Source organism: Tupaia chinensis, unplaced genomic scaffold (assembly GCF_000334495.1).
Source record: "Tupaia chinensis unplaced genomic scaffold, TupChi_1.0 Scaffold000518_1, whole genome shotgun sequence".
Classification (NCBI taxonomy): domain Eukaryota; kingdom Metazoa; phylum Chordata; class Mammalia; order Scandentia; family Tupaiidae; genus Tupaia; species Tupaia belangeri.
In genome coordinates, this window is record NW_006160031.1 from 99,924 (window position 1) to 169,998 (window position 70,075).

At 36.5% G+C, this 70,075-nt stretch overlaps 3 protein-coding genes and 1 pseudogene across 3 annotated transcripts; 3 read left to right on the forward strand and 1 right to left on the reverse strand.

Moving 5' to 3' along the window:
- The first annotated feature begins 30,711 nt into the window (after nt 1-30,711).
- On the forward strand, nt 30,712-31,650 carry LOC102474009 (olfactory receptor 6C2). Its single transcript, XM_006156836.2, has one exon. The coding sequence runs from the start codon at nt 30,712-30,714 to the stop codon at nt 31,648-31,650; it is 939 nt and encodes a 312-aa protein (XP_006156898.1).
- Nucleotides 31,651-33,946: 2,296 nt separating this feature from the next.
- Nucleotides 33,947-43,056, reverse strand: LOC102476932 (olfactory receptor 6C2-like; annotated as a pseudogene).
- Nucleotides 43,057-48,675: 5,619 nt separating this feature from the next.
- On the forward strand, nt 48,676-57,679 carry LOC102477778 (olfactory receptor 6C2-like). The gene is made up of 3 exons (XM_006156842.2): nt 48,676-48,747; nt 52,206-52,323; nt 56,742-57,679. Exons 1-3 carry the CDS (start codon nt 48,676-48,678, stop codon nt 57,677-57,679), a joined length of 1,128 nt encoding a protein of 375 aa, XP_006156904.2.
- An 8,442-nt stretch (nt 57,680-66,121) lies between these two features.
- LOC102478214 (olfactory receptor 6C2) lies at nt 66,122-67,057 on the forward strand. Its single transcript, XM_006156843.2, has one exon. It carries the CDS (start codon nt 66,122-66,124, stop codon nt 67,055-67,057), a length of 936 nt encoding a protein of 311 aa, XP_006156905.2.
- Nucleotides 67,058-70,075: the final 3,018 nt, after the last annotated feature.

Sequence of the window (70,075 nt, forward strand, 5' to 3'; positions counted from 1 at the left end):
CAGTCGATATTCCCAAAAATAGACTAAGAAGTTTCTGCGAGGCAAAAGACACAGTAATTAGTGTGAATCGACATCCCTCAGAATGGGAAAATATTTTTGTAAATTATGCATCAGATAAGGGACTTATAACCAAAATACACAAGGAACTAAAGAAGTTGTTTTTAAAAAAGATGATCAATCCTATTAAAAGATGGGAGAAGGAGTTGAAAAAAAAAAAAAAAACACTCTCTAAAGATGACATAGGAAGGGAACCAGCAGTTAGCATAATGGCTATGTCGCTGGATTCCCACGTAGTCGACCGCGGTTCGTGTCCCAGACCTGGTGGCTTAGAACTCACGCCAGGCACGTGTGCATGCGTGGCCAAGATGCCAAGAGGAGGATGGAGGAGAAGGGATGTCGGTGTTCCCCCTGGCGGGGTGATTTCTCGCTTTCTGTCTCTATGTCTCTCTCTGTCAGTCTGGCAAGCACATGTGCCCTATAGCGAAAACCTCTCAAAAAAAAAAAAATAAGGATCTTAAGCTTAGTCTCTCTTTCTCCTGCTGTCAGTGACGTGGGAACGCTCGGCCTGACCATTTTCTACAAACCCCCAGAGCTGTACACGGTACCTTCATGGGGTTGTGATTATCCGTGGTGGTGCTGCCGAACATGCTGGTCCCACCAGTTCCAAAACCCGAGGTCGTTCCAAACAGACTCATTCTGGCCCTTAAACAAAAAAGAAAGAAAAATGTCAAGGGCAGGTCCTTTCCTAAGTAACAAATGTCACTGAGAAACGATAAAAAGGTAATTAAGCCAGAGAAGGGAACTACTCTAAATGGCTTGGTGCTAGGCTTCTCTTTTCAGAAGAGTTCTACATACGGGAGAAGGAGGGTGCTTTTTAAAAAATAAATGTTCTGGGGCCAGCATGTGGCATGGTGGTTAAGGTGCTGGACTCCCATAGCCGAACACGATTCAAGTCCCAGACCTGGTACCTTGAGAAACATGCCAAGAACATACGAGTGTGTGTGAGCCCCAAATCCTGGGAGAATGAAGGGATTGTGGGGTGGCCATCCCTCTGTGGGGATGAATTCCCACTTTCCTTCTTTGGTGAATGCATGTGCCCTATGCCCAAAACCTAAAAGATCAACCAGTTCTCCAGGGCTGAGCAGGGACACGTGACGCTCTCCCTCTTGTTGCCGCCACCTTTCTGCCAGTGCACGGCATGCTGCTCCCTGCCTAGGGACATTCAGGGTAGCAGTTCCTTCAGCTGCCAGTTCCCTCCCCTCCAAACCCCAAGGCTGGCCCATGTGGGAAAGTTGCCGGTTGGTGACTCCCTGGTAAGCTGGGCTAGCAGGTGCCTGTGACCCAGACTGGCTGAGGCTTCTGCATGGTGACAGTGTCAAGACCCCAGCAGGAGTGCTAGGTCTCTGTCTCTCTTGTCTATGTTTCACTCGGGGACTAAGTAAACAACAACAACAACACACTTTCTACTTTAGACTAATTCTAGATTTACAAAAAGTCTACTATATCACATTGACAAAAAGAAAGACAAAAACCATATAATCATATCAATCGATGCAGAAAAAGCATTCAATAAAATACAAAAATCCCTTCATGATTATGACTACCAGCAAAATTGGTATAGAAGGGCTATTCCTTAACACAATCAAAGCCATTTATCATAAACCCACAGCTGAATGGAGAAAAAAACTCAAATAAAAACCGGAACAAGACAAGGCTACCACTTTGCCACTCTTTCTGGAATTTATAGCCAATGCAATTAAACAAGAGAGTCAAATAAAAGGCATCCAAGTAGGAAAAGAGTGAAATTATTTCTATTTGCAGATTATATGATGTTATACATAGAAAATCCAAAAGAATCTTTTAAAAAACTCCTGAAGTGATAACCAATATAGTAAAATGGTAGAATAAGAAATCAATGTACAAAAACCTATAGCATTTTTATACACCAAAATGGACATACTAAGACAGAATTGAAGAAAGAAATCCCATTTATAATAACTACAAAACCAATAAGATATCTAGGAATAAACCTTACCAAAGGCATAAAAGATTTCTATACAAAAAATTATGAAACACTAGAAAAAGAAATTAAAAATGATATGAAAAGGTAGAAAATATCCCACATTCCTGGATTGAAAGAATTGATATAATCAAGATGAAAATCCTACCCAAATTAATCTACAAATTCAATGCAATCCTAAACAAACTACCTAAAATATTCCTCACAAAAATAGGAAAAACGATCATATGGGGACCAGGAGTGGGCATAATGGCTATGTTGCTGGACTCCCATGTAGTCGACCACAGTCGAGTCCCAAACTCAGTGATTTAAACTCATGCCAGATGCATGTGCATGTGTGCCCCAAGATTGCAAGAGGACAATGGAGGAGAAGGGATTGTGGTGTGGCCATCCCCCTGGGAGCTGATTTCTCACTTTCTGTCTCTCTCTGTTTTTCTGGTGAGCACACATGCCCTATAGCAAAAATCAATTTAAAAAATCGTAAAATTTGCCTGGAAGCATAAAAGACCAAGTATTACCAAAGCAATACTGTGCAAAGGGAATAAAGTAGGAGGCAACTTACTTCCTGATCTCAAAACATATTGCAAAGCCATGATAATTAAAACAGGATAGTATCAGCATAAAACAAACAGATAGACCAATGGAATAGAGTTGAGAACCCCCAAAATAAACAGAAAACAAAAAAGTAAAGCTATTTGCTGATGATTAATTGTACAGTAATGTCTTTGTTTTGACTGATATGCATGGCAATTGTGCTGAAAAAGAAATGGTATACACTCTAAAGATATACATGATTAAATGTAATATAAAAATAAAAGTCAACAAATTATATTCTAATTAAAAATCATTTTCTAGCATTCTAAAAAAGAAAATATTCCCCCAAAAAGTTGGGTTTGAATCCACAATTCTTCCCTCTCTTAATTTATTTTCCCTAGACAGATGTATAGTAGCAAAGTTCCAAACAAACCTACTATACTGTTGAATTAATTCCAACATTTAAGTTCACATGTGCATTGGTTATTAAAATGACAAAGAATAATTGTCATATCATTGTTGTCCTGCATCTGAGAAAAATTCATTGATATCCACAATTGGATGTACTGATTCCCAGTGGACACTCCACTTTATGCCTGAAAAAAAGCCTCTAGGAAGCACAGCACACCTCATTGTGACCACTGCCCACAACACTTTAATGGACAGCACAAAATTGCAGTCCTCAGCATACCTCACTGAGATCCAAATCTCAAAGAGACCCTGAGAAATATTCATTGAGATTCACAATTTGATGTACTTATTCCCAGAGCACACCACACTTTAAGCCAGAAAAAATCCTCTAGGACCTACAGCACACCTCATTGTGACCACCAAACACAACACTGTAACCCACAGCACAAAACTACAACCCGCAGCCTACCGCACTGAGACCCAAAACTCAATGAAAACATTAGAATATTCATTGAGACCCACAATTGAATGTACTGATACCCAGAGCACACTCCACTTTAAGCCAAATAAAAGCCTCTAGGACACACAGCACACCTCATTGTGACCACCGCATACAACACTGAAAACTACAGCACAAAACTGCAACTCTCAGCATGCCGTACTTAGACCCACATGTCAAAGAGATACTGAAAAATATTCATTGAGACATACAATTGGATGTACTGATACCCAGATAACACCACACTTTAAGCCAGAATATAGGCGCTATGACCCACAGCACACCTCTTTGAGACCAGAGCACACAACACTTTCACCCACAACACCAAACTTCCACCTTTAGCATACCGCACAGAGATCCAAAGATCAATCAGACCCTGAGAAAAATTCACTGAGGCCCACAATTGGTTGTACTGATACCCAGAGCGCACCCCACTTTAATCCAGAAAGAAAACCTCTAGGACCCACAGGACACCTCATTGTGACCATCACACACAGCACTGTAACCACAGCACAAAACTGTGCCACTCAACATAATTCACTGAGACCCAAACTTCAAAGAGACCCTGAGAAAAATTCATTTGAACCCAAAACTGGATGTACTGATACCCAGAAACCACCCCATTTTAAGCCAGAAAAAAAAGCCTCTAGGACTCACAGCTCATCTCGTTGCGACCACCACATACAACACTGTAACCCTCAGCACAAAGTTGCAAACCTCAGCATACCCCACTGAGGCCCAAATCGCAAAGAGATACTGAGAAAAAAATCATTGATAACCACAATTTGATGTAAGGATGCCGAGATCACACCACACTTTAAGCCATAAAAAAGGCGCTATGACCCAGAGAACACCTTTTTATGACCACCGCACACAACACTGTAACCCACAGCACAAAACTGCGCCTCTGAACATACTGCACTGAGAACAAACCTCAAAGAGACCCTGAGAAAAATTCATTGAGACCAACAATTTTATGTACTGATACTCAGTGCACACCCTACTTTAAGCCAGAAAAGAGCCTCTAGGACCCACAGCACACTTCATTGTGACCACCGCACACAACATTGTAACCCACAGCACAAAATGGAGACCCTCAGCATACCACACTCAGACACAAATCTCACAGAGACCCTGAGAAATATTCATTGAGACCAATTGGATTGTACAGATACCCAGAACACATCACACTTTAAGCCAAAAAATGTGCTATGACCCACAGCACACCTCTTTGATACCACAGCACACAACACTTTAACTCACAGCACAAAACTTCCACACTTAGCATACTGCATGGAGATCCAAAGATCAATGACACACTCAGAAAGATTCATTTAGGCCCACAACTGGTTACACTGATACCCAGAGCACAGCCCACTTTAAGCCATAAAAAACCTGTAGTACCCACAGCACACCACATTGTGACCACCACAAACAACATTGTAACCCACACCACAAAACTGTGACCCTTAGCATACCGCACTGAGACCCAAATCTAAAAGAGACCCTGAGAAATATTCATTGAGACTGACATTTGAATGTACAGATACCCAGAGAAACCCCAAATTTAAGCCAGAAAAAATACCTCTAGGAACCACAGCTCACCTCATTGTGATCACCACACACAAAAGTGTAACCCACAGCACAAAACTGTGCCCTTCAACATACCGCAGTGAGACCCAAACCTCAAAGAGTCCCTGAGAAAAATTCATTAATACCCACAATTGGATACACTGATTTCCCAGTGCATACTCCACTTTAAACCAGAAAAAGCCACAATGAGGACCCACATCACACCTCATTGTGACCACCACACACAACCCTGTTAGCCACAGCACAAAACTGTGACCCTCTGCATACCGCATCTAGACTCAAACCTCAAAGAGACCCTGAGAAAAATTCATTGAGACCTGCAATTGAATTTACTGATACCCAGAGCACAGCCCACTTCAGCCAGAAAAAAGCCTGTTGGACACACAGCACATCTCATTGAGATCACAGAACACAACACTGTAATCCACAGCACAAAACTGTGACCTCAGCATATGCCACTGAGACAAAAACCTCACTGAGACTGAGAGAAAAAGTCATTGAGACCCACAATTGGATTTACTGACACCCAGAGCACATCCTACTTTAAGCCAGAAAAAGACTCTTCGACCAACAGCACACCTCATTGTGACCACAGCTCACAACACTGTAACCCACAGTACAAAACTGCAATCCTCAGCCTACCCATCTGTGACCCAAACCTCAAAGAGACTCTGAGAAAAATTCATTGAGACCCACAATTGGATTTACTGATACCCAGAGCACACCCCAATTTTAGCCAGAAAATAATCTCTAAAACACACAGCACACCTCATTGTGAACACCACACAAAAAAACTGTAACCCACAACAAAAAACTGTGACCCTCAGTATATCCCACTGAGACCCACATCACAGAGAGACCCTGAGAGAAATTCATTGAGATTAAGAACTGGATGTACTGATACTGAGAGCACACAGCATTTTAAGCCAGAAAATAGCTTCTAGGACTCACAGCACACCTCAGTGGGAGCACAACACACAACATTGTAACCCACAGCACAAAACTGCAACCCTCAGCATATACCACTGAGACCCAAACCTCCATTAGACCAAGAAAAAAAGTCATTGAGGGAACCAGCAGTTAGCTTAATGGCTATGTCACTGGACTCCGATGTAGTCGACCACGGTTCACATCCCAGACCCGGTGGCTTAAAACTCACACCGGGCGCGTGTGCGTGTGTGCCCAAGATCCTGGGAGGAGAACGGAGGAGAAGGGATTGCGGCATTACCATCCCCCCTGGAGGGGAATTTCTTGCTTTCTGTCTCTATGTCTCTCTCTGCCTGTCTGGCGAGCGCACACACCCTATAGCAAAAACCTCTCCCCAAAAAAAAAAGTCATTGAGACCCACTTTTGGATTTACTGATACCAAGAGCACACCTACTTTAAGCCAGAAAAAACTCTAGGTCCCACAGCACACCTCTTTGAGACATCAGCACACAACTCTGTAACCCACATAACAAAACTGTGACACTCAGCATACCCCACTGAGAATGAATCTCACAGATACCCAGAGAAAAATCATTGAGACTAACAATTGGATTTACTGGTACACAGAGCACACCCCACTTTAAGCCTGAAAATAGCCTTTATGATCCACAGAATACCTCATTGTGCCCACTGCACACAGCACTGTAACCCACAGCATAAAACTGTGACCCTCAGCATATCTCACTGAGATTCAAACCTCACAAAGACCCTGAGAGAAATTCATTGAGACCCACAATTGGATGTAATTATACAATAGAGGACACTCCACCTTAAGCCAGAATATAGCCTCTAGGACCCACAGCACAGCTCATTGAGAGCACAACACACAACACTGTAACCCACAGCACAAATCAGGGTCCTTCAGCATACCCCGCTGAGACTGAAACCTCACTGAGACCCAGAGATAAAGTCATTGATACCCACAATCGGATGTACTGATACCCAGCACACACCCCACTTTTAAGCCAGGAAATATCCTCTTGGACCCACGGCACACCTCTTTCAGAACACAGCCACAACACGATAACCCACAACACAATACTGCATTCCTCAGCATAACGCACTGAGACCAAAAGCCCACCAAGACCCAGAGAAAAGGTTATTGAGACCCACAATTGAATTTACTGATACCCAGAGCACACCCCACTTTAATCCCAAAAACAGCCTCTTCAGCCCACAGCACAACATGTTGTGACCACAGTATGTAACACTGTAAACCACAGCACATAACTGTGACCCTCAGCATACCCCACTGAGACTCAAACCTCAAAGAGACTCTGAGAGAAATTCATTGAGATTCACAACTGGATGTACTGATACTTAGAGCACACCACACTTTAAGCCAGAAAATTGCCTTTGGGGCCCACAGCACACCTCATTGAGAGCACAGCATACAACACTTTAACCCACAGCACAAGACTGTGACCATCATAATACCCCACTGAGAACCAAACCTCACTGAAAATGAGAAAAAGTCATTGAAAGCCACAAATGGATTTACTAAAACCCATAGAACACCCCACTTTAAGATAGAAAACAACCTTTATGACCCCCAGCACACCTCGTTTTGACCACCACCCACGACACACCCACAGCACAAAACTGTGACCCTCAACATACACCACTGAGACCCAAACCTTAAAGAGACCCTGAAAAAATTTCATTGAGACCCACAATTCAATTTACTGATACCCAGAGGACCCCCCCCACTTTAAGCCAGAAAAATGCCCCTTGGACCTACAACACACCTCATTGAGGCCACAGCACACAACACTCTAACCCACAGCACAAAACTGCAACCCTCAGCATACCCCACTTAGAAACCTCACTGAGACTGAGAAGAAAAGTCATTGAGACCCACAATTCAATTTACTGATTCCCAGAGCACACCCCATTTTAAGCCTGTGAACAAACTCTTCCTTCCACAGAACATCTCATTGTGACCACCGCACAGAATGTTGTAATCCACAAAATTGCAACCCGCAGCATACCCCACTGAGATTCAAACTTCACAAAGACCCTGAGAGAAATTCATTGAGACCCACAATAGGATGCACTGATACTCAGAGTACACCCCACTTTAAGCCAAAGAATATCTTCTAGAACCCACAGCACACCTCATTGAGACCACAGCACACAATATTGTAATGCTCAGCACAAAAAATGTGACCCTTAGCATACCCCACTGAGATACAGACCTCACTGAAACGGAGAGAAAAGTCATTGAGACCCAAAATTGGATTTATTGATACCCAGAGTACACCCCACTTTAAGCCTGAAAACAGACTCTTCAACCCACAACACACTTCTTTGAGACCACAGCATAATAAACTGTAACACTCAGTACAACACTGTGAACTTCAGCATACCCCACTGAGATCAGAACCATACTGAGACACAGAGAAAAAGTCATTGCAACCCACAATTGGATGTACTGATACCCAGAGCACACCCTACTTTAAGCCAAAAAGTCTCCAGGACCCACAGTACACATCATTGAGACCACAGCACACAACACTGTAATCCACAGCAGAAAACTGCTACCCTCAGCATACCCCAATGAGACAGAAACCTCACTGAGACCGAGAGAAAAATCATTGATACAATTGGATTTACTGATACCGGGAGCACATACCATTTTAAGCCAGAAAATAGCCTCTAGGACCCATGGCACACAGCACTGAAAACCACAGCCAAGAATATACCCCACTGGGACAGAAACCTCACTGAGACCCACAGAAAAAGTCATTGAGACACACAATTGGATATACTGATACACAGAGCACACTGCACTTTAAGCCCAAAAACAGCCTATTCAACCAACAGCACACTTTATTGTGACTGCACACAACACTGTAATTAATAGCACAAAACCATGACCCTGAGCATACCCTACTGAGACCCATACCTCAACACGTCCCTGAGAAAAATTCATTGAGATCCCCAATTGGATGTACTGACACCCAGAGTACACCCAACTTTAAGCCAGAAAAAAATCCTCTAGGACCCACAAAACACCTCATTGAGACCATAGCGCATAAAATTGTAACCCTCAATACAAAACTTCAAAACTCAGCATAACCCACTGAGATCTAAACCACACTAAAACACAGATAAAGTTGTTGAGACCCACAATCGGATGTACTGATACCCAGAGCACACCCCACTTTAAGCCAGTAAAAAAGACTCTTGGATCCACAGCACACCTCATTGAGACTGCAGCACACAACACTGTAACCCACAGCACAAAACAGCAACCCTCAGCATACCCCACTGAGACCCAAACCTCAAAGAGGCCCTGAGAAAAATTTATTGATACCCACATTTGGATTTACTGATACCCAGATCATACCCCACTTTAAGCCAGAAAACAGCCTCTATGAACTACAGCACACCTCATTGTGAACACCACACACTACAACTGTAACCAACAGCACAAAACTGCAACTCTCAGCCTATCCCACTGAGACTCAATCCTCAAAGAGACCCTGAGAGAAATTCATTCAGACTCACAGTCGGATGTACTGATACTTAAAACACACCCCACTTTAAGCCACAACATAGACTCTAGGACCCACAGCACACATCATTGAGAGCACAGCACAGAAAACTGTAACCCACAGCACAAAACTGCTACCATCAGCATATCCCACTGAGACAGAAACCTCACTGAGACCCAGAGAAAAAGTCATTGAGACCCACAATTGGATCTAATGATACACAGAGTACACCCTACTTTAAGCCTGAAAAATGCCTCTTGGACCCACAGCACAGGTGTGCTGCCTATCACAGTGTGGTGTGTGGTGGATTAAAGTTGGGTATGCTTTGGCTCCAGTGACTGGTACTGTGGGTGTCATTGAGGTTTGTTATGGGTCTCAGTGAGGTTTGAGACGTAGTGGGGTGTGCTGTGTGTCTCTTTTGTGTAGTGGGTTTCAGGGATGTGTGTGGTGTTCTCAATGAGGTGTGCTGCCTCTCACAGTGGGGTGTGCAGTGGCTTAAAGTGGGATGTGCTTTGGGTAAAGTGAGTGGTGCTGTGGAACTCAGTAACATTTGAGACTTACTGTGTTGTGCTGTGGGTCTCGGTATTTGGGGATGTGTTTCTGGGATGTGTGCAGTGGTTTCAATGAGGTGTGCTGCCTGTTGCAGGGGGTGTGCAGTGGCTTAAAGTGGGATGTGCTTGGGTCCCGGGAATAGTTTTGTGACTGTCAGTGAGGTTTGCTGTGGTTCTCAGTGAGATTTGAGTCTTAGTGGGCTGTGCTGTCAGTCTCAAGTAGTGCTGTGGGTTTCAGGAATGTCTTTGGTGGTCTCAATGAGGTGTGCTGCCTGTCACAGTAGGGTGTACATTGGCTTAAAATGGAGGTATGTATTGAGTCCAGAGACTGGTACTGTGACTGTCAGTGAGGTTTGGTGTGGGTGTCAGTGAGGTTTGAAGCTTGGTTAGGTGTCCTGTGGGTCTCAGGCTCGTGTGGTGGGTTTCAAGGATGTGTGCAGTTGTCTCAATGATGTATGCTGCCTGTCGCATTGGGCATGCAGTGGATTAAACTGGGGTGTGCTTTGGATCCAGAGAATGGTGCTGTGAGTGTCAGTGATGTTTGCTGTGGGTCTCACAGAGGTTTGAGACTTAGTGGGTTGTGCTGTGGGTCTCAGGATTGTGCGGTGTGTTTCAAGGATGTGTGTGGTGCTCTAAAGGAGATGGACTGTCTGTCGCAGTGGGGTGTGTGGTGGCTTAAATTGAGGTGTGCTTTAGGTCCAGTGAATGATATTGTGGGAGTCAGTGAGGATTGCTGTTGGTCTCAGTGAGTTTTGAGACTTAGTGAGGTATGCTGTGGTTCTCAGGATTGTGCAGTGGGTTTCAGGAATATGTGCAATGGTCTAAATGAGGTGTGCTGCCTGTCGCAGTGAGGTCTGCGGTGGCTTAAATTTGGGAGTGCTTTGTGTGAAGTGAATGGTAGCGTGCGTGTTAGTGATGTTTGCTGTGGGTCTCAGTGACGTTTGAGACAGTGGGGTGTGCTGTGGGTCTCAGGTTTGTGTGGCGATTTTCAGGGATTTGTGTGGTGGTCTCAACAAGATGTTCTGTCTGTCATAGTGGGGTGTGCAGTGGCTTAAAGTGGGGTGTGCTTTTGGTCCAGTGAATGGTGCTGTGAATGGTGCTGTGGGTGTCAGTGATGATTTCTGTGGGTCTCAGTGAGGTTTCAGTGTAAGTAGGGTGTGCTATGTGTCTCAGGGTGTGCGGTGGTTGTCAGGTATGTGTGTGGTGGTCTCAATAAGGTTTGCATTCTGTCACAGTGCAGTTTGTGGTGGCTTAAAGTGGGTGTGCTTTGGGTTCAGTGAATGGTACTGTGGGTGTCAGGGAGGATTTCTGTTGGTCTCAGTGAAGTTTGAGACTTAGTGGGGTGTGCTGTGGGTCTCAGGTTTGTGTGGTGGATTTCAAGGATGTGTGTCATTGTCTCAATGAGGTGTGCTGCCTGATACATTGCATGTTCAGTGGATTAAAATGGGGTCTGATTTGGGTTCAGAGAATGGTGCTGTGTCAGTGATTTTTGTGGGGTGTTATTTGTGTTCAGAGAATGGTGCTGTGTCAGTGATTTTTGTTGTGGGTTTCACAGAGGTTTGAGACTTAGTGGGGTGTGCTGTGGGTCTCAGTATTGTTTGGTGGGTTTATGGGTGTATGTGGTGGTCCAAATGAAGTGTATTTCCTGTTGCAGTGGGGTTTGTGGTGGTTTAAATTGGGGTATTCCTTGGATCCAGTGAATGGTGCTGTGGGTGTCAGTGAGGTTTGCTGTAGATCTCAGTGAGTTTTGAGACTTATTGGGGTGTGCTGTGGGTCTCAATTTTGTGCAGTGGGTTTCAGGATTGTGTGCAGTGGTTTCAATGAGGTGTTCTGCCTCATTGTGTGGGTCTAGAGAATTTTGCTGCTGATGTCAGTGAGGTTTGCTGTGGCTTTCAGTAAGGTTTAAGTCTTAGAGGGTGTGCTGTGTGTCTCAGTTTTGTACGGTAGGTTTCAGGGATGTGTGCAGTGGTCTCAAGAGGTGTGCTGCCTGTCACAGATGGGTGTGAAGTGACTTAAAGTGGAGTGTGCTTTGGGTAAAGTGAATGGTACTGTGGGTGTCAGTGAGGATTGCTTTGGGTCTCAGTGAGGTTTGAGACTTAGTGGGGTGTTCTGTGGGTTTCAGGTTTGTGTGGTGGGTTTCAAGGATGTGTCTCAACGAGGTGTGCTGCCTGTTGCATTGGGGTTTTGGTGGATTAAAGTGGGGTGTGGTTTTGCTCCAGTGAATGGTGCTGAGTGTCATTGAGGTTTGCTGTAGGTTTCACTGAGGTTTGGGTATGATTGGGGTGTGCTGCGGGTCTCATGATGGTGCAGTAGTTTTCAGGGATGTGTGTGTGGTCTCAATGAGGTGTGCTACTTGTAGAAGTGGGGTGTGCTGTGGCTTAAAGTTGGGTGTGCATTGGGTAAAGTGAATGATACTGTGGGTCTAAGTGATGCTTGCTGTTTTTCTCAGTGAGATTTGGGTTTGAGTGGGGTGTGCTGTGGGTCTCAGGTTTGTGCAGCAGTTTTCAGGGATGTGTGTGATGCTCTCATTGAGGTGTGTTGCTGGTCGCAGTGGAGTGTGCTGTGGCTTAAAGTTGGCTGTGCATTGTATATAATGAATGCTACTTTGAGTCTCAGTGAGGTTTGCAGTGGGTCTCAGTGAAGTTTGGGTCTGAGTGAGGTGTGCTGTGTGTACAGTCAATGGTACGTTGGGTCTCAGTGAGGTTTGTTGTGGGTCTCAGTGAGATTTGAGTCTGTGTGTTTTGTGCTGTGTGTCTCAGGTTTGTGCGGTAGGTTTCAGAGATGTGTGCTATGGTCTCAATGAGGTCTGCTGCTGGTCACAGTGGAGTGTGCTGTGGCTTAAAGTTGGGTGTGCATTGGGTAAATTGAATGATACTGTGGGTTTCAGTGAGATTTGCTGTGGGTCTCAGTGAGCTTTGGGTCTGAGTGGGGTGTGCTGTGGGTCTCAGGTTTGTGTAGGTTTAAGGGATGTGTGCTGTGGTCTCAATGGGGTGTGCTGCTGGCTGCAGTGAGATGTGCCACCACTTAAATTAGAGTGTGCATTGGGTACAGTGAATGGTACTTTGAGTCTCAGTGAGGTTTGCTGTGGGTCTCAGTGGGGTGTTCTTTGTGTCTCATATTTGTGTGATAGTTTTCAGAGGTGTGTGCATTGGTCTCAATGAGGTGTGCTGTTTGTCACAGTGAACTGTCCTGTGAGACTCAATGAGGTTTGGGTCTGGGTGGGGTGTGCTGTGGTTCACGGTTTTGTGTTGTGGTCTTCAGTGTTGTGTGCTGTGGTCTTACAGAGGTGTTGTGTGGATCACAGAGCAGTGTGCTGTGGGTTAAAATGGGGTGTGCTGTGTATTTTGGTGCATCTTGCTGTGGGTCTCAGTGAGGTTTGGGTCAAAATGGGGTGTGCTATGGGTCGCAGTTTTGTGCTGTGGTCTCAGTGTTGTGTGCTGTGGTCTCATGAGATGTGATGCAGCTCACAGTAGAATGTGCTGTGGTTTAAATTGGGATGTGCTGTGGATTTCAGTGAATTGTGCTGTGGGTCTCAGAGAGGTTTGCTGAGGGTCTCAATGATGCTTGAGTCTGAGTGGGGTGTGCTGTGGTTAGCAGTTTTATGCTGTGGGTCTCAGTAATGTGTGCTGTGGTCTCACTGAGGTGTAGTGCAGCTAAAAAAGGGCTGTGCTGTGGGTTACAAGGGGGAGCACTGTAGGTTAAAGTGGGATGTGCTTTGGATCTCAGTGAAATGGGCTGGATTCTGCATTTTTGGTCTGAATTTCCTTCTGTCACTCAGAAAGACTTTTTGGGGGGGGAGGAGAGGTTTTCTGTTATAGGGTGCATGTGCTTGCCAGAAAGACAAAGACAGAGAGACAGAAAGCGAGAAATCACCCCCCCAGAGGGGATGGCCACACCGCAATCCCTTCTCCATTCTCCTCTTGGGATCTTAGGCACATACACACATGCACCTGGCGTGAGTTTAAGCTGCCAGGTCCAGGATTGAACCGCGGTCGATTACGTGGGAGTCCAGTGACATAGTCATTATGCTAACTGCTGGTTCTCCCTATAACTGTCTCTGTCAGTCTGTCTGTCTCTCTCTAATGACCACACATGCCCTAAGGTAAAACCTCTTTTTAAAAAAATAATAAGATTGAACTATACACTATTTATAGGCAATACTTTAAAGAAACAGAAAATTTGAAAGCAAAGTATGAACATAAAGTGCTAAATAACAGAAAGTTAATTGAGCTAAAAAATAATATCTGGTGAACACTAAAGAGACAATTATTGCAAACAATAATAAAATACTTCTCATAATAATTTTTAGCTTAATTACATTGTGTTTATGGAATCTAATAAATGATTTCAATACATGGAAATTTGATGGTGTAACATATGTTCTTTTTAGTGAATGTTCCAAATGCACTTGAAAATAATGTTTATACTTTACTTGTTGGTAAGTGTTTTACAAATCTCAATCATGACAAGTAAGTTACCTAGAAATCTATGAAATGTTTTGAAATTATGCCATCACTTCTACATAACCTATGGGTCAAAGAAATAAACACGAGAGAAAATAGGAAGCATATTTCACTCTATAAAAATTGAAAATTCCACATTTGGAGAGAAATTAGAGTTTTATTACATATATTTTAAAAGAGGAAATTTTACAAATAAATTAGTTACACAAGCTCCCAAATCAAAAAACAAGGAACATAAGGGAAAATTAAAACAAAACAAGAATAATAAAGGAAATAAGTTTTGGGGAGAGTCCATGCTCAGGGCTTGGGAGCCACTTCAGAACTATTGGACTTCATCACCTACAGTTCAAGCCTCCTGTGCTCAATCCATCTGCCTACCCACTGGCAGTCTTGAGCCAAATGTGGGCAGGGCTTTGGGTTGAGTTCCAGCTTAGGACCTAGGAGCCAAGTGGGAACTTTCAGTTTTCATAACCCAAGGTCCCAGTCAACTAAACTGGCAAGAGTGTTGAGCCCAGTCTGGGCAGAGCTTTGGAATGAGACCTGGGAGCCACTTCGGAACTTTGCACTTAATCACCCACTATCCTAGTTACCTGTGCTTGCCCATTCCACCCACCTGCCAGGAGTCCTGAGCCAGGTCTCAGCAAGTCTTTGGGTTTGATGCCCCCTCATCAAGAGCCAAACATTTGGTAGAGGAGCTAAGCACCTGGCAGAGACCCTTGGCTCATCCCCTCCCCCACTTACCTTTGAACTCTCAAGAGCACCAGAGAGACTTGAGGTGCGGAAAGTCAGTGACTCATCGCCTGCCAATATACCTCTGAAGTCTAAGACCACAGCATTTTCTTAAGTGCAGAAAGCAATAAGAGAACAGATAGAGAGGTATAATATTAGTGGAACACAGAAATGTTTTACTACCTGTTGATGATAACATGTATAGTATTCTCAACTGGACTGGTCTGAGAAGTATTTCATGTTGGGTAAATTCCTTATACAAGCTAAATGATATATAGTGATTGAATGTTCAGAAAAAATAATGAGAAATAATAATAATAATCTGAAAAAATAATGAAAAGCTATTTGATGATGAGAATAGTAATTTCTTTGTCTTGACTGATATGCATGGTAATTGTGCTGGAAAAAGAAATGTAATACACTGTAAAGGTATATGTAATTCAATGTAATATAAAAAAGATTATGATAATAAAATTATTTTTTTTAAAAAAGCAGTGTACACCACACAGTCCCTTCTCTCTTCCTCAATTAAAGTTCAGCAACCCAATCCCAGGCACACCTGTTCTCTAGAAACTGGTAGGATGTGGAATCATTCAAGTCCAGTGAAAACACTGCAGGTTGCAGGTGAGCATCAGGTAGGTAGAGCAACAGAGAGATCACCAGTCACCTACTCCTGCATGCCTCTGAATGCTCATAATTAACTCTAAGAACTTGAGAAGAAATGTATAACTCACCAGATGACTAGAAACCATCACAGAGGCACAAGAAATATGAGCAACCAACAAAATTTCTCTCCCCCAAAGGAAAAGATAAATTCCTCCACATCCACAGACAACACAATGGAACTCATGGAAATATCAGATAAACAAATCAATATTTATAATGATAAAACTAAATGGGATGCAAGAGAAAATAGACAATGAGCTCCAGACTATGAGGAAGTACTTTCACAATTTGAAAAAATAAATAGACACCATAAACAAGAATCAAATGGAGTTATCAGAGATGAAGACTATAATACAGGAAATTAAAACCTCCCTTGAGATTACTAAAAGCAGATTAGACCATGCAGAAGATTGAATCTCGAATTTAGAAGACAAAATTTCTTACTTAGAAAAAAATCATAAAAAAGACTGAGAAAATAACCAAGAGAATGAGGGCAATATACAAGAAATACTAGATACCATTATGTGCCCAAACATTAGAATAACTGGTATTCTAGAAGATGTAGAAAATTACAAGGGCATTGGTAATGTATACCATGAAATCCTAGAAGAAAACTTTCCAAATCTAGAGAGGCATGCAAAGATCCAAAACCAAAAATACAAAGGACCCCAAATGGAATCAACCTAACAAGATCTTCTCCAAGACACATCATAGCCAGATAAGCCAAAACCACAGACAAAGACACAATACTATAATTGGCAAGAGAGAAATGTCAAGTGACTTACAAAGTCTATTCCATGAGGTTAACATCAGAACTCCTGACTGCAGGCAAAGAAAGAATGGAGAAATATATTCAAAATGTTAAATGAAAAACATTTTCAACCAGGACTTCTATAGCCAGCAAGATTATCCTTCATGTGGGAAATAAAAAAAAGATTTAAAAAAATTCTCAGATAAACTAAACCTAAAACAATTTACCTGCTCCAGGTCAACTCTTCAATAAGTTCTGAAGGGAGTGCTATACCAGGAAAACAAATGTCAGACAGACAGATATAAGAGAACATAAAACAACCAAGAAAATGGCTCAGTTAATGATAAGAACATGTCCAGAAATATCTATAACTACCTTGAATGTTAATGGATTCAATTAGTTGATAAAGATTGAATGAGTGGATTAGAAAAAACAGATCTCTATCTGTTGCCTACCAGAAATGTACCTTACGGATAAAGACAAACAGAGACCAAAAGTGAATGGGTGGAAAAAGGTATTCCATGCAAACAGAAATCAAAAAAGGGCTGGAGTTGCGATATTGATTTCAGACCAAATGGGCCTTAAGACAAAAACTGTAAGGAGAGACAAAGAAGGGCATTGTATAGTAGTCAAAGGGCTAATTCATCAAGAAGACATAACACTTTTTAAAACCTATGCACCTGACTCAAGAGCACCTGAATACATGAAGGAAAGACTGCTAGAATTAAAAGGAGAGCTAGGTTGCAACACTATAATTGCTGGGGCTCTCAAGACCCAATTATCTCCTTTAGACAGGACCTCTATACAAAAAAAAAGCAGAAATACAGGACCTAAAATATACCATTAATCACATGTACTTTACAGCTATCTAACAACTTTCCATGCTAACACCACAAAATATACATTTTTCTCACCCCCACATGGAACCTTTTCAAAGATAGACCATTTGATAGGGTACAAATCAAGCCTTTACAGGTTCAAAGACATAAAAACTATATTTAGCATCTTCTCTAACCATGACAGAATTAAACTTGATATTAATTTCAGGAAAAATCCTTGAAAATACACAAACACACAGACATTTAACAACCTACTTCTGAATGACTTCTTAACTACTGAAGAAATTAAGTCCTGAAATCAAAAGTTTTATGGAAACAAATGATACCTGTTGATGATAACATGTATAGTATTCTCAACTGGACTGGTCTGAGAAGTATTTCATGTTGGGTAAATTCCTTATACAAGCTAAATGATATATAGTGATTGAATGTTCAGAAAAAATAATGAGAAATAATAATAATAATCTGAAAAAATAATGAAAAGCTATTTGATGATGAGAATAGTAATGTCTTTGTCTTGACTGATATGCATGGTAATTGTGCTGGAAAAAGAAATGTAATACACTGTAAAGGTATATGTAATTCAATGTAATATAAAAAAGATTATGATAATAAAATTATTTTTTTTAAAAAAGCAGTGTACACCACACAGTCCCTTCTCTCTTCCTCAATTAAAGTTCAGCAACCCAATCCCAGGCACACCTGTTCTCTAGAAACTGGTAGGATGTGGAATCATTCAAGTCCAGTGAAAACACTGCAGGTTGCAGGTGAGCATCAGGTAGGTAGAGCAACAGAGAGATCACCAGTCACCTACTCCTGCATGCCTCTGAATGCTCATAATTAACTCTAAGAACTTGAGAAGAAATGTATAACTCACCAGATGACTAGAAACCATCACAGAGGCACAAGAAATATGAGCAACCAACAAAATTTCTCTCCCCCAAAGGAAAAGATAAATTCCTCCACATCCACAGACAACACAATGGAACTCATGGAAATATCAGATAAACAAATCAATATTTATAATGATAAAACTAAATGGGATGCAAGAGAAAATAGACAATGAGCTCCAGACTATGAGGAAGTACTTTCACAATTTGAAAAAATAAATAGACACCATAAACAAGAATCAAATGGAGTTATCAGAGATGAAGACTATAATACAGGAAATTAAAACCTCCCTTGAGATTACTAAAAGCAGATTAGACCATGCAGAAGATTGAATCTCGAATTTAGAAGACAAAATTTCTTACTTAGAAAAAAATCATAAAAAAGACTGAGAAAATAACCAAGAGAATGAGGGCAATATACAAGAAATACTAGATACGCCAAGAGAATGAGGACAATATACAAGAAATACTAGATACCATTATGTGCCCAAACATTAGAATAACTGGTATTCTAGAAGATGTAGAAAATTACAAGGGCATTGGTAATGTATACCATGAAATCCTAGAAGAAAACTTTCCAAACCTAGAGAGGCATGCAAAGATCAAAAACCAAAAACACAAAGGACCCCAAATGGAATCAACCTAACAAGATCCAAAACCAAAAATACAAAGGACCCCAAATGGAATCAACCTAACAAGATCTTCTCCAAGACACATCATAGCCAGATAAGCCAAAACCACAGACAAAGACACAATACTATAATTGGCAAGAGAGAAATGTCAAGTGACTTACAAAGTCTATTCCATGAGGTTAACATCAGAACTCCTGACTGCAGGCAAAGAAAGAATGGAGAAATATATTCAAAATGTTAAATGAAAAACATTTTCAACCAGGACTTCTATAGCCAGCAAGATTATCCTTCATGTGGGAAATAAAAAAAAGATTTAAAAAAATTCTCAGATAAACTAAACCTAAAACAATTTACCTGCTCCAGGTCAACTCTTCAATAAGTTCTGAAGGGAGTGCTATACCAGGAAAACAAATGTCAGACAGACAGATATAAGAGAACATAAAACAACCAAGAAAATGGCTCAGTTAATGATAAGAACATGTCCAGAAATATCTATAACTACCTTGAATGTTAATGGATTCAATTAGTTGATAAAGATTGAATGAGTGGATTAGAAAAAACAGATCTCTATCTGTTGCCTACCAGAAATGTACCTTACGGATAAAGACAAACAGAGACCAAAAGTGAATGGGTGGAAAAAGGTATTCCATGCAAACAGAAATCAAAAAAGGGCTGGAGTTGCGATATTGATTTCAGACCAAATGGGCCTTAAGACAAAAACTGTAAGGAGAGACAAAGAAGGGCATTGTATAGTAGTCAAAGGGCTAATTCATCAAGAAGACATAACACTTTTTAAAACCTATGCACCTGACTCAAGAGCACCTAAATACATGAAGGAAAGACTGCTAGAATTAAAAGGAGAGCTAGGTTGCAACACTATAATTGCTGGGGCTCTCAAGACCCAATTATCTCCTTTAGACAGGACCTCTATACAAAAAAAAAGCAGAAATACAGGACCTAAAATATACCATTAATCACATGTACTTTACAGCTATCTAACAACTTTCCATGCTAACACCACAAAATATACATTTTTCTCACCCCCACATGGAACCTTTTCAAAGATAGACCATTTGATAGGGTACAAATCAAGCCTTTACAGGTTCAAAGACATAAAAACTATATTTAGCATCTTCTCTAACCATGACAGAATTAAACTTGATATTAATTTCAGGAAAAATCCTTGAAAATACACAAACACACAGACATTTAACAACCTACTTCTGAATGACTTCTTAACTACTGAAGAAATTAAGTCCTGAAATCAAAAGTTTTATGGAAACAAATGATAATTAGTACACAAGTATCCATAATCTATTGGACACTGAAAAAGAAGTCATAAGAGGAAAATTCATAGCAATTAGTGTGCATAAGAAAAAGATGGAAAGGTAGCAAATAAACAACCTAACATCTTGCTTCAGGTAATTGGAAAAAAATAAAAGCAACAACAACCAACAAATGACAAAAGAAAAGAAACAATAAATATTCAAGCAGAAATAAATGAAATAAAAAATAAGCAAATTATACAGAAAATAAACAAATGCAAAACCTGGTCCTTTGAAAAGATGATCAAGATCGACACGCCATTAGCTAGACTAAGAAGAGAGGGGGAAAAAACATAAATCAAATACATAATGAACCAGGCAATATTACAACAGACACAAGAATTACAAAACATAATTAAAGGACACTATGAGCAATTATATGAGAACATGGATGAGTAGGACAAATTTCTGTATTTATATAATCTACAAAGATTGAGTCAGGAAGACATAGAAAGCCTGATTAGACCCATAACAAGCCATGAGATTGAATCAGTAATAAATAACTTCCCAAAAAAGAAAAGCTGACTGTCCTGAAGGCTTCACATCACAATTCTACAAAACTTTTAAATAAGGGTTAACCCTCATTCTTCTCAAATTATTTCTAAAGTACCAAAAGGGAAGAACCTCTCAAATTCATTTTATGAAGCCTACATCATCCTCATTCCCAAAACAGATAAAGACATGAAAAAAAAGGGAAATTCCAGACCAATATCTCTGATGAAAATAAATGCAAAATTTCTCAGCAAGATGCCTTCAAATCATATCCAACAACATATAAAAAAGTTCATCATGACCAAGTAGGTTTTATTCCAGGGATGCATGGGTGGTTCAACATATGCAAAACCATAAACATAAGACACCATACCATCAGAAAGAAATATAAAAACCATATGATCATTTAAATAAATGCAGAAAAAGTATTTGACAAAATATAATATCCCTTCATGGTTAAAACTCAGCAAAATTGACATAGAAGAGTCATTGCTCAGCACACTAAAAGCCATATATGAAAAACCTATAGCTAACATTAAACTGAATGGGGAAAAACTGAAAACTTTTCCACTAAAAACTGATACAATAGAAATTTTCCCACTTTCTTCACTCCTTTTCAGTACAGTACTGAAAGTCCTAGCCAAAAGGAATAAAAAAAAAAGAATAATATAAAAGGTATTCAAATAGGGACAGAAGAGAAGAGTCAAAAATATCTTTATTCGCAAATGACATGATGGTATACTTAGAAGACCCAAAGGTACCATGAAAAAGTTCTCAAAGTAATGAATGAATACAATAAAGTGAGAAGATACAAAATCAACATCCAAAAATCTATAGCACTTCTATATACTCTATATGTATGAACAATAAGTTGACAGAGGTAGAACTAAAGAAAGGTATCCCTTTACCATAGCCACAAAAATGAAAAAAAAAAGAAAAGAAAGAAAAAAAGAAAACCTAGGGATAAACTTAACCAAGGAAGTCAAAGACCTTTACAAGGAAAACTATGAAAATTTTTAAAAAGAAATTGACAAAGGCACAAAAAAGTGGAAGGACATCCCAAGTTCCTGGATCAGAAAAATTAACAAAATCAAAGTGACAATTCTACTCAAATTAATCTACATATTTAATGCAATTCCAATCAAATTACAAGAGACAGTCTTCACAGATTGAGAAATGACAATCATAGAATTTGTCTGGAATCATAAAAGACCCCATATCGCCAAAGCAATCCTTCACAAGAAGAGTGGAGTGGGCAGTATCTCACTTCCTGATCTCAAAATATACTAAAAAGAAGTGATTGTCAAAACAGCATGGTATTGACACAAAAAACAGACAGGTAGATCAATAGAATAGAATAGAGACCTCAGAAGTAAATTCCGAAACATATACCAACTGATTTTTTTTTTTTGGAGACGTTTTTGCTATAGGGCGCGTGCGCTCGCCAGACAGACAGAGAGACATAGAGACAGAAAGAGAGAAATCATCCCCCAGGGGGGATGGTCACACCACAATCCCTTCTCCTCCATTCTCCTCTCGGGATCTTGGGCATGCACGCACACGCACCCGGCATGAGTTTTAAGCCTCCGGGTCCGGGACGCGAACCACAGTCGACTATGTGGGAGTCCAGCGACATAGCCATTACACTAACTGTTGGCTCCCAGTATACCAACTGATTTTTGACAAAGGATACCAGTCAATCCAGTGGGAAAAGGAAAATCTGTTTAGCAAATGGTGCTAAAAAAACTGGATGTCCACCTGCACAAAGATGAAACTGGATCCCCATCTTTCACCATTAACAAAGATCAACTCAAAATTGATCAAAGATCTAAACCTAAGATCTCAAACTATAAAACTACTGCTGAAAAACACTAGGGAAACTCTGGGAGATATTGAAGTAGGTAAAGACTTCTTAAATAAGAACCCAAACCACAGGCAATAATTCCCAAAATAAACAAGTGAGATTACATCAGACTTAGAAGTTTCTACACAGCTGAGGACACAAAAATTAGTGTTATTCGACAAACCTCATAATGGAAGAATATTTTTGTAAACTATGCCTCAGATGAGGGACTGATAACCAGAGTACATCATGAACTCAAGCATCTTACAAAAAAAATTAACACAATTAAAAGATGGGAAGATGAGGTGAACTAAAACTCTCTAAGGAAGACATAAGGGAGATGCAGATTAAAATCACAATGTGATACCACCTAACCCTTGTCTGAGGGCAAAGATTTAAAATTTTAAAAGAATTATCAGTGTCACCAGAGTTGTGGTGAAATGGGAACTCTCCTACACTGTTGGTGGGAATGTAGTTTGGTCCAGCAACTATGGAAAACAACATGAAGGTTCCTCGAAGACCTACAAATAGCACTACCATATGATCCAGCAGTTCCACTCCTGGGTATCTACCCAAAGGACAGGAGAAAGTTCATTTACAATCAATGTTAGTTGTGGCATTATTCATGATTGCTAAGACATGGAACCAACCTAAATGACTACGACCTGATGAATGGATTGAGAAAGTGTGGCACATATACTCTATGGAATACTATTCAGCCATAAAAACAAAACCCTGACATTTGATAGAAAGTGTTAAAAATTTGAAGATTTATTGCTGAGTTAATGAAGTCAGGCTATGAATAAAAGATATTATATGTCTCCACTTAATACATACTGACTACATACTGAAAGATTGAAGGACATAAAAGCATTAAACATAGTTATGGACACTGGAATCACTGTGGACGGAGGGTGGGAGAGGGAAAATAGGAGAGGAAATTGAAGGAAAAATAGAGGCAAGATATTTGTCAGACACAGTAATGATTTATTGCCTGTTGATATCATGTATAGTATTCTCAACTGGATTGGTCTGATGTGTACTTCATGTTGGGTAAATTCTCTATGCAATCCAAATGATGTATAGTGATGTATAAAATATTAATAATAATAATAATAAATTTATATAACAAATAAATAAAAATAAACAAAATCTAAACAACTCAAAAATCAATGACTTAAAAAGGCAGAAAAGTAATAGAGAAAATTCAATAAATCCAAAATTTGAATATTTTAATCAATTTACAAAATTAGTAAGCTTCTAAATTACCTAAACTTAAGAGAAAAATTAAGTTAATAAGCAATACATTAAGGGGGATGAAGGTCATAACTATATGTATAAATATTAAAAAGATAATGATAATTAGGAATACTTTATGAAAAACTAGAGATTAAAACATGAATATAATGAGAAAACTCAATTTATCAAGCATTTCACAAGAATATATAGAAAATCTGAAAAGATGGGCCTACACCATAGCATAATGGTAAGCTCTGTGCGAAAGGAGCCAAAACCCCACTGCAGCTCAAATCCCAGTGCTGGCAGTTTGAAATATACTTCAGACATTTGTGCATGCAAGTCCGAAATTCTGACAGATAGGAGAAATGGAGGAAGAGGATTACCGAGTTACGGAGACTCATTATGGAGTACTTCCTCTGCTCTGGTACATACTTTGATAATCTATTCCCATTTGTTTACATGTATTCCTGTGCAAGTTAATTTCTATGCAGTTTCTTGTATCTATCATTACTCTATCTACTTTTAGGCTGATGAGTCCTTTAGCACTGCTATGGAGTGAGGACATTTTATATATGCTAAAGGGGTCTTCAGTGTTTATTTTTCATAGATTAGCTTATTTCACTTAGCATTATATCTCCTGGGTTCATTCATTTTGTGTCAAATGAAAGGAGATCTTTGTTCTTTAAGGCTGAGTAAGACTCTACTGTGCATATGTGCCACATTTTCTTTATCTATTCATCAGCTGTTGGCACTTAGCTTGCTTACATGTCTTGCTATTGAGAATAATGCTACAATAAACATGGATGTGCAAATATCTCTCCAACAGAGAGCTTTCTTGTCCTTTGGGTACACACCCAAAAGTGTGATTGCTGGCCCAATAAGTGGTCCTATTTTCAGATTTTGATTTTTGTTTTTGGTTTGTTTTGGTTTTTGGTTTTTGGGTTTTTTTAGAGGTTTTTGGTATAGGATGTATGCACTCACCAGAAAGACAGACAGAAAGTGAGAAATCAGCCCCCAGGGAGGATGGTTACACTGCAATCCCTTCTCCATTCTCCTCTTGGGATCTTGGGCAATCACACACACTTGGCCAGTGTGAGTCTGAGCGATCAGGTCTGGGACTCGAACCACAATTGATTGCATTAGAAACCAGTGACGTAGCCATTACACCATCTACTGGTTCCTTACTTTTAGATTTTTGAAGAAACTCCATACTCTTTTCCAGAGTGTCCATATTAATTTACATTCCTTCCAGCATACAAAAGTCAAACATTCTACACAGTAATATTTCATGCATATGTATATCAAAATAATTAAATTAATACTTGTTTTCCTGTGAATATAGATTAAAAAGCAGCACTTAAGTTGAACTTTCATAAAGTCCTTTCATATTTTAAATGTAATTAATCATTGTGCACATGAAGATAGGGAAAAAAAACTGTCCAGACGTAAGCATTTGAAATATCAACAATAGCTATTTATCTTCCATTTATGATTTTACAGATATTTAATTTTTATCTGATTTATTTCATCATTTAAAATAACCAATAATAAAAAATTAGTAAAGGAGGAAAATGCCCCCCCAGTAATTTGAAAGGTTTTGTGACAATGTATGTTTTTCAGTCATACTCTTTCTTATGCTAGAGTGCTTATTTCTCTCTTGAGAACTGTCGCACTGCTGCTGTTAGGATTGCTTCTTTTCCTCAAAGTTAATTACACAATATAAAACATAATGATTACTGATCCTCCAAGGACATGAGTGTTTATTCATTTAGTTACAGACTGGGTTCATTTAAAAAGGAAAAAACTATGTTACAATGCAAGACAAATCAAATCATGAAGTTCTCTACAAACCAGAAAGAGGTCCTACATACTACAACCCTTTCATTAAAGAGATTACAGAGAAATATAGCTTTCATTTCATATGAGAATAAAATTTGGTTGAGAAAATCTCTAAAAGGCTTTTAGAAAATTCAGGGGAATTGCAGCCTGTTGAGTGTGGACAATTATAAAACGTGTGATTGGCAATGCATCTACCTTTTCCACTGACATATGTCCAGGCAAGTTTTGCCACAGTGTGGAACTTTAGGGATAAATGACTACCTGAAGTCATGACTTCAAGAACAGTAAGTATTTTAATCTTTGCCACTCATTCTAAACTTTTTATAAAATTTATAATGATGCTTTCCTCTGAAAAGTAAGCTGATTTTGATACTTTATAAAAAGAAGGTTTAATCACATGTGGCAATTAATTTTTAATTAAGTAAATATGTTGAAATCAAATGACAAACTGCTTATGCATAGTAAAACTAAAGTTATCTCAATGTAGCATAATTTTCTGAACATACAGAAGCAACCTTTGTCAAAATTTCATTACCGCTTGAGTGTGGAAAATATATATATTCAATACATAGAGAAGGAGACAACATATGTGGGTATCCCTTTTTTGTATATGTGTGTGTATATGTGTACATATACCTATATATATTTCTATAATAATGATGTATCTGTTTATGTCATAATGATTTCTTACTGTGTTAATTTATAAATTTAACAACAATAATCTCTGCAAGAAAGACAGAAATATTGCCCTTACCCTCAAAATTAATTAGTTTATCAAACTTTACCTCTTTGTATCTAGGCAAGATAATGCTTCAATGATATCGAATAAAATGACTTAGAGGGGGAAAAATGTGTGTCTTATAGCAAAGAATATTGTTCTTCCATCTGACTATAGAGAAAGAACAAGTGTGAATCTAGAAGAAATCATCTAGAAAGGGTAAATAAGTTAGGTACGTCTCATTTCTAATCTCAGTGTGATGTGTTGTGGTTACACATTTCAAAGCCAGTCTTTAATTTGTTTATTTTGTTATTTTTTGTCTTGTTTCATTATTTTTTTTATTGCCAAAGGGCATGTGCACTTTCCATAATCAGAGAAAGAGTGAGAGAAAGTACACACCAATGGTTGTGGCCATGCCACAATACGTTTTCATCCACTTCTCCATCCCATCAGGATTTTCAGTATGCACACATGCACATGCTCTCAGCAGGTTTTTCAAGCCCTTTTCAATGGAATTTCAACGGCCATTACCTATGTGGGTATAAGTTCTTTATGCAGCAAACTTCAATGGTTGTCTTCAGGCCACCCTTTTTGTTTTTTTGCTTTAAGACAGTGTCACACTATGTCACAATCGTTCTATGTCAGTCATCCAGGTGAGACTACAACTGGCCCATTTTTTAGACAATCTAGCCAAGTTACAGAGGCCAACCTTGAGATGCAGTCCTCCTGCCTCATTTTCTCAGTCATGAAATTACAGATGCAAACCACCACATTTGGCCAACATTAAGGCTGGGCCAGGAATCCAACCTGGGCCCCTCATCAGGTAACAGTGTGCAGAGCAGCACTGACTTAGAAGATTGTGCCACCATGGTTGGGCCTCTTTGTGGTCTTTAAATAGCACTACTCAGGGAATTTAGTTCCCTTTCTTCAACATGATGTTTAAACTTTAGGGACTAAACAGTAAAACCTAGGCACAGAGTAGAATGTTTTCTTCATCTTATCTCAATACAAAAAAGAAACAAACTAACAAACCAACCAAGAAAATTATGCATAAGCCTCCAAAGATTTTCTTTCAATTAAGAAATGAGGAATAATTACAGCCCTTGAGAAACTGATTGCAGATAGAAAATATCTGAATATCTTCAAAGGTGATTAGTTATATTTTAGGACTCAAATAGAAAATAACTAGCAACCAAAACATAGAATTACAAATAACTGATTTCTCTTTTTATTGTAGTATCTCAAGAAGAATGTTGAGAAAATATGGGACACCTAAAACAGAAAACTCTTAATAGAGTAGTTGTTATCTTGGTCACAAGTAAGAATTTACAGAATAAACAAATACTTGCATAGCATAATTCCATGACTAGGAATCATTCTTTCACCAAAACAAAATTAACTATCGATACATCAAACCACGTTGAATCAAGGATATGGGAAACTATTGTTAAAGACATTACTCTAAAAGAGAGTAGCAATATTTTGAATGAGAAAGATAATGTGTCTTTGGGGTCAGTAGGTTAAACGTGGACTTATTATATCTTTTTTGTAAAATTTAGTTGAGCATTTGATTATGACTCTGGAATTGTGTTAATTGCATCATGTCATCTGCATGATTCATAGTCTCTGATATCAAAATTATTTCTTTCCTCTGAGTCCTAAGCTAGTAATAAGGAGATGGTTCCAAGGGGACACAGAAGATTCTTAACCCATGCAAGAGTGTTTCAGGGTGATTTTTCAAAGGAAATAACTCCTAATCTGAATGAAATACATGTCGGTGTTAGCAGTTAGAGGCACCGAATGGAAGGAATTTAGCCAAAAATTCCATGCTAATGATATGTTCCAAGTCATTTTGATTTATGACAGATAAATGCTCTCTTCTGGTAAACTGATTACAAAAAGATGTTGCAGAGGCCAGCAGTTAGAGTAATGGCTATGTCACTGGACTCCCACATAGTCGACCACAGTTCGAGTCCCAGACCCAGTGGCTTAAATTCACACCGGGTGTGTGTGCATGTGTGCCCAAGATCCCGAGAGGAGAATGGAGGAGAAGGGATTGTGGCATGGCCATCCCCCATGATTTCTCGCTTTCTGTCTCTCTGTCTCTCTCTGTCTGTCTGGCAAGCGCACGGACCCTATAGCAAAAATCTCTCCAAAAAAAAAAAAAAAAGATGTTGCATATACAATATTTTATGTAAAATATTACAACTAGCAAGATAAAAGTAGTCTATTCTTAGGGACAAAAAAATCCTATAACCTTTTCTATATATCATTACTGTATCCCACAGTATTGACTTTTAGATGAATTCTCTAGAATTGGATTAGCTTTCATTCAACCTCAAATTTAGTTATAAATATTTCAGAGTTTTTTTTCCAAATATAAGTTGAACACAAGGTAGAAGAGCCATATCCATGATAAATGAGGGTACAAAAGGAAATGTAAACTACTGAAGCAGAGAAGGCTCAAGAGACTCCATGTCATAATGCTCAACACTTATTATTGGATTTATTCTTTATTTTTTGGTTGGACAGAAAACACACACAAATAAAGATTAAAAACTGGTTGTGAAATCTTTGAACAGTTTGACTCTAAGGTGCCTGGTATATTGCATTTAGTTTAAAGGCTATTTCACATGATCTTTTAAAAACAATTTCAACACTGTCAAGATATTACATAGGATTAGAATGAGTGAGGATTACAGAATATTTACATTTACAGAAAATATTGGTAAATGAGAAGCAAAAGCAATGAGATAAAAGTGACAGAGACTTTGAGATCAGTTTTGTTACTTTAAATCTGATGTAAACCTCAGCAACCTCGGTAGTATTAAAGAAAAAATTATGTACACTTATGGAAGACAGTAAGGAAGAGTTTATTCAAGGTAGGACTATTCAACAGGTAAAGAAACTACTGCTATGAGATTTAGTAGTGGGGAAGAAATATTAGACTCAATTTCAAATATAACATTGATAAATGGATATTTACAATATAACCAAGAAGCAGGGTGGGAATCAGTGAAGGTAAAATTATTAGGACAGGTAAGGGAGGTAAGGTAAATTCTGACTAATCTGTAAATTCTCACCAAAGTGAGGCCAAGGTAACTAGACATCACCTGGGTCTTGGTGAAAGATAATAATAGATCAGATAAAGAATGATCAGATATTGAAAAGAGAGAGACTCCAACTAAACTGATTTAGCATGATTCTTTCTAAGATTAAACAATGCAAATATAAACACAAAAGTCCAAAAGTTGAAAAAGAAAAACCTGAATATAGTTCAGTCAAGGAGAGAATTTTGACAATAGTGAGGCAACTGGCTGAATTTTAACTTTATCTAATCAACATATAATGATGACCAAGGGTTAAAATCAGACTTCTTGTACAAACTTAGAGATTGTCAGTGGATACAAAGAGAAAGTGGATTGTTATAAGAATTTCTTTTTTCTTATATTAAAATCTCTTCAGAAATGACAATGTCACATTTCATAAAGTTCTATTGCAAAAATCACACATACTATCTGTGCAGTTTGCCATGTTTTCAGCTTTTATTTAATAAGTTTACTTACTAAAGACCTAGCACTTCAACCAAAAGCATGAAATTGTGGTGATGATTTTATAATTGATTTGTGAGTACTGAAAAACTATCCAAAGCATAAGGATATCAGACTACATACACAATTATTTCTTTTATTCCTAAGGTGAAAACTGAATTGAGCATTAATGGGACAAAGAAACATGCCAATTTTTGTTAAAGATATTTTATAGTTTAGTCAACTGGACTAGGGAGAAATGTTCACATGTTAAAATATTCACTTTGTAAACTAAATAATGTGATTGACTGTATAAAAGAAAATGAGATTAAAAATAACTAAATTTTTAAATATTTAAAAACTGAATTGAGCAATATATAAATTTTTCGAAATAAAAAGAGCTATAAATGTAAGGACTATATTACAGTGAAAACAATTTTGAGAAAACTTTCCCTAAATCAACCTTGGAACATACATTAATCAATTAAAGCTGAGATAGCCATGTACTCATATGATTCATTGTTAATTTCAAGAAGAAAAATCTGTGTGAATTGGATTAATTGAATTTTAATACTGTCTATTGTTAACATAATTTTTAATATCACATTTTAAAATTTTCAGTCTCAATCTTATAAACTGAGCTGAAATGAGGAGTCCAGGATGAGAAACTACACAAGATTATCAACCTTCATTTTACTGGGATTGACCGATGACCCACAACTTCAAGTCTTGGTATTCATCTTTCTACTTGCCACGTACCTCCTGAGTGTAACTGGAAATCTGACAATCATATCTCTCACTTTAGTGAGTTCTCAGCTTAAATCTGCCATGTATTTTTTTCTCCAAAATTTCTCCCTCTTAGAGATCTCATTCACTACGGTCTGTATCCCCAGATTCCTTTATAGCATGTCTACTGGAGACAAGACCATTACTTATAATGGTTGTGCTAGTCAATTATTTTTTATCTTCTTTTTTGGATCAACAGAATTTTTTCTCCTGGCCATCATGTCCTATGACCGCTATGTGGCCATCTGCAAACCTCTGCATTACGTGACCATCATGAGCAGCACAGCATGTCGACGGTTTGTCCTCTGCTGTTGGGGTGGAGGTTTGTTCATCATAGTCCCTCCACTTAGCCTAGGCTTAACTCTGGAGTTCTGTGACTCAAATATCATTGATCACTTTCTCTGTGATGCATCTCCTATCCTCAAGATCTCTTGCTCAGACACATGGTTCATAGAGCAGATGGTTATAGCCTGTGCTGTAATGACCTTCATTATGACCCTTCTGTGTGTGGTTCTATCCTACATATATATCATCAAGACAATCCTAAAATTTCCCTCTGCCCAACAAAGGAAAAAGGCTTTTTCCACATGTTCTTCTCACATGATTGTTGTATCCATCACCTATGGAAGCTGCATCTTTGTTTACATTAAGCCCTCAGCAAAAGATGAAGTGGAAATTAATAAGGGTGTGTCAGTGCTCACTACTTCCATTGCCCCAATGTTAAACCCATTTATTTACTCCTTAAGGAACAAGCAAGTGAAACAAGCCCTCAATGACTTACTCAAAAGAATTGCGCTTCTTTCAAAGAAATAGAAAAAATCTGAAACTGTGGATCAAGTTATTTAAAAAGTTTGATGTAATGGTTAATATAGGCCAGAGCATATCAGCAAACTTTTTTGATACTTTATAAGTATAGAAGCCAAAAGCACACTTTCATATACCATAAGAGATATTTAATGGTTAATATTTGTTAAATCAAATAAAAATTAATTTGTATTTTGTGCCTTTTAATTTCTTTTTTAATCCACCCTTAGAATAATCTATCTTCATTGTAATATATGAAAATATTAATATGCCATCAAATGATGGGGGAAGACAGGGTCTTCAACACAGATTGAGAAACTTTGGGTTAATGGGCTATAAGTTTCTAAACTTCCTCATACATCTGTAATCATCTTTACATTCAGATTACCTATGTTAAAACTCTTTTGGTCTTAAAGTTTAAACAGACTCTAATCATTTCATTTTTTTCTTTCCTGAAAAACAAATTGTGCTGTGGCCAGCAGGTGGCATGGTGGTTAAGGCACTAGACCTCCAAATGGTTGACCATGGTTCAAGTTCTGGACCTGGTGGCATACATTTTCACTTTCCTTCTCTCTCTGTATCTCTCAGGTGAGCTCACATGCCCTGTGACCAACCAAGCTGAAAATAATAATAGAAATAAATAAAATTAAATAACTCTAAAAAAATAAGTGCTAGAGGACTCTTGTTAAGATTGTTCAGAATTGTAAGGTTACACCTCCAGAGAAGCATTACTGATTAAAACAGTAAGTCAAATGTATATGAATATGAGGTAGAAAGATAGAAGATTAAATAGATAGAGATAGAAATAGATGGCAGATAAAATTGATGAGATAGTTTCCAACCATATTATACCATCAGAACCATTTTAAAAAGTAAAAAGATAAATCTAAAAATACTTTAAAAATATGAAAAATGTAGTTTATGCAAGAATAATATACGTTTTTATTAAAGGAGAAAACTAATACATTAGCTGTGAATAAAAACTTAAGTAGAAAATTATAGTAAAGTTAGAAATAAAACACCTCTTTTAAAAACAAAAGAGGGGCTGACAGGTGGTGTGGTGCTTAAGGGTGCTGGATTCCCATATGGCTGACCATGGTTCAAGCACATGGTTCAAGTCCAGACGTGGCAACTTCCTTTCTTGCTTTCCCTTTCTCTCTGTTTCTGTCTGGTCAGACTGAAACTGATGGGCTAAAGGATATACAAACACAAGAGATGGGTGTGAATGCCAGATATGGTGTGTGTGGAGGAGTGGGGCCTGGGGAAAGATATTTGGAGGAGGGATATGGAGACAGAGCATTGTCGGGACAGGGAGGTAGTGTTGTTATATTTTGATCAACTGGACAGGGGAGAAATGTTCGCATATTAAAATGTTCACTTTTTAAGCTAAATAATGTGATTGAATGTATTTTTAAAATGTAAATAAATAAATAGAAAAAAATAAAATAAAAAAGAAAAATAATAACTAATGAAATTAAATAAATAATCTTTAAAAAATAAAAGAGAAAAGTAAAAAAGAGCAAGCACTCACACACTTATTTAAAAACCAATTATAAAAGTAGCTATTTTGTACAAAGAAGTAAAAAATCCAACTGGCATAATGTTTAAAATTTTCAGATTATATTACCCAAAAGCAACAGCACAAAATTTGAAAGAAAGAATACATGAACATTAGTATTAGTTCTCAAGAAAAAAGTAATCATACTCTTAGGTATTACATTTTTTCACATTTTTTATATCAGTAGTGCTGTGTTTAAATGAAAAACTTGCATCTCTCTAATATTTTATTTATAAATCTTTCTTTAGTCAATATTTTTTTTCTTTTTTTAAGTTAATGTACTTATTTCTTCAAAAGAGAGGAAAAAGAGAGAGAGAGATAATACTCCCTCAGGCAAGTCTGGATCATGGGCAAACATGTGTCCATTGTACTCTGGGAGGTCTTTAGACCTCAAACAAGATTATCCCCATGTGGAATTGCCTCAGATATCATCACGTTTTTGCCACCGTATTGCTATCTGTTCCAATTACTTAACATTCTTGTCTTCTATATAGATCCTATTTAGCACTTAGATCTCAGCAAATGTCACTGTCTTAGGAAATACTTCCCTGGCCTCTACACAAATCCATGTTCAAATGTCTGATTGTGTGGGTGTGTTTTTTAAAAGTTCGCGGAAAATGTGTATCATTAAAAATAATAGTGTAATCAAGATTCAGAGAAGGCAAGTTTAATGAGAAACTACGAATATAAATATGGCCAAGAAACGAAATATAAAAATAGTTTGAAACCTTCAGATTTTGTGCCAATTCATCTCTTAGTTGCATTTATAACTTGTTTTGTCTTTAAATCTTTGAAAGGAATGTGACTTTTTATAATTAATTCATTAATAGCTTCCTTCACTTCCTTGTTTATTAGTGTGTAAATAAATGGATTAACATTGGTGAAATTGTAGTAATAAGAAGTGAAATTCCTTTATTAACAGACACTTCATCCTTGGCTGATGGTTTGACATAAATGAAGATGCAACTGCCATATGTAAAAACAAGGATCATGTGGAACAAGTGGAAAAGGCTTTTCTCCTTTGTTGAGCAGAGGGGAATCTCAGAATAGTCCTGAGGATATAAATGTAGGAGAGAACTACACAAATGAAGGTGATGATAAAGGTCAACATGAACACGCTATCACCATCTGTTCTATCAACCATGTGTCTGAGCAAGAGATCTTCAAGATAGGAGATGCATCACAACAAAAATGATCAATGATATTTGAGTCACAGAATTCCAGGCCCAAACCAAGGCTGATTGGTGGGAGAATGATGGTCAGAGCTGCTACCCAACTGAAGAGAATGAAGTTCTTGCAGACTCTGCTATTCATAATGGTCATACAACACAGTGGTTTCCAGATGGCCACATAGCGATTGTAGGACATGATGGCCAGGAGAAAAAAATTTTGTTACTTCGAAGAGGTCTATAAACAGCAGTTGACTGGCACAAGCATCATAGGTAATGGACTTGTCCCCAGATGATATGCTATATAAGAACCTGGGAACAGGGAACCAGCAGTTAGCGTAATGGCTATGTCGCTGGACTCCCACGTAGTCGACCGCGGTTCGTGTCCCGGACCGGGTGGCTTAAAACTCACGCCGGGCGCGTGTGCATGCGTGCCCAAGATCCCGAGAGGAGAATGGAGGAGAAGGGATTGCGGCGTGACCATCCCCCCTGGGGGGTGATTTCTCGCTTTCTGTCTCTATGTCTCTCTCTGTCTGTCTGGCGAGCGCACGCGCCCTACAGTGAAAATCTCTCCAAAAAAAAAAAAAAAAAAAAAAAAAAAAAAAAACCTGGGAACACAGGAAGTTGTGAACAAAATTTCTAAGAAGGAAAAATTTTGGAGGAAAAGACACATGGGTGTTTTAAACTGAGAGTCAATGAGAGTGAGGATGATGATTGTTAGGTTCCTAGATGCACTCAATATGTAAGAAAGGAACGGAAAGATAAAAGGTAAAACTTGTACCCTTGTGTCATCTGTCAGTCCCAGCAAAATGAAGGATGAAACTGCTGTTTTGGTTTCTCATCTTTAAGTTTTGTCACTTGTCAAATCAGCTTAAAACAATAAGAAAGACTTTATTAGAGAACCTTCAGAGTTCTAACTAGCTTCTGACCACAAGAGAAAAAACTTGAGAGTGACTCCTATATAATTGGTTAATGGACAAGCCATCACAGAACATATGTCAATGTTTGGTCACTTTCTCTTTGTGTCACAAACTCATATTAAATCTTAAGCCTCACGCCACTGCTTATGATGAATTTGTAATATATCCAGTTTGACTTCAACTCTAACAAACATCATTGAAAAAAGAAGTCCCCTCAAAATGTTGTTTTAGTTTCTTTTTCCTAGACAGACTTTTAATAGCAAAGTTCCAAAACAAACTATGGTGCTGGTTAAGAAACCCAACATTGGGGACCAGCAGTTAGCGTAATGGCTATGTCACTGGACTCCCACGTAGTCCACCGTGGCTCGAGTCCCAGACCCGGTGGCTTAAACTCACGCCAGGCGCATGTGCGTGCCTGCCCAAGATCCCAAGAGGAGAATGGAGGAGAAGGGATTGTGGCGTGGCCATCCCCCCTGGGGGGTGATTTCTCACTTTCTGTCTCTCTGTCTCTCTCTGTCTGTCTGACGAGCGCACGTGCCCTATAGTAAAAACCTCTCAAAAAAAAAAAAAAAAGAAAAAAAGAAACCCAACATTAAAGCTTACATGTGTATTCGTTTTTAAAGTGACAATGAATAATTGTTATTTTGCTGTTGTCCAGCCTCTCTGAGGTATTTTAAAACATATTTGTTGGATATATTTTCTTAAAGATTCATTTACATGTGTTAAGCACACATTTTTTTTTTTAGAGCTTTTTGTCTATAGTGTGTGTGTGCTCTCCAGTAAGACAGAGACAAGAAATGAGAAATCACCACTAGAGGAGATGGCCACTCGCCCATCACTTCTGCATTCTACTCTCGGGATTTTCAGTACACATGCACATGTGTTCAGAGTCAGCTTCAAGCCTCCAGATTTAAGACTCATATGGGGGTCAATCACCTGGGAGTACAGGAACCTAACCATTATGTCATCTGCTATTCCCAAGCCCAAAATTTTTAAGTCTTTTTAATAGAAAATTGTGTAAATGTATATTTAATATTTATCTTGGGCTATATTTTCTTCCCAATGCTAAATAGAATGTCTATGTTATATATTTTGTGTTTCCTGAGATATATTTCTGCTAAAAAGATCTTTGCTAGCCAACAAATACAAGTTGGAATTGTATCATCTGGTTAATGACTTTCCTTTTAGATTCTTTTAGCAGTTAAAACCTCAGCTTCTAAGTAGCAATTACAGTTTCATATTCTCTGGCTCTTAAAGAGAAGTGTTGTTTTAATTTGGTTTTATTGTTTGTTTGCTTGTTTTTTAAATTCCCCAGAGTGTGAGCATGCTCACATGGAGAAAAAGTGAGAAAGCGCCCCCATGGGACATGATCTTGCCACAATCTCTTCTCTTCCATTTCTCTCTCATTGTAGGACTCTGGCCAAGCACATGCACCTGGCATGGTTTTTAAACTATTGGGTCCAGTATTCCAATGATGCAGTCAGTCATGTGGGATCTATTTGCCTTAACTACCATGCTACTCGCTGGCCCATCAAGGAAAAGATTTTATATTAAAATTCAAAAGTTAGGATCCCTCGTTTCTATTTAAACACATTTGGTATGACATATTTGAATTTCCTGTGTGTATTCCACAGTGATAGTTTATATTCAGCATTTATTATAGAGAAAAAAGGCATTAGCACATGTTTTATGTTTACAGAGCTGATGAGACAAGACCCAAGATTTTCTGGTTTGGGTCAGCTTCATTTCATTTTGAAATACACTCAATCACCTTTGTTAACATTAGGTTTGACAAGGGTAAAGCCTTTCTTTCTTTCTTTCTTTCTTTCTTTCTTTCTTTCTTTCTTTCTTTCTTTCTTTCCCTTCCTTTCTTTTGGTACATGATTCTGTTTATGATATTTGAAGACAGAAACTCAAATTTTACAAATGGACAAATGAGATGTGTAAAAGTGAATTAATTTTGTTCTCAGGATTAGGGAGTGAAAGAAGATTCCTAACACCCTTTCACTTTTCTCTTCCTTTCATATAAGTTCCACTCATTTTATAATTGGCTCCACTTTCTTATTTCCCACATTGACATCAATTCATCTGATTCTAGGATCTTTGACTAGAATGATGTGGTGGGATTTAGGAGGGAGAGGAAAAAACTGATATTACATTGAGTTTTTAAATGAATTCTTATGGGCCAGCTAGTGGCGTGGTGGTTAAAATAGCTGGATCCCACATGGCCAATTACAGAGTTCATCCCAGACTCAGTTGCTGAAAAAACATGCACGGCACGTGTGCATGTGTGCCCACAATTTTGATGAGATGGCAAATGGAGAAGAAGGGATGGCTGGGACCATGTCCCTAGGAGAGTGCTTTCTCCCTTTCCTCTGTTTCTCTCTTTGTTGTCTGGAAAGCCCATCTGCTCTTTTTCTTTTTTTTAATGAAGTTTTGTTTATTTATCCAGGAGTTTGTTAATAAAGTTTTTGTAAGTGAAGAATTAACATCAATTCCTTCATCATAAAATGTAAGCTTTCAGTTAGCATGTGAAGATCTTTGCAATACTTTGAGTATCATTTCACTCAATTTACCTAATTTATTGTCCTGTTGTCTAGGGTAAAGCTATGCCTGCTAGCAGGAGAAAGTGTATCATGTTGATGAAGAGTACAGTGCGTTGAATCAGACTGCTGCTCTCATGTTCCACTTTCCTCTTCTGGACTATCTACTAGCAGTTCCCACAAAAGTCCATTCGAAAATGACCTGCGCAAATGTCCATATGGTGACACTTCTGTCCTTACTGCTTATTCTGCTTGTATTCTCTGATCTCTGTTCTTATTTCATAGTTCTGTTTAGATATTAATTCCGTTAGGAGCCTATCTTTTTTTTTATGTTGACATCTAAATTTATTAAGATTTAATTAGTCTTCCCTTCCATTGTCCCTACAGTAGCCTATGATTATCCGTATTTAAGTTCTTACAACCAGATTATCAAATATTGTTATCAAATTTTATTTTGAACATTGTTGTGTTTCTAGCAAGAAGTCACTCAGGAGCACAGTAAGTGTTCCTTAAACGTTTGAGGAAATAGGGACCAGCGGATGGTGTAGGCTGTGTCACTGGAATCACATGTAGTTAACCACTGTTCAAGTCCCAGACCCAGGGTCTTAAAACTCACGCCAGGCATGTATGCCTAAGATTCCAACAGGAGAATGGAGGAGAAGAGACTGCAGCATGGCCATCACTCCTGTGGGTTGATTTCTCACTTTCTGTCTCTCTGTCTTTCTCTATCTCTCCAGCAAACACACATGCCTTATTACAAAAATTACTCTTAAAAGGAACTTATAGACATAATGAAAGGATAAATATAATATTTTCCATGTACACCTAAACCAAAGATCTTTTGAAAGAGACTTAGTAGGTTATCAGAATTTTAATAATTTTTTTCTTGTTAATGTAATCCTAATAATAAAAATGCATTTGGGGGGGACTGCCTTTACTATTATTCAGATCTGGCTCTGATTCTATAATGCTTTCCTCTGAACTGGTATCTAGTAGGAGAATGTACTTCTCATATTTATTACACAGACTAGAATCAAACTGTGGGTATTTCCCTCACCATTTGTCCTTTTTTTCTAAGTTTAATAACATCTAGTTAATGAAATTAATGTAAGAACTGATTGAGATTTGCATGCACGGTGCCTGGAAGACTGTAAGTTAAACCCATTCTCTCTACATCTTTCTCTGGATTTTCATCCTCCTCATCTTCATTTTGCTCTGTAACTTGTTCTAGTTCATACACTAATATATGAGGCCACTAAACAATAGCCATTGTGTCTTTCATGTTTTCTTTCTTGAATTCTTTATAAACCTTGAGAATTTTGGTGCCCCCAATAACCTGTTCAATGTCTTACTAGTGAACTATTAAGAACAGAGTTTAGAAACTAAAATTTTAGATATGAGGCAATAGGTATTCCACACTTTTCTCACCTATCTTTAATTACTTTATAATATGGGTGATTATTTCCTTTTTGAATAATAAACTTTACAAACAAAGAGTTCTATTTTCCTCAATTTCAAGGTAGAAAAGGATTTACCATGAAACATTTAATTAGATTATTCTGTAATAATTTCACTTGTTTCTCTTTAACTACACTACACAGAATATCTAAAGTTCTTAGGTTGATAAATTGAGGCACGTTGTTTCTTACTGACAGTAACAAGTAACAGGATTAGATTACTGGATCACTCAGCTGTCCATGTGGAATACAATGCCTTAACCTCCATTCTATTTAGTGTCCAAAATTGAAAAACTTCTTAAGCTCTCAGCCCTTGACTGGGACATCCTAACTAGAGTGGTGTTCCAGTTTCCAATACTCACTTCCTTTTCTAATCACAAATACTTATTTTCTGTTATACCCAAATAATAAATAAATGAATGGCAAACCAGTTTAATTTGGTTGTATTTCCAATATTTGTATTTCTTCTCTTTTTGTTAAAGTATTTTTGCAAACAGACACATATGTTAACTGGAGAGACAGTGACAGTGAGAAATCATCCCCCAGAGGGATGGTCTCACAGCAACCCCTCCTCCTCCACTATTACTTTTAGATTAGGGGCACAAGGTGTGTATTTTGAGACCCAAGATTAGTGACTCAAACCAAGTTGACCTTGTGGGAGTCTAGTGCCTTAACCACTACTCCACCTGCTAGCTCCAATTTAGTGTTTTTGAAGTTATATTTGAATTTGTAATTTTCTCACTGATCACTAATACAGCATTACAGATAATCCAGCATTCTAATGAGGCCCATAATATTTATATTTAACTATAAATATATATGTATTGTTAAGCATGACACTGTGAAGCAGATCACTGAGGTTTGCCCTTCAAATTGTCTGCTTTTAAAAAAATTCATGAATTCATTTGAATATCAGTTCTTGGAAACCAAATTTCTTGAAAACCTGTAATGTGACAGGTACTGATCTATGATGACAAAAAAGAGTGAACAGCAACTGATCTTTTTACTGATGCATTTAATGAACACTTCCAGAGTCCAGTCCCTTCCATTTAATTTTCATAGAACAAAATAAGAATATAAATAACTATATTCTTGTCTAGAGATATCCATACTAATTTATTGCATTCAATGATTGCTTAAACAAATAAAAATTATATTTAACAAAGACCAAGGAAAAGAATGTCAGATAAAGTAAATTAACAAACAAGTGCATACTTACTCAAATGGAAGATATTCATAGGCTTAGTTGTGTCATTCTAATAGTCCCAAACATGAAAGTGAAGTATAAATGGGGGTCATACATGGCATGAATTCTCCTCCCATCAACACATACACACAACAGGCACTTTTTTGTTTTGTATTTATGCAATAGATAATGCTGAGTTATCAATAGACTCTCATTAAAGTTCTTCTTCACTTCAAATCTAGAAGACAATTTCTTATATCTTAAAGCCAGAATAAAGGGACCTTTTTTAGGAAAATGAAGGTGATTTTTAGAAGATTTTGATAAAAAGATTTCTAATTTCTGTGGGCTAAGATAGCTTTTAATGCTGTGAAAAAAGATGAGTGTTTTATATTTCAACATTTTATTGATTTTCAGGGTCTAGCTCTGAAGATAAACAAAGGTCCTTGTGACCAAAGTTCAAACACGGTTAATGAATTTAATATTAAATGATTTTTGGCAAGATACCTAACAGAGTTAGCAGTGGGAGCAGTGTTCTTGGAGGAAATAAATCAAGTTTGATTAGAGACATTTCAAGAACAAAACAATAATTGCCTGATAAAAAGACAATTCTATCCATTTGTTTACATATATTCTTTTGCCAATTAATTTCTTTCTACCAAACTCTAGCATACCCACCATCCCCCATGCAGTTTATTTTATTTTATTTTTATTTTTTGGAGGTATAGCAAAGGGAGTTTATTAGTAAAGTGGGGAATAACAAAGCAGGAGTTTATTAAAGGAGAGGGAAGGAAAAACAGCTCCCAAGAAGGGAGGGGTCCCAGAAAATGGGTTGCCCCTGTTTCTTGTATCTACCACTACTCTATCTACTTTTATGTTGATAAGTCCTTTAGTGCTGCTATAGAGTGAGGAAATTTGATATATGCTAAAGGGGTCATGAGTGTTTGTCTTTCATAGACTAGCTTATTTCATTTAGCAAATTTCATTTGGTGTCAAATGCAAGGATATCATTATTCTTTGCAGCTGAATAAGAGTTTACTGTGTGTATGTGCCACATTTTTTTATCCATTCATCAGCTGTTGACACTTAGCTTGATTACATGCCTTACCATTATGATTAATGCTGCAATAAACATGGATGTGCAAATATCTCTCCAACAGAGAGATTTCCTATATACCCAAAAGTGGGATTACTGGGCCAGAAAATGGTTCTATTTTAGATTTTTGAGGAAACTCCATACTCTATTCCAGAGTGGTCAAGTTAATTTATATTCCTTCCAGCAGTACACATGTGATCCCCTTTTCTATGCAACCTTGCCAACACTTACTATGCTTACATTTGTTTGTTTCAATAGAAGCCATTCTGGTTGTTCAGATCAGCATTTTAAACTAACTGTTTTAACGTAATAGTCTCAAGACTATAATATGGCAGTTTCCAAAAGTGAAAACTTTAATGCACATATATATCAAATTTTGCTTTTGCACCTATTGCTAATGTTTATTGACAGGAACAAGTCAAGGGACAGGGTCAAACTAGGAATGGATGAGAGAAGAGATTATACAAGAAGGTGAATAGCAGGAGGCAAGGTTCATTGAGGGAAACTAATATATCAGTCTATCCCAGTTTTCTTACTGGGGCCTATTGTTTAATTACAAAATGGACCTCTTTCATTTTTAGTACATTTTTCAAGACACATGAAATTCCAAAAACAGAGATAATTTTAAGAAAAAATTCTTAGTCATTTAAAGGCTTCCTGGAAAGAGCAGGCTCAGTGCAAATATGTCCACTTTGGTCCAGTTTGAGCTGAAGGGAGTAACTAGGTTCATTATGGCATCTCAGAGATGGCTTGGGAAAATTACCTGTGGGTGCTTAAAATTTACAAGGTTTGGTGTTCCTTTATAGCTAACACTTTGATATGTGAAATGAAATCTAATAATAAACATAGTCAGTGAACTCCATCCGGAATCATTTATGATTACAATTTAAGCAATGTTTTCTAGAATTTTGTGAAATTTTTATTTAAAAAAATCAAGACTAATTATATGGAGGTCAGCAGGTGGTGTGGTGGTTAAGGCTCTGGACATCCACATAGTTGACTGCAATTTGAGTCCTAGACCTGGCAGCCTGAAAATCAGACTGGGTGCATGTGAGTGTCTATCTAAAATCCTGAGAAGAGAATGGAGAAGGGATTGTGACATAGTTATTCCCCAGGGGGATGATTTCTCAATTCCCGTCTCTAGTTCTTCCTGGATCACCCTCAAGCTGTGGCAAAACCTTAAAATAATAGATAAATAAAATAAGTGTTGTTATAAAAAAAAGATTAACTGTATAGCACTTAGTAAAATAGAATATAAGTCTATACAATGGAATGCATTATTGTCATTTTAATGAAGAGTTTAAAAGTATTCAAAATTTAGGATTATTTTTAAAGGACATGAGGTGTCTTAGCCTGTTTGTGCAGCTGTAACAAAATTCCCAAAACTGTAAAATTCATTAGCAACAGAAATTACTGGCTCACTGTCTGGAGGCTGGGAAGTCCAACCAGTCACCATCTGGCAAGGTGGTGCCACATCATCGTAAGCCATCCCACTCCGTCATTGTTCTTGTCCTTCCAGTGGAAGCTGACAAAATCAAGAGCATAGGAATGAGCATACTCTCTCAGCCAGATCCTTTTTGAAGTCATTAATCCAATTTGGATGGTTGAGCATTAATAGCCTAAGTATTTCCTGTTAGGTTCCACTTCCCAACACTGCCATAGACATGAAGTTTCAACATAAATTTTTGAGGGGACAAAATAGTCAGACCATAGCATGAGACATTCAAAAGTTAAGCATTCAGCGCAGTAATATGGTATGCTTAAGTGTATCAAAATAATCAAATTAATACTTGATTCCTTTTAATATAGATCTAAAAAGCAGCATTCATGTTTAACTTTTATAAAGTTCTCCCATATTGTAAATGTGATTAATCAATGTGTATATGGAGATTCAAAAGAAAACTGTCTAGATGTACATATTTTAAATATCAACAATAGCTATTTATCTTCCATTTATTATTTTACATATATTTTTATCTGATTTATTTTATCATTAAAAATAAGCATTAGTAATAAATTAGAAAATGAGGAAAACTGGTCCCTAGTAATTTAAAGTGTTTTGTGATAATGTATTTTTCGTAGGTATATTGTTTCTAATGCTGGTGTGTTTATTTCTTTCTCAAGAACTGTTGCACTGATACCTTTAGGATTGCTTCTTTCCCTCAAAGTTAATTACACAATAGAAAACAAAATGATTTGTGATCCTCCGAGGACATGAATGTTTATTCATTTAGTTACAAATTGGGTTCATTAAAATAAAAAAAAGAAATTGGCCATAATGCATGACAAATCATATCGTGAAGTTCTCTACAGACCAGAAAGAGGTCCTACACAAAGAGAAGACAGAGAAGTATTGCTTTCATTTCATTTAGAATGAAATCTTGAGAAAATCTCTGAAATGCTTTTAGAAAACTCAGAGAAATCTCTGCCTGTGATTGAATGTGCTATTATAAAAATGAATGATTGGCAATGCATCTACCTATTTCAACTGACATATTTCTGGTAAAAATTTTCCACCCTGAGAAACTTTAGGGATAAATGACTACCTGAAGCCATGACTTCCAGAAGAGTAAGTATGTTAATCTATATCACTTATTCAAAACTTTTATAAAATTATAGTGACAGTTTCCTCTAAAAAATAAGTAGATTTTGATATTTTATGAAAAGATTGTTGAAGCACATATGGCAGTTAATTTTAATTAAGTAAATATATTGAAATCAACTGACAGGCTGCTTATGCGTTAGTAAAGCTCAATGTAGCGTGAATTCTGAACATATAGAAGCAAACTGTGTCAGAATTATATTAATACTTGAGAGTGGATAATATATGTGTTCAATACATAGAGAAAGAGACATTATATATGAGGGTATATGTTTTTGTGCATATGTGTGTCTATACACATACACTTATGCTTTCTACAATATAATGATGTATTTGCTATAATATTTCATACTGTTGTCACTTATAAATTTAACAGCAATAATCTCTGTAAGATAGAAATCTTGCCCTTACACTCAAAATGAGTTAGTTTGTCAAATTTTGCCTCTTGGTATCTATGCAAGATGATGCTTCGATTATATAGAATAAAATGACTGAGAGAAAAAATTGTCTGATAGCAAAGAATACTGTTCTGTTATCTTCCATAGAAAAAGAATAAGTGTGAATGGAGAAGAAATGAACTGAGAAAGGGTAACTAAACTACAGATACATTTCATTTCTCTATCTCAGGGTGATCTGTTATGGTTGGACATTTCATGGCCATTCTTTAATTTGTTTCTTTTGTTGTTTTGTGTTGTGTTGTTATTGTTCTTTTTATTGAAAAAGGGTATGTGCACTTCCCAGAGACAGAGAAAGAGCGAGAGAATGCACCCACCAATGGAATGTGGTCATGCCACAATACGTTTTCCTCCACTTCTCTCTTCCATTAGGATTTCAGTATGCATTCATGCACATGCCCACAGCAGAGTTTTCAAGCATCCAGAATGAAATTTGAGCTCCCATCACCCACATGGGATCCAGTTCCTTATGCACAGAATTTTAATGATTGCCTTCAGGCAACTTTTGTTTTATAAGTTTTAAGACCTTTTTTTCACTATGTCACAACCTTTCTATGTTAGTCTCCCAGCTACAACTGGCTCTTTTTAAGACAGTTTTAAAGGTTGCCCAGGACAACCTTGAGCTTGCAATCCTCCTGCCTCAGTTTCTCAAGTTATGACATTACAGATGCAAAACACCATATTTTCCCAGCATTTAGGCTGGACTAGGAATCCAACTTGGGTCCCTCACAAGGTTCCAGCATGCAGAGCACCAGTGGATGAGCAGCATGTGCCACCATGGGTGGGCCTCTTTGTGGTCTTTAAATAGCACTTCTCCAGGACTAAGTTAGTTCCCTTTCTTTAATATAGTGTTCAAACTTTAGGGACTAAACAGTAAAACCTAGGCACAGAGTAGAACTTTAGCTTCCCCTAACCTAAATAAGAAAAGTATAAAAGTAACCAAGTGAAGCTATGCATAAGCCTCCAAGGGGTATTTTTCAATTAAGAAATGTGAAGTAGTTAACAGCCCTTGAGAAACTGATTGCAGACAGAAAATATCTGAGTATCAGGTGATTAGTTATATTTTAGAACCCAAATAGGAAATAACTAGCAACCAAAGCATAAAATTACAAATACCTGATTTCTCGTTTTATTGTAGTATCTCAATGAGAGGAAAGTTGAAAAGGAATAAGTGACACCAAGAAAGAGAAAACTCTTAATAGAGTAACTGTTACCTTGGTCAGGAGTAAGAGCTTTAAGCATAAATAAATAATTGCATGGTGTAATTCCATGACTAGAAATAATCCTTTCACGAAAACAAAATTAAATACATCAAACCACATTGAGTCAAAGATATGGAAAACTATTTTTAGAGACATTACTCTAAAAGAGAGTGGCAATATTTTGAATGAGAAAGCTGAATGTGTGTTTGGAGTCAGTAGGTTAAGCATGGATTTACACATTAATGTAAAATTTTTTTGAGAGGTTTCTATCTCTCTGTCTCTCTCTCCCTGTCGGGAGAGCGCATGCACCCTATAGCAAAAACCTCTCCAAAAAGAAAAAGAAAACACATTAAAAAAAGAGATTAAAAACTGGTTGTGAAATCTTTGAACAGTTTGACTCCAAGGTCCCTGATAAATTGCATTTAGTTTAAAAGCTATTTCACATGATCTTTTAAAAATGGTTTCACTGTCAAGGGGACAACAGTTAGTGTAATGGCTATGTCACTGAGCTCCCAGGTAGTCGACCACGGTTTGAGTCCCGGACCCAGTGGTTTAAACTCACGCCAGGCGCGTGTGCATGCGTGCCCAAGATCTCGAGAGGAGAATGAAGGAGAAGGGATTGCGGTGTGGCCATCCCCCATGGGGGGTGATTTCTCGCTTTCTGTCTCTCTGTCTCTCTCTGTCTGTCTGGCGAGCGCACGTGCCCTATAGCAAAAACCTCTCAAAAAAAAAAAAAAAAACAGTTTCACTGTCAAGGTATTACAAAAGATTAGAATGAGTGAGGATTAAGAAATATTTACATTTTACAGAAAATCTTGGTAAATGAGAAGCAAAAGCAATGAGATAAAAGTGATAGAGTCTTTGAGATAGATTTGTAACTTTAATCTGATGTAAATTTTAGTAACCTTGATAGTATTAAAGAAAAAAATCATGTATGACACTTACTGAAGACAGTAAGGGTGAGTTTATTCAAGGTAGGACTAGTCAACAGGTATAGGAACTACTGCTATGGGGTTTTGCAGAGGGGAAGAAATATAGGCTTAATTTCAAGTACAACACTAAAAAGTGAGTATTTACAATATAACCAAGAAGCAGGGTGGGAGTCAGTGCAGGTAAAATTCTTGGGACAAGTAAAGGTGGTAAGGTAAATTCTTTTTTTATTTTATTTTATTTTTTTTTTGGAGAGGTTTTTTGTTATAGGGCACGTGCACTCGCCAGACAGACAGGTGGAGACAGAGAGACAGAAAGAGAGAAATCACCCCCCAGGGAGGATGGCCACGCCGCAATCCCTTCTCCTCCATTCTCCTCTCCGGATCTTGGGCACGCATGCACATGCACCTGGCGTGAGTTTAAGCCACCAGGTCCAAGACTCTAACTGCAGTCGAATACATGGGAGTCCAGCGACATAGCCATTATGCTTACTGCTGTTCCCAAGGTGGTTAGGTAAATTCTGACTAATCTGTAAATACTGGACAAAGTCAGGCCAAGGTAATTAGACATCCCCTGGGTAATTAGACGCCCCTGGGGCGAAAGATGAGAATCCTGAATAGACATAAAGAGTGATCAGATATTGAGAAGAGGGGGACTCCAACTAAACTGACTTAGCAGGATTCTTGCTTAGATTGGTCAATGCAAACATAAACATAGAAGTCCAAAAGTTGAGTCTTAATTGAAAAAGAAAAGCTTGAATAGAGTTTCATCAAGGGTAGAATTTTGTCAATAGGAGTCAACAACTGAATTTCAGCTTTAATCACCATGTAATCATTTTCATTAGCAGTTATATTATTTTGGTATTTAGAACTTAATCATTGTAATTGAGTGGTTCTCAAACTTTGGTGTGGTTCATCAATGACGTAGAGATATAAAAGTCTCAAAGGCTAAGGATCTTAGAAATATATAAACTGTGGGCCTTTGAATTTTCACTACCTTCCTAGATAATATGTTAGTTATATTAGTATATCAAAATATTATGCTCTATTTCAGAATTGTCAACAGTCAAAATCAGGCTTGTTGGACAGACTTAGAGAATGTCAGTAGGTAGGAAGACGACTTGGATTATTGTGAGAATCTCTTTTTTCTTCTATTAAAATCACTTCAGAAATGACAATGTCATATTTTATAAAGCTATATTACAAGGGGCCAGTTGATAACGTGGTGTTTAAAGCACTGGACATTCCCACATGGTCGACCACGGTTCAAGTACCAGATCTGGTGGCTTACTTTCTCACTTTCCCCCTCTCTCTCTGTATCTTTCTCTGGTTAAATTAAAATAAATGAATGAATAAATCAAATTAAATAATTATTTTTTAAAAATGTTCTGCGACAAAATCACACATAGTATCTATGCAGTTCACAAAAGTTTTCTGCTTTTATTTAATAGTTTTATTTACTGAAGACCTAACACTACAAGCAAAAACTTAAAACTGTGGTGATGTTATTTATAATTGACTTGTGAGTATTAAAGAACTATACAAAGCATAAGGATATCAGACTATATATACAATAACTATCTCTTTTATTGCTAAGGTTAAAACTGAATTGAACAAGTATATTCAATTGGAAAAGAAATTTTACAAAACAAAAGAGCTATAAAAGTAAGGACTGTAGTACAGTAAAAATAATTTCAAGAAAACTTTCCCTAAATCAACCATGGAATATATATCAATCAGATAAAGCTAGATAGTCAATGTACTCACATGGTTAATTGTTCATGTCAAGAAGAAAATTTGTGTGAATTGGATTAATTGAATTTTCTTAATAGTGTCTATTATTAACATAATTTTAATATCCATTTTAAAATTTTCAGTCTCAGTCTTATAAACTGATTGGGCTGACAACAGGAGTCCAGGATGAGAAACCACACAAGATTAACAACCTTCATCCTACTGGGATTGACCGATGACCCACAACTTCAAGTCTTGGTATTCATCTTTCTACTTGCCACGTACATACTTAGTATAACTGGAAATTTGACAATCATATCTCTCACTTTAGTGAGTTCTCAGCTTAAATCTGCCATGTATTTTTTTCTCCAAAATTTCTCCCTCTTAGAGATCTCATTCACTACAGTCTGTATCCCCAGATTCCTTTATAGCATGTCTACTGGAGACAAGACCATTACTTATAATGGTTGTGCTAGTCAATTATTTTTCATCATCCTTTTTGGAGCAACAGAATTTTTTCTCCTGGCCATCATGTCCTATGACCGCTATGTGGCCATCTGCAAACCTCTCTTCATTATGACCCTTCTGTGTGTGGTTCTATCCTACATATATATCATCAAGACAATCCTAAAATTTCCCTCTGCCCAACAAAGGAAAAAGGCTTTTTCCACATGTTCTTCTCACATGATTGTTGTATCCATCACCTATGGAAGCTGCATGTTTATTTACATTAAGCCCTCAGCAAAAGATGAAGTGGACATTAATAAGGGTGTGTCAGTGCTCACCACTTCCATTGCCCCAATGTTAAACCCATTTATTTACACCTTAAGGAACAAGCAAGTGAAACAGGCACTCAATGACTCAATCAAAAGAATTGCACTTCTCCCAAAGAAATAGAAGATGTATAAAACTGTGGATCAAGTTGGTTTTAGTTTGATGTAATGGTTAGTACAGGACCAGAGCATATCAGCAAACTATTTTTGATGCTTGATAAGTACACAAGATGAAAGCAAACTTTTATATATCATAAGAGGTATTTAACGGTTAATGTTTGTTAAATCTAATAAAAAATTTTCAGTTTGTATTTTTTGCCTTTTAATTTCCTTTATAACCCACCTTTAGAATGATCTAACTTAATTTTGATTTATGAAAGTATGAATATCCAATAAATGTTGGGAGGAGGAGTTGGGTCTTCATCATAGATTATTTGAGAAACTGGGTTAACGGTCTGTAAGTTTCTAAACTACTTGATATCTCTGTAATCAACATTATATTCATATTAACTATCTTAAAAGTTTTGGTCTTGAAGATTAAACAGACTCTAGTCATTTCATTTTTTCCTTTTCTTTGAAAAAAATTGTGTTGAGGCCAGAATTTGCCATGGTGGTTAAGGCGCTGGACTCCCACATAGTTTACCATAGTTCAAGTTCTGAACCTGGAGGATATTTTTCTCCCTTTCCCTCCCCCTCTCTCACTCTCTCTGTCTCTTGCTGATGAGCTCATATGCCCTGTGCCAAAGTTGATAAATAATAATAATAGTAATAAATAAAATTAAATTAATAATTCTTCTTTTTTTATATATGCTGTAGAACTATTTTTTGTTAAAAGATTGTTCAGAATAGTCAGGTCACACCTCCAAACCATTGTTACTGACTAAGCCAGTAAGTTGGCTGCATATGTATATGATATAGATAGATAGAAAATTAAATAAATAGGTAGATATTGAAATAGATGACAAGATTGATAAAAGATGGCTTCCAATCATATTATACCACTAGGACCATTTTAAAGAAGTAATAATATCAATCTCAAAAATATTTTTAAAATATGTAAAATGTAGCTCATACAAGAATAAATATACTTTTTCATTAAATAAGAAGACTAATACGTTAGCTTGGGAATAAAATCTTAAGTAGGAAATTATGGTAAAGTTAAGTTAAAATATCTTTTTTTAGAAAAGCAGAGCAAGCACTGAAACAATATTTTAACACCAATAATAAAAGTAGCTATAGTGCAAGCAGTGAAGGTACTTAATGAGAATAGGACAGTGTGGAATGGGGTAAGTGAAGAGAAGAGGATAGAGAAAGATAGCAGTGAACAATAGAGAGGCAGGACGTTAGTGAGAAACAGATAGGGCTTATTAACTGTTGATGATGACATGTATAGTATTCTCAACTGGATTGGTCTGAGAAGTATTTCATGATGGGCAAAGTATTTTTACAAGCAAAATGAGAAATAGCAATTGACTGTTTTAAAAAATAATTAGAATAATAAAAATAATGATTGGGGAAAACATAGAAAAGATATTGAATGTTGAAGGGGGGAGATTAATGTCTCTGTACTGACGGACATGCATGGCATTCCCTTTTGAAAAAACAATGTAATACACTGTAAAGTTATATGTAATTCAATGTAATATAAAGAAGATTATGATGATGATAATAAAAAAAGTAGCTATAGTGCACACATAGGTAAAAACAAATTCCAAAAAATTCAACTGATATGATGTATAAAATTTTTGGATTATATAATGACTTAGAAATAACAGCTCAGGGACCAGCAGTTGGCATATGGCTATGTCTCTGGACTCCCATGTAGTCGATCACGATTCAAGTCCCAGACCCGGTGGCTTAAACTCACACCAGGCTTGTGTGTGTGCATGCCCAGTGTCCTGAAAGGAAAATAGAGGAGAGGAGATTGTGACCTGGCCTTCCCCCTGGGGACTGACTTCTCGCTTTCTGTGCCTGGCCTTCCCCCTGGGGGTTGACTTCTTGCTTTCTGTCTCTCTATAGCAAAAATCCTCTCAAAGAAAAAAAAAAAAAGCAACAGTACAAATTTTGAAAGAAAGAAAACATATGAACATCAGTATTAGTTCACAAGAAAAAAATCTTCATACACCTGGGTATTACATTTTTCCCAAATTTTTGTTATTTCTTTCCCTGGTCCTCTATATTTAAGCATAAGAAGTGCTTACCTCTCTCTAATATTTTATTTCTAAATCTTTCTTTATTCTAGAGATATTTTTCCTTTTTTTAAGTTTATTAATTTTTTTCTTCTGAAAAAGAGAGAGAATGCTCCCAACAAGGTCAGCCAATTCTGGATCATGGGCAAACATGTGGCCATTGTACTCAGGGAGGTCTCTATACTTGAACCAAGAATATTCCCGTGTGGAATTGCCTCAGAGAGCACCACATTCTGCCACTGCATTACTATCTGGTCCAATTCCTCACATTCTGATCTTGTCTTTTAGATAGATCTTGTTTAGCATTTAGACCACACCAAATGTCACCGCCATAGAAAATATTTTCCTGGCTTCTCCACGAGGCCATTTCCCATTGTCTGATTGTGTGGGTGTGTGCACATGGAGGTTTTTAAAAGTCCACAGAAAATGCATATTATTAGAAAACTACAGATTTTTTTCATTGTACCAAAATAAACACATACTTCAATTCCATTTTGAGATATTTTTCCTTTTTTTAAGTTTATTAATTTTTTTCTTCTGAAAAAGAGAGAGAATGCTCCCAACAAGGTCAGCCAATTCTGGATCATGGGCAAACATGTGGCCATTGTACTCAGGGAGGTCTCTATACTTGAACCAAGAATATTCCCGTGTGGAATTGCCTCAGAGAGCACCACATTCTGCCACTGCATTACTATCTGGTCCAATTCCTCACATTCTGATCTTGTCTTTTAGATAGATCTTGTTTAGCATTTAGACCACACCAAATGTCACCGCCATAGAAAATATTTTCCTGGCTTCTCCACGAGTCCATTTCCCATTGTCTGATTGTGTGGGTGTGGACACAGAGGTTTTTAAAAGTCCACAGAAAATGCGTATTATTAAAAAACTACAGATTTTTTTAATTGTAACAAAATAAACACATACTTCAATTCCATTTTCCATGAATTTTCTGAAGTCCCATGTATATCTGATAGCCTGTTTCGTGCTGTCAGACCTGAATACCTCAGACTAGGTAATTTATAAAGAACATATATTTATTGGCTCACAATTCTAGAGGCTGAGAGTCCAATACCAAGGTGCCAGCCTCTGGTGAGGACCTTCTTGATGCATCATAACATGGTAGAAGTCATCATATACTAGAAGGACAAAGGCACAGCAAGAGAGAGAGAAAAAGGCATTTCCACAATAACAATCTTATTTTCTACAATAGCATTAGTCTATTTATGATGGTCAAGCCTTCATGGCCTTCTACCCAGTTTGAATCCCAGACCACCAGTGGCTTTTAAATCACATCAAGTGTATGTGCATGTGTGTATATATGCTTGCCCCAAATTCCAAGAGGAGACTAAAGGAGAAAGTATTGAGTGTGGCCATCTCCTCCAGAGGATGATTTCTCTCTTTCTCTTTCTCGCTCTCTCTGTCTCTCTTGGGTGAGCTCACACTTCTTGTAGCAATTTTTTTTTTTAATGGAGCCAGCAGGTGGTGTAGTGGTTACATCGTTGCACTCCCACATGGTCAACTTTAGCTGAAGTCACAAGGGACTGAAACTCATGCCAGGCATGTGCACATGCATGCTCAAAATCTTTAGAGGAGAATGGAGGAGATGAGACTGCAGTGTGGGCATTCCCCGGGGGATTGATTTCTCGCTTTCTGTCTCACTGTCTCTCTCTGTCTCTGGTGAGCACACACACCCTTTAGCAAAAAAAAAATCTCTTTTTTTCAGTGTTTGGTTTTTTTTAATTTTTTTAATTTCATTTTCTTTTATACATTCAATCATGTTAAAAAAATTCATGCTTAATGAAAGATGTCAGACCAAAAAATAAAATATTCTGCTACAGTATTTACTTAACATTCTTAAAAAAAAAAAAAAGAAAGAAAAACACTAACCTACTATGGCAACTAATCAGTGGTTGCCAAGGGAATAAGAGTGCAGAAAAAAGAAAGTCACAGAAATTAGAAAAGTACTCAAGGACACTTTCAGAGTGATAAACATATTCACTCTTTTGACTGTGTTAATGTTTTGTCTTAAGTCCTAATCTATAAAGTTACACACTTTAATTATGTTGTGTTTATTTGCAAATTTTTCTTTAATAAAGCTGCTAAGAAAATGAGCTAAATAAACTGATATTTCTTGTTGTCCTTGTAACTCCAAGGGCACTGGAGCCCAAGCACCATTGTTAGTTGTTTTGCTTGTGCCAAATAAAATTACTCCAAAGATTCATTAGTGACTTTTGAGTTTAAATCACTAAGGACCTCTGCTCATTTATTTGCAGGTAGAGCAAAAATAAAACAATTTAAGGTTGCTATTATTCAAGCTTGTGTCCTGTCCTACAATACTGAAACACCAACTCTTTCAAAAGAAAATATAATTTCTACCATCCCACTGCTATCAGAACTTTTTTTCTCCTTTGACTTTTTAAGAGTTAAAATATAGAAGAAAATGTTCTTTTAGACCTATTATGGTAAAATGTACATTAAGATAAAGTTAGTTCAATCTATTGGACCTGTCAACCTCAGAAAACTTTCTACATGTCTAGAGAAACCATGAGTATGAACAAGGATGAATGAGAAAAAGCCAAGAGAAATTCACATGATAATTTTCATCACACCTGCCATCTTTAACTAATGGCTTTAAGAACCACAAATTTTAAACTACTAAGGAAGTTATAACTGAGGAAAAGTAAGTATAATAAGCTTTGTAATACTGGTCATATTTCTCTTTGTGAGACTCTATATATTTTTCTTGGAGAAAGAAAAGATTTCATTTTCCTGTATTAAAATCAGCTGAGTTATATAGATTGTGTAAAGCTTTCAAAATATATCTGAGATATTATAACAGTAAATATGTGGCTATAAAGAAATCCTAAGACACTATATATCCAGAGGTGGCATCAGCTGTACTACTGACCTCAATTTGGAAAATAAAAACATCCACTCTATGTATGTGTGTGTGTGTGTGTGTGTGTGTGTGTGTGCACCTTCACTGCTCATTACAGATGCCTGCCTCCTTTCAAACATTTCTCAATGATAAGACTAAATAAGAAAGCAGTTAGTTAAATATCACTGTCAATAATTTATTGCATTCTATGTTATACTCCTGCGTCATATCTTGTAACCAGAAACACATTTTTTGAGACTTTAATAATGTCTATAGCATATAGAACTGGGTGAGGTTACATTCTGATGCACAGGCAAACTCAGGAAAGGAGAAAGGATGGCAGAAAAGTGAGTAGACTGCAGCAACCACTCTGCCCCACTTCTCAGCTTAGTCTAAGATACAGGTAGCACATTTCCCTAAATTTCCTAGGGAGGTTTCTAGTTTGCAAGCAAACATGAACCTAGGTCGGCACTGCTCTGTGTAGGTGACTGCCACTCTGTAGGTTCAAAAGTATGAAGTGGGCAAATGATTAAATGAGGTCTTGTCCCTCAGTGTGGAGGAAGTGCAATAAATGGTGAACAGAAATTGTTCATAAATGAATACATCATAGTGTCAAAGGGAATGTGTTTTACAAGCATCAAAACACTGTCTGAAAATAAGAAACAGTCAAGTTCTCTACTATAGTAATTACTTCTTTTGAAAAAAAAAAAGTAATGAGAAAGAGGAGATACAGAAATTGAAGGAGGTATTTTTTTGACAGAATCTGTCCTGTCCCTCATTCCAGTCTCCCAGGTGACTAGGTTTTCAGGCACATGCCTGGGTTATTCAGGCTGATCTGGAATCCACCCAGACCTCTGGTGAGGCTCCAGCATCCTGCAGCAGCTCCCTCACACTTAACACCAGTAATTCATTTTTAATGCCTGAGAAATTACTGGGGAGCGGTTTTTTACTTAATTCAGAAAAAAAAAAAACTCTGGATTTAATACTCCACTAATAGATATGGGAAGGATGGAGACAAGGTGTCAATAGAAGTACAATTACTTATTTAAAAGTAGGAAGAGAAAAGAAGGGAAAGTTTAGAAGAGAGTTATAACTTTTGTTGGAATTGTAAAGATAACTTCACAATGTGACTTGATTAATAGACAAAATTTAAAAAAAAACACAAGAATTTCTAGTAATAGATATAGAAAATTTAATATACAAATTTAATATCAGAGCAGTATGACTTTAAGTCCAAAAATGAAGAGAGAGCTTTGAGTCTGTGTGCTTGTCAAACATGAAATATATAAATTTATTAAGAAAATTATTTTTAGACTTTGATAATATATCAGGAACTGTATTAACTGTAATGGTTATCATGGTGCGAAAGACATGATGTCAACAAATACAGGAAAGTTTTTACCTAGATGAAGTTGGGTAAAGGAGACTAATGTATATGAGGGAAGTGCTTGCTACAATATCTGCACAACAAATACTATTTGTTGATCATTGATCTAGAACACACAACCAACAAATAGAACCTGTTAGCACACAGAAAAAGAGTGGGGGCTAGGATCTGTAGAAGACGATGACTTCTGTTCAGTTAAACTGAAAGAGACACACACATGGATAAATACATTTGGTTGTAGTGTCAATTTGTAAATAGGTTTGATAGCCAACTCAAAATGCAAGTTGGGAAAAATCCATTATTAGAAACAGACACTTTGTAATCATTGCATATAAAATTGTAGAGAAAACAAAAGGATAGTCAGAATTGAACAGAAACTAATAGGTCCAAGTAATTAATCAAAAAAGAGAGACAAGGTAAAAAAATCATGTGCATAATTTTTAAATTACAGGATCAAAACATTTAATAAATATTATAAATACAAATAAACTGTCTTTAAAACAATGTATTTGCACACAATTAGTAGCCTACACATTGACAGAGTAATATAGAAGGAAGACAGAGAGGCTTGCCTGTGTTATTGTGTGTAAGATTCATTATTCATTGGAAAAAATATACTTCCCAGCCATACACACACACACACACAAAAGAAAGAAAAAATTTCTAAAACTAGAGTAGAGACTCCAGGTATATTGAGATTTTAGGATGAGTCCAAATTGCATATTACGTATTAGCATTTTACAAAAATAAGATTGCTAACCAAAAGCATGGCTTTACTGGTGTGCTTTTTTTAAAAATTTACCTATAAGTAGGGAAGAATTTCAAAAAGTCAATTAACATTTTTGCTATCCATAAAACCACACCAAATTACCAGCTATCTAATCATATTCACACTATGATTTTAAATAGAGTGCAAAAATATAGTAAAGATAGAGCTTACTAAATTAGATTTTATACAGATTAAAATAGTCTGTATGATAATCTCTTTGAATTATTGAACATGCAGATTTGATCAAAGTAATCAGTGATGAAAAACTGCACGATAACAACATTCATACTTCTGGGACTGACTGATGATGTGGAACTGCAAGCTTTGATTTTTATCTTTCTGTTTCTCACCTATATGCTGAGTATAACTGGAAATCTCATCATCATCATACTCACCGTCGTGGATTCACACCTTAAAACACCCATGTATTTTTTCTTAAAAAATTTCTCTGTCTTAGAAATTTCATTCACTACTGCTTGTATTCCCAGATATTTGTATAATATAGCAACAGGCGATAAGATAATTACATATAATGCTTGTATCATCCAAGTATTTTTTACTGACCTCTTTGCAATAACAGAGTTCTTTCTCCTGGCTGCCATGTCTTATGACCGCTATGTGGCCATCTGCAAACCCCTGCATTATGTGGCCATCATGAGCAGCAGAGTCTGCAGAAGGCTTGTTTTTTGCTGTTGGTTGTCAGGGCTTTTGCTCATAACCCCCCCACTTAGTCTGGGATTAAAACTGGAATTTTGTGACTCAAACATTATCGATCATTTTCTTTGTGATGCTTATCCCCTTCTGAAGATATCATGCTCAGACACGTGGTTTGTGGAGCAAACTGTTTTAATCTGTGCAGTGGTGACCCTCATCTTGACCCTTATTTGTGTCATTCTATCTTATACTTATATTATCAACACAGTTTTAGGATTTCCATCTTCCCAGCAAAGGAAAAAGGCCTTTTCCACCTGCTCTTCTCACATGATTGTGGTTTCCATCACATATGGCACATGCATGTTTATCTATATGAATCCAACAGCAAAGGAAGAAGTGACTATTAATAAAGTAGTTTCACTACTCATTTCTTCTATTTCACCTGTGTTAAATCCATTTATTTATACCCTGAGAAATAAGCAGGTGAAGAAAGCTTTCAACAACTCAATCAAAAGAATTGCATTATTCCTAAATAAATAAGATAGCAATCAAAAAATGAAGTTAAAATGAAAGATGAGTAGCTGCTAAAACTTTCGGTTAAAGCTTATAATCTATCTTTTAATAATCCATACTTGAGCTTGATATCTGTTTTTGACTCCTCTTTAGATTTGTTATACCCCAATCAATTTATTTCTTCCCTTTGTTCTTGACTTAACTTCTCGAAAGTGATTGTCTTAGTAAAGAACATAAAAGTGGGCCAGCAGGTGTTGTGGTGGTTAAGGGCGCTGGACTCCCACATGGCCAACCATGGTTCGAGTCCTGGACCTGATGGCTTGCTTTCTCACTTTCCCTCTCTCTCTCTCTCTCTGTCTCAATCTGGTCAAATTTAAAAATAAATAAGTAAAATAAAACAATTCTTTTTTTTAAAAAAAAGAACATAAAAGTATATTTTTCATTTATTTATTTGTTGATAAATATAACCCCTTATAATTACATTATATAGTATAATAAAAATAATTCTTTAGTCATTTATAAAACAAATAGTATAACCATGCCTGCTTGCTACTATATCTGAATGTATACAAAACAATATAAAAAATTTAAGAATTAGAATTTTATATTTAGCGCCAAATAGGATAGATAAAGATATGATTAAATAATTCAAAGAACAACTGAAAAAGAAAATAATATCATTTCTAATGCTCAAAGAAAACACATTAAAATTCAAAGAAAGTCTTAGATATAATTTCACAAATCTTCTGAATATGCAGCTGAAAATAAAGATTAAAATGTGGACAATTACAAAGTGTTAGAGATACAGGATATATAGAAATGTATGTAAGTGATATTATCTATGACCTGTGGATCCCAGGAGGTCAAATGGAGGATGGTAGGTTGTTTTACTATGGATTACAGTAGGTAGGATTTTAATAATCCTTTAGGCCCTGCCACTATGGTGCATACCTCCTAGGAAGCTGGAAGCAGCATGGGAGGCCTAGGAACCAAACCCACTGACACATGTCGGTACGGTTGCCTCTAGCTATTGTCCTGGATGATAGGAAGCCTGGGCCAAGAAGATGAGCTACATGAGACTCTGTCAGAGATGCCTAGTTCTCTCTGTCCCTCTCTCTGCTCTGTCTCTCACACATACGCACTCACAAAGAAAAGAGAGGGTAAGTGTGCAAATGAACATGGGGGGTGAAATTTCAGGATCCAAGTAGAGAAAGTACTTGAAATTCATAGAATACCATACGGTCAAAACTTTAAAATAAAGGGACCAGCAGTTAGCGTAATGGCTATGTCTCTGGACTCCCATGTAGTCGACCACAGTTTGCATCCTGGACCCAGTGGCTTAAAACTCATGCCGGGCACGTGTGCGTGCATGCCCAAGATCCTGAGAGGAGAATGGAGAAGGGATTGCAGCATGGCCATCCCCCCTAGGGGGTGATTTCTCGCTTTCTATCTCTCTGTCTCTCTCTGTTTTTCTGGCGAACGCACACGCCCTATAGCAAAAAACCTCTCCAAAAAAAAAAAAAAACTTTAAAATAAATACAGCTAATAATGAAAAATAAAGCAAAGTAAAAATATGTATTTTTTTATTAATTAAGAGTTGTTTAAATGTGTAAAGGCACAAACAGCCCCAAGGCGTAGTGGTTAAAGGAGCTGGATCCCACATGGCTACCTGTAGTTTGTATCCCAGCCCAGCAGCTTGGGAAACACACCAGGAATATGTGTGTCTGCATGTTACAAATCCCAACAGGATGGAAAAATGGAGGAGAAGGGGCTGTGGTGTAATCACACACCACTATGCGGGTGAGTTTTACCTCTTCCTCTCTGTCTGTCTCTCCATCTCTCTCTAGCAACTGAACATAACCTGGCAATTGAAAGTGTATGTATATAAAAACACATGCTTTTATACTGGTAAATTAAGTAACATAAAATCTTCCATTTCAACTATTACCATTAAAGATATTCAAATTGTCATGGAACCATAAAGCATTTATTTTTCATCCAATTATAAGATACAGTTGAAAAGTTTTATGTAATTGTAAATAATATGTATAACATAGTTGGTAAATCTGCAGAAAAATCATCTAAGAAGAAAAAGTCTGTTAATGTAAGCAGTACCCCAAAGTAACTGTATACATTTTTCCTTTTGTTTATCTTATTAAAATTATTCAATGATGGGACCAGCAGATGGCATAATGGTTGCATCATTGGACTTCCACGAAGACGACTACAGTTCAAGTCCTAGACCTGGTGATTGAAAACTCATTTTGGGCACGTGTGCATGTGTACCCGGTATCCTGAGAGGAGAATGGAGGAGAAGGGATTGTGGTGTGGTCAATCCCCTGGGGTTGATTTCTCACTTTCTGTCTCCCTGTCTCTCTCTGTCTCTCCAGTGAGGGCACATGCCCTAGCACAAAAATTTCTCTTAAAAAAATTAAATGGTAATATAATATAAATAATTTATATGATATTATAACACATTCTGCTCATATAATAAATCATTCAAATCATCCAGATGCTTTGGTAGTTGGGAGAGTTTCTGAAAATGAGCCACATAATTTAAATAATATAGTTGTCCTCCTGATCTGTGTCAAAAACTACTGTAATGTTCTCCTGTCTCTAAGGATATGATCCCATTGAAGACTGTATTGCTTGTTTTGGGTTTTTTGCCAAAGTTCATTACTCAGAAAATTAATTAATGGCTCTTGAATGAAGGCCAGAAAGGAACACTTTTTTTTTCCTACTTAGTGGCATTTTTGGCATATTGAAAAGAAAAGTCACATTTGATATTTTAAGAGGACTTTTCTTTATCCTGATGATTAAAAAGATCATTTCTACCAATAGTCAATAGGGTTCCTAACTTTCCTCAGCCCGTACAGCAGGTTACTTTCTTTTTAATGATAGAGATAGCAAGAAAATATTTGGAGGAGGTCCATCATGAGGAGGTCTGTCCACTTTCTTAGGGATGCAAACTACAATCCACTCCATACATTCCCGGACATGACAGTGAATATGAAAACATAAATGTATTTATAACATGATTATGTTTAACATTTGCAATCTTAATGTTGCTATGTTTGAACAATCAACAGAAACTCTGGTTTACAGAAAAGTGAATATGATAGTTTGTCCCTTTGTAGGATCTAGATTATATTTTCGTCTGGAGAAAAATATGTTCCAGTGATAATTTATTTGTTTTGAAATGTATTCCTGACATCTTTTTATGATGTTGCTTTTTAGAGTAAGTTCCTCTTGTGTAGATAAATGTGATTTCCGGGAGACTAGTGTATCTTTGTAGGAGCATAAAAACATGCTTTTCATCTCTCCACCAAAAGATAATATGTTGACTGATGTGACTTTTCATGACAGATCTTTGTGTTTATTCTAAAAACCTGTTGGAAAGATAGAATAAACAGGAAACAGTCCACTTTAGTGTCAACCTGTTTATTAGCTTTTATTGTATAATACATCGCAGTATCTTGGAGAAACACAGACATATTGTGAAAATTCACTAACACTCCAAGTTTGAATGACTGAAAGAGGTTTCATAGTGAAACCCAAATCATCTGAGATATTCAGAGAAAGATACAAGGAACGTAGGTAAGCTGTAAAATCAAAACAACAACAACAACAATTTTCTGTACTTTACTTTGATGTAAACAATCTACAGTCGTTGGATGATAACCTAGATTTCCCAAAAAGAGTCTAACTTTTGAGAAAGTCATAATCCTCAGTCAGTGATTCTTCCCTATTTCAGTTAACATTGTGAACTGTGAAAATAGTCACAAACAATTCTACTCCTCACTGAAAGAGAACACAGTAAGTTCATTAGTAAAGTGAATTGACTCATAAAACGTACTAAGGACACCAGGGGAAAATATTTTCTACTCACTGATGTCAGAAAACCTCAAACCTTAGATATTATACCTACTATTAACATTCAAGTGTCTACTGGCATAGAACCAATATAAAAGAAAATAATTCAATTGAGTGGAAGATCAGAGAAGAAAATACAGCACCCACCAATTTTGTTAGCAGAAAAATTAACACATATATTCAGTAAAGATCATTTATAGATTCAGAGAAACAAAAAAGATACACTGTGTAGTCAGTGGTGTGGAGGAGAGAATTTTTTTAATTTTGCCATAGCACACACGTGCTCACTAGAGAGAGAAAGAGAGAGGAAAACTGAGAAATCACCTCCTCCCCTCCCCAAGGAGGCATGGTCATGCCAAAATCCCTTCCCCATTTTCCTCTCAGGGTTTTGGACATACACACACATGTACCCAGCATGTTTTCCAAGCCACTATGTTCAGGACTCAGCCATGGAGGATCAAGTCACCTTAACCACTGTTCCATCTGCCTGCCCATGGTCAGATTTTCTATAGTGATAAGGATTGATTCCTTTTCCTTTCTTAGTTTTGTAACTGTTCCACCAACGAGTTTTATATCTTTGCATGTTTTTATGATGGTAAAGGATTTCCTTAACTATTTCTTAAAAAGCCTTTCTAAGGGCTGATTAATTCTTTCAGTCTTTGTTGTCTGAAAAAGACTATTTTTTCTTCAATTCTGAAGAAAAGCTTTTCTGGGTATAGTATTTTTTGGCTGGATGTTTTTGTCGATGTTTTCTTTGTGTACCCTGAATATATAATCCAAATCTCTCCTGACCTGATGGCTTTCTGCTGAGAAATAGCCTCTAAATCTAATAAAGATTTCTTCATATGTGACATGATATTTTTCTTTTACTGTTTTAGTATTTTGTCTTTGACTCTTAACAGTTTGACTATAATATGCTTTCAAAAAGATATTTTTAATTTTGCTCTATTTTTTGGATAACATTTGCTGAATAACATGCATTTCCTAAATCAGGAGGTCCATCTCTCCATTTAGATGTTAAAAATATTGCCTATTACTTTATGAAAAAGATTTTCTTGACTTTCTCCATCTCTTCTATTTCTGAAAATCCCAAAATGTAAGTATTTGTTCACTTAACGATGTACTATATTACTTACAGACTTCTTTGATTCTATTTTCATTCTCTTTCTCCGAAAGATTATTTTTGAAATTTGTTTTCAAGTTTTGAAATTCTTTTTTTTCCCCTCGTTCTTGTGTTCTTGCTTACTTTTGATGTTCTTGACTGAATTTTTTTGAGAGAGAGAGGTTTTTTGCTATAGGTTGTTTGCACTCTCTAAAAAAACAGAAAGCAAGAAATCACTCCCTAAGGGGATTGGGTGGGGGAATGGCCATGCCACAATCTCTACCCTTTCATTCCCCTCTAGGGATTTTGAAAACACACACAGGTTCCCAACATGAGTTTCGAGCTACCAATTCCAGAATTCAAACCATCATCAGTCATGTTGTAAGCACATGTGCCCTATAGCAAAATTTAAAAATAATATAATAGATAAAATTAAATAATTCTTTAGAAAGCAAAAGGATTGATAAATTTAACTGCATAAAACCATGAACTATATGCCAAAAATTATTGACATTTTAAAAAATGTATCTTCAAACACATATGCAGAATATTCAATATAATAAAATATCAAAAGACTTAAAAAAATAAAATAGTATCCACCAAAAACAATTATGGTGACAAATGTTTTATGTAACCTAATTATGGCTCTCTGACAGCATACAAATTTTCTAAATATTAAATAATATTTTTATCCAGAAATTTCAGTTCTAACATTTATTCTCAACATACACAAAACATATTTGTATGAAAGTGATTTCAATAGAATGATTAAGAACTGTGGAAAATGAAGAACATGGTACTTTTATGTGTTGGTTTAAAATCTGGAAAAAATCAGAAATTCATATTCTTTGGTAAATTAGACTGTATTTAAGTATGTAAAAGCATATGCAGTTTACTGTGGTAAAATACATAACATGAGACTAGCAGATGGCATAGTGGTTATGTCGCTGGACTCCCGCATAGCCAACTGCAGTTTGAGTCCCAGACCCAGATGCTTAAAATACACCAAGCGAGTGTGCTTGTGTGCCCAAGATCCTGAGTGGAGAATGAACGAGTAAGGATTGTGGTGTGTTCATTCCTCTTGGGAGGTGATTTCTCGTTTTCTGTCTCTCTGTCTTTCTCCGGTAAGCGCACACGCCTTATAGCAAAAATCTCTCCAAAAAAATACATAACATAGAATTAATCCTTTTAAAAATGTTAAGAGTATAATTCTGTGATATTAAGTGTATTCACATTGTTGTGCAACAATAAAATCATATTTTGTATCCAATTATGAGATAGTTGAAATTTTTCACACAATTGTGAATAATACCTATAAAATAATTGGTGTATTTGGAAAAAGCATAATATATGCAGTAGTATTATTTAATTATATAAACTTTTCCTTTTACTTATCTGATTAAAATTGGTCAATAATAATAAATTATTTATACAAGCTCCTTTCTATAATAAAAGAAATTATAATTTTCAAATACTTTCGTAGATGTGAAAGTTTAAAAATATGAGCTATTCAATTTAAATGATCTGGTTGTCCTCCTCACCTGTGCCAGCATCTCCCTATCTCCAAGGACATAATCCCACTGACACATGTGTTTCTTGTTTTTTGCCAACCCTCATTACTAAGAAAAATGATGCTTGAACGTGGCCACTAAGGAACACTTTTTCCCACTTAGTGGCATTTTCAGCAACTTAAAAAGAAAAGTCACATTAAATATTATAATAAATAGCATTTCACTCTGTTCTGATGATTTAAAATATCATCTCTTCCATCAATAATTTTGGTTTCTAACATTTCTTAATTCTTGAGGCAGTTGCTTTCTTTTCAATATTTCAGAGTAAGAAAATATTTGGAGCTTCATTATTATGACCCTAAGTCCATCATGAGAAAGTCTGTTCACTTGGTTCAGTCTGGAAATAGCAAAGAGCTCCATACAATCGCATGCATGCCACTGAACACGAAGACATAAATGCCTTTATAAAAACGTCACTTTTAACATTGTCACAATTTACATTGCTACGTTTGAACAACCAACAGAAACTCTGATTCACAAACAGGACAGTAAGTATGATGGAGTTTGTCTCTGTGATTATAATTTTCTTTGTAGGCTCTAGAACATCTTTTCCTTTAAAAACTCAAATGGAATTATATGATAATTTGTTTTTTAAATGTATTCGTGACATTTATATGTTGCCATTTTTAGAATGATTTTTCCTTGTGCTGATAAACATGATTGTTTGAGGTTTTTTTTCTGCCTAATATATATAACGAAATCAACATTTAATTTAATGTAAAAATATCCAAAATAAGTTTGGACACATATTCAAATTCAAATTAAAAATAAGCATCGTTGTATATGTAGAAGTATGTATGCATGCCCCTGCATTCCTCCCCACAAACATGAATAATAACTGATTGAAGCGACACCATCTTACTGCATTTTTGTGTTCATTTGGAAAATTTGTTCAAAAGATAAAACAAGCAGAAAATGTATCTGTTTACTGATTTCTACTATTTAATAAAATATAAAATCTTAGAGAAAAACAAGGGTATTCTAAGAAATTACTAATGCTCGAAATTCGAATGGCTAAAAATATATCATAGTTACATGTGTGTCACATGAACCGTTAGAAGAAAAAAAAAACGTACAGAAGGCAGGAAGTTGTAAGAAAAAAAATCTCTTCTAATCTCAGTTTGATAAACAGGTGATAATTGCCAATGAGAACAAAATCCCCTACAGGGATTCTGACTTTTTAGTAATCTGTGATCTCCAGTCAGTGATCCATCCCTATATGGACTCTTAAAAAGTCACAACCAGTTCTGCCCCCAACCTTTGTAAAAAGATACAATAAGTTAATCAAAGAAGTGTATCTGCTTATAAAATGAATTAGATATACAAGAAAATCTTTTCCACTCACTGGTGTCAGATAAATTTAAGGCCTGAAATACCGTTTGTGTATTGAAAACATTTTATTTCCTACCGGTATAGAATCAATGAAAATAAAATAATTCATTTGACTGAAACATCAGAGAAAGGAGAAGTTACTCATCCTTCTGTCAGCAAAAGAAACACATATATTTGGTAAAAGTAATGAATGTATTCAGAAAAAGAAGTGGACGCTGTAACTGGTGGTGAAAACAAGGGGGGTTCAGGGTTCATTCACAAGAATTAAACATAATGGAATGTGCATAATAAACTAGTTATATATTATGTATGAGCACTGTTTTTATAAAAAAAGAGTCAATATACCAAGAAAAAATGTGACATTTTGTGATTTAGTTTGTGAATAAATAAGAAATACTGAAAGCCAAGAGACATTGTTAACTATAAAATCACACCTTCACAATAATCTACATAGTCACATGAACAAATTCTAAGTAGAAGATGGCCGAATTAAGATTAAAAGCATGAATATATTAAATTATAGAACAGAGAAAATATAAGAAAAATTTTCTGAACATTACATACAGATTGGAAAGAAGTCAGAAGTCAATGATGAGAAACCATACAGTAACAACATTCATACTTCTGGGACTGACAGATGACCCTCAGCTGCAGGTTCTGATTTTTATCTTTCTATTTCTCACCTACATGCTGAGTGTAACTGGAAACCTGACCATCATCACACTCACTTTTGTGGATTCACACCTCAAAACACCCATGTATTTTTTCTTAAAAAATTTCTCCTTCTTAGAAATCTCGTTCACATCTGCTTGTGTTCCTAGATACCTCTATAACATAGCAACAGGTGATAACGTCATTACCTATAATGCCTGTGCCAGCCAAGTGTTTTTCACTGACCTCTGTGGAGTAACAGAATTTTTTCTCCTGGCCGCCATGTCCTATGACCGCTACGTGGCCATCTGCAAACCTCTGCATTATGTGACCATCATGAGCAGCAGAGTCTGCAGGAATCTCATCATCTGTTGTTGGATGGCTGGTTTATGTGTAATAATCCCACCACTTAGCCTGGGGTTAAATTTAAAATTCTGTGACTCTAATGTGATTGATCATTTTGGCTGTGATGCATTTCCCCTAGTGAAAATCGCATGCTCAGACACATGGTTCATGGAGCAGACAGTTATCATCTGTGCTGTGCTGACCCTGAATATGACTCTTACTTGTGTCGTTCTGTCATATGCTCACATCATCAAGACCATTTTTAGACTCCCCTCTAAGCAGCAAAGGAAAAAGGCCTTTTCTACTTGTTCTTCCCACATGATTGTGGTTTCCATCACATATGGCACGTGCATTTTCATCTATATGAATCCTACAGCAAAGGAAGAAGTGACCATTAATAAAGTAGTTTCATTGCTCATTTCTTCTATCTCACCTTCCCTGAACCCGTTTATTTATACTCTGAGAAACGATCAGGTGAAGAAAGCCTTGAAGAACTCAATCAAAAGAATGGCATTGTTCTCAGCTAAGTAGAAAACAATGTTTCTAAAAGTTTTCAAAAGAAAAGGTACATGGCCATTTTATTTTTGAAATGTATAACCTTGTTTAGTTTTTAATACTATGTACTTGAATCACATTAATTCTCTCAACACTTCTTTAAACTAGCTTCCATTAAGTTCTGCTCAAACCATTCCTGAATCTTTACTTTTCAAACCAATTAAAAGAACATATAAATACATTTCTCAAAATATCATTTGGAAATTAACTTTAGAATATTAATTTTAACATAAAACAAAATGTATTACCCTACTTAGGAAAATATAGAGTAAAATCTTTTGTAGCTTTTCTCACAAATGCACAATACTAATATCCAAACACTCGTAGAATAATTTTATATCAAATGTCCAAAATAAATGAGATTCAAATATATGTGTAAAGAGAATAATGGCACTCCTATGACTAAAAAAGCTGAGGAAAATGTTACTTTTATAAACACGTAGAGATACTAAATAAAATTTTTAAAATATTTTTGAATCATAGCTGAAAGCACAGCAAAATTATAAATAATGAATGTCATAATATAGATTTAATTAAAAGTATAGTAATAATCTATAAAATGACTTGTGGATGCTCAGGAGAGCACAGATGGGAATGCAAGCAAGGAAGCTATATTGCAGATCCCAAAGGCTTGTGTTTAGAAACTCAGGAAAAGTGTGATGAAGAAAATTCAAATTAGAAAATCATGCTTTTTTAAAATAAGAATTATTTTATTTAACCTTTTTTTAAAAAAAAAAAAATTGACCAGAGAGGGATAGAGTGAGAGAGAGATCAAGACAGTAAAAAAGCAAGACGCAAGGTCCAGGACTCAAAACACAATCGACCATGTAGGAGTCCAGTGCCCTTAACCACCATACTACTTGCTGGCCCTGATCATATTTTTAATTAGAACTATTATTTTTTATACATTATACACCAACATGAAATACACATCAGATCAGTCCAGTTGCATTAAGCATTTTTTAAAAATGAATTAAACTTTGACATTACAAATTCTCTTATAATAGTCTAAATTATTAAATGTAAAGAATTTAAAATGACAAATATGCTTGGAAGTTAAGATAGTCACATCAAATTAACTAATGGCTATCCAGAAAGCAATGAAATTGAGACATATTATCATTGAGTATTTGAAAAACTAGTCAAAAGGAATTCTGGTAACTTAAAATTATTCATCATTATAAAAATGTAAATGAAACCAAATGGGAAGAACTTCTATTTGTCTTACTCAATGTGAAAAATAAGCAGTAAGTCAAGTTAAATGGAAAATGTAACTTATTAAAAGTAGAAAATGGAATCCATTAAATAAGTAAAGGGAATTCAAAAGCCATTTCTTTGAAAAATTTGATAACATTGACATACTCCACTCTAATGAATGTGAATAACTAAAAATCAGAAATGACTGACATTTTATTGGAAGAACCTAGATATGCAATAAATTAAGAAAATAGAATAATAAGGATGAATATAATAAAGAATACATGAAACTATTGAATTTTAGTGATTATAAAGTCTTATTTTATTCATATTTTACTATTCTGGAAGTAGAGCTCATCATTCAGTGGATGCCATCCACCATTGTTCACAGTTTAATTGATAACGTTTTCTTGTCATTAATGGTGTGGGATATAATTGCAAGTCTTATAACTGATTGCATTTCAAAATTGATAAAATTTGAGATTTCTTTTTTTTCCCCTGAGGATATTCTACATATCTAGAAAGCTCCAGAAACTCCTACAGGAAAATTAGTAGAATTAATAAGAGATGCTATACTAACTGGGAAAAAAAATGGAAGATATTTAAAAGTCAGTATACGATTATAGCAGTAAGAACTAGGAAATCAATGTGCAAATACTACCTGTCATAATTATTATGAAAATTAATTGTCAAGAGAATAAATTTAACACAAAACTATAGTGTGCATATAAAGTATAACATCTTTTTTAATAGTAGCACATAGTTATGGGTTACAATGTGATTTGTCAATACATGCATACAATATGTAATGAGCAATCAAGGCAATAACAAACATATTCATCATCTCAAACACATACATTACATTGTTGTGAACTATAGTTACTCTACTGTGATTTAGTACTCTGGAACTTATTCACCTTTTCAAATGCAATTTTATATCTGTTCATCAATTTCTTCCTATCCTCTTTTCCACCCTCCCTTTTCCAAATTCTTAGATTCACCCTTCCATCTCTACTACTATGTGATCAAATTTCTTATCTTCCACAAATTAGAAGATGTGATATTTGTCTTTTAGTGCCTGACTTATTTCATTTAATATAATTTCCTACGAGCTCATCCACATTGCCCCAAACGACAGGATTCACTTCTTTAAACCTGAATAATATTTCATTATATATATTTACCACATTTTCTTTATCCATTCATTTATAGATGGACATTTACATTGGTTACATACCTTAGGTATTGTGAAGAGTGCTGCAATAAACATGAGAGTATAGGTATCCCCTCAATATACTGATTTCCTTTCCTTTGAATAAATACTAGTAGTAAAATTACTGTAACATGAGATAGTTCTATTATTAGCTTTTTTCATAAGTTACTATACTGTTTTCCATAAGTGCTACACTAATTTATATTCCCACCAATAGTCCACAATTGTATCCCTTTCCCTCCATTCTTGCCAATACTTGTCATTCTTTGTTATGTATATAATAACCATTCTAACTAGAGTGATATAACACTTTATTGTGGTTCTAATTTGCCTTTCCTTAATGATTAAGGATCTGAGAATTCTGTTCTATACTTGTTGGTCAGTTGTGCATGTTCTTTAGAGAAATGTCTGCTCTATGTGGAGCCTGTGGAGGCTCCTCCAGGTGAGGCAGCTGGGTTGCAAGTGTCTCTAGGTGGTGTCTTTACACTGGGGAGGGTACACATGGCAGTCAGGGACCATGCCAGACAAGAGAACAGGTCCATGGGATCCTTAAAAGAGTAGGTGGGATGCACATAGTGTAGGGA

What these genes read in the sequence shown, in the direction of transcription:
- LOC102474009 (XM_006156836.2), top strand. Translation starts at nt 30,712, where the DNA reads ATGAGAAACTACACAAGATTATCAACCTTCATTTTACTGGGATTGACC.
- LOC102477778 (XM_006156842.2), top strand. Translation starts at nt 48,676, where the DNA reads ATGAGAAACCACACAAGATTAACAACCTTCATCCTACTGGGATTGACC. An exon ending in ACCCACAACTTCAAGTCTTG is followed by an intron (nt 48,748 to 52,205) that starts GTATTCATCTTT and finishes TTTAGCATTTAG; the next exon opens with ACCACACCAAATGTCACCGC. An exon ending in TAAAAGTCCACAGAAAATGC is followed by an intron (nt 52,324 to 56,741) that starts GTATTATTAAAA and finishes CAAAGTAATCAG; the next exon opens with TGATGAAAAACTGCACGATA.
- LOC102478214 (XM_006156843.2), top strand. Translation starts at nt 66,122, where the DNA reads ATGAGAAACCATACAGTAACAACATTCATACTTCTGGGACTGACAGAT.